This window comes from Orcinus orca, chromosome 11 (assembly GCF_937001465.1).
Source record: "Orcinus orca chromosome 11, mOrcOrc1.1, whole genome shotgun sequence".
In the NCBI taxonomy this organism is placed as follows: Eukaryota; Metazoa; Chordata; class Mammalia; order Artiodactyla; family Delphinidae; genus Orcinus; species Orcinus orca.
In genome coordinates this window covers 46,028,484-46,100,572 of record NC_064569.1, presented here as the reverse complement: position 1 = coordinate 46,100,572, position 72,089 = coordinate 46,028,484, and the positions used below count along the sequence as shown (strand labels likewise).

The 72,089-nt window shown below is 40.9% G+C and overlaps 1 pseudogene; it reads left to right on the top strand.

Moving 5' to 3' along the window:
* The first annotated feature begins 16,719 nt into the window (after nt 1–16,719).
* Nucleotides 16,720–62,717, top strand: LOC101273789 (thymidylate synthase-like; annotated as a pseudogene).
* Nucleotides 62,718–72,089: the final 9,372 nt, after the last annotated feature.

Genomic DNA, 72,089 nt, shown 5'->3' with positions numbered 1-72,089 from the left:
TGAGCCTGCACTCTAGAGCTCGCGAGCCACAACTACTGAGCCCGTGTGGTACAACTACTGAAGCAATAATAAGTAAATAAATAAAACCACGGGCTTCCCTGGTGGCACAGTGGTTGAGAGTCTGCCTGCCGATGCAGGGGACACGGGTTCGTGCCCTGGTCCGGGAAGATCCCACATGCCGCAGAACGGCTAGGCCCGTGAGCCTCGGCCACTGAGCCTGCACATCCAGAGCCTGTGCTCCGCAACAGGAGAGGCCACAACAGCGAGAGGCCTGCGTACCGCAAAATAAATAAATAAATAAATAAAACCACAATGAGAGGGACTTCCCTGGTGGTCCAGTGGTAAAGAATATGCCTTCCAATGCAGGGGACACAGGTTCGATCCCTGGTCAGGGAAAATCCCACATGCCGCGGGGCAACTAAGCCCACGTGCCACAACTACGGAGCTCGCACGCCTCAACTAGAGCCTGTGTGTTGCAAACTACAGACCCCACAAGCTCTGGAACCCGTGCACCGCAACTACAGAGCCCACGCACCCTGGAGCCTATGCACTACACTAGAGAAGAAAAAACCCTCACACCACAACTAGAGAGAAGCCCGCATGCTGAAACATAGCGCCCACACCGCAACGAAAGATCCCGCATGCCTCAACGAAGATCTCACGTGCCGCAACTAAGACCCGATGCAGCCAAAAATGAATTAAATAAACAATAAATTTATCTTTAAAAAAAAACCCACAATGAGGTATCACCTCAAACCTAACAGAATGGCTATCATCAAAAAGTCTACAAATACAAATGTTGGTGAGGATGCAGAGAAAAGGGAACCCTTGTACACTGTTGGTGGGACTGTAAATTGGTGCAGTCACTGTTGAAAACATTATGGAGGTTTCTCAAAAAACGAAAAATAAAACTACCATGTGACCTAGCAATTCCACTCCTGGGTATATACTCAAAAAAACCAAAAACACTAATTTGAAAAGATAAATACACCCCAATGTTCACAGCAGCATTATTTACAATTGCCAAGACATGGAAACAACCTAAGTGCCCATCAACAGATGAATGGATAAAGAAGATGTGGTAAATATATGCAATGGAATACTATTCAGCCATAAAAAAGAATGAAATTTTGCTATTTGCAGCAACATGGATGGACTTGGAGGGCATTATGCTATGTGAAATATGTCAGATAGAGAAAGATAAATACTGTGTGATACCGCTTATATGTGGAATCTCAAAAATACAACAAACTAGTGAATATAACATAAAAGAAGCAGACTCACAGATATAGAAAAAAAACTAGTGGTTACTAGTGATGGGGGAGCAATATAGGGATGGGGGAGTGAGAGGTACAAACTACTGGGTGTAAGATAAGCTCAAGGATGTACTGTACAGGATAGGGAAAACAGCCAATATTTTGTAATAACTATAAATGGAAAATAACCTTTAAAACTGTATAAATATAAAAAATGTAAAAGTAAAATTTTAAAAATAAAATATTAAAGGTTAAAAAAATCTAGCCTTTATTGAGCACTTACCATGGACCAACAACATACTGTGCAAAGTGCTTTCCATACTTCTCCTCTTTTAATCCCTCCCCAGTGATCCTTCACAGGTGAAGAAACCATGACTCAGAAGAAGTAAGGGACCTGCCTAAGGTCACCCAGCTGACAAGTGGCAGAGCCAAGGTTTAATCCCTACCTGTTCAACTCCAAAAGCCCTTGCTCATGACAACTCCACTCTGGCCTCAACTCACGTGAGCCTGAGCCATCCTGAGTGATAAATGGCCAAATCAGAAGCTGCGTCAGGCCATTTGCAGTGGTGTTGTGTGTCTTTCAGGCCATCTTGGAGATGCTGTATGTCTCCTATTAATGTTCATGTCAAGTAAAAACCATGCCTTAGAGAAAAAGACCAAATGTTTATAGTATACACTTAATGTAGCATTTAGTATATGTGGCAGGCACTGTATAAATATAATAATGTTTATTTTTAATCCTCAAAAGCCTACACATTAGGTATTATTACTGTCAGCCCTAATTTACAGATAGTAATTTAAAACAGAGAAATTAAGTAAATTGCCTAAGGTGACATGGCTGGCAAATAGAAAATCTGAGATTCAAAGGCAGTCAGGCTAGTGACAAGGGCTGGGTCCCAACCAGCACCTACAACCCCCTCTCAGAGACCAGGTTCTTGTTTTCACATCTCCCACTGTCTCTGAGTAGAGCAATGACCAAGGCTTCTGGAAGGAGCTTTACTAACTAAGGTTTGGAAATAACACACTTCTTAGCAAAGTGTTTTGGGATGTAGAGATAAATTATCCAATTCAATAAATAAACGTTCTGTTTGCATGCTCGTGTACTTTTTTGTACAAAACACTCCAGATTTATATTTTCTTTGGTAAGACCTAAAGGGGAAATAAAGAGGAGAGAAAAATCTTAGTGAGAAAAATGCTATGACCGTAATAAAGTGACTTTTTAAATATATATAGACCCAAGGCCTTTCTTTTAGTCAGATAATATATAACTGGCTATAGGAAGATTAACAAGTGTAAGACAATGCATTTGAATTGCAGACAATTAATATTTAATTTGCCATCCATGGTACATTCTCAGGCACAGGACAAGGTGATTTTTAAAAGCAAAATGAGGAGATTAAAAAAATAAAATAAAATAAAAATAAGGAGATAGCAGAGTTCACATAACACTCAGTCGTTGTGAGCCACCTCTAGGGCCAGATTCACATTAGTTATAATCAGTCTATTAATTAAATAATTCAACCACCTATATGAACGCTTTTCCTCATATGATCTCATAACCTTTGGCCCCATAGAAATGGAACTTATACAAATCAATTAAGCCACTGCACACTGGCTACCTCAGGCAGAAAAAAAAAGAAAATCTCTCATCCAACAATGTTCCAGAGCAGAAGAGAGATGCTGGAGGCTGGGAATAAACCCATTTTACTGAATGCCCCCTCTCTCCTGATTTAAGTGTACTGCACTGAATTGACTAACAAGACCAAAATGAGAAAACCCATCCAGTTATTAAGAATTGCCCTTCATACACCATTGGCTTGATTCACTTTGGAAAGCAATGCAGATCCAAGCAATTCAAATATTTAAGCAGACTCTTTTCCCTGGGAGAGAAATGGTCTTGTCACAGGGCTGAAATCATCCTGCAGTACAAGACAGGGTACACAGTGCAGAAAACTGGGACCCTGGGAACTAAAAGGCAGCCTAAAATAATCCAAAGAAATAGCAGAGCTCTATTTTATACTATGTATGGTTGCAGAAATAGAAATAACTGTCATTTACTGAGAACTTACTATGTGTGAAGCACTTGCTAAACACTGGTGGGACGTAACATATTGAGACAGACACAGTATTAGTAATCAGACAGCCTGGGGCCTAGTGCTGATACCTCCACCTGTGTGGCCTTTTGATGTTTACTTCCCTTTGTAAAAAGGGGTCTAATGACACTCATCTGAGTCACTGTAAGGATCAAGTAAGATAATGTATATGTGGCAGAGATTGCTATAAGGACTCCCAATTTTTAGGTAGATGCTTTGGCTACCTAAGAATAGAATAAATACTATTTCCCAGACTCCCTTGCAGTTAAGTGTGGGCATGGACTACATTATGGTCAATGGGAAGCAGACAGCTGTAGCATGTGGTAGTTTTCATTCACCACCTTTAACTCAATCATCCTCATGAGTGCAGGCTTTGCCTCTTCTTTATCCCTTTCTCCTGCAAGCTAGATGGCCAGGTTGCCATGTTGGACCATGCAGTTGTGGTCACACGCAGTCAAGCAGAAAGATAGAAGGAGGGGTCTCTGACACTACAGAGTGACACATTCCTGATCCAGCTGCCCAGACGTTACCAGACAGGCAAACAAGCTTCTATCTTGTTTAATTCGCGGGTATACTTTGGTTTTCTATACAATTCTGTTGTCGCAGCTCAGCAAACAGAAAGCAAACTAGGTTCTTCTCAAATGTACCCTGAGGGACCCATCTTGTAAACCTATAGCCTCTTCCTTTCCTGTATATCTACATTCACGTGGTCTGGCCTCCAGCTCTAAAATGCTATCGTCCTATTGTTGCTCCCACATAATGTGAGCTCAGAATAAGAGTCCACCCACCAGGGAGACTTAAGGTCACCACCCCAGGAAATGCAGCAAAAAAACTCCCTAGGACCAGCTGGAAGAGGAAGGCTGCAGCAGTGTGGAGCCAGGCAGGGTTAGGGCTCCAGATACGGCTTTCCTATGTGGAGATAAAGGGCATTGGACAGACAAAAGGTGTGGTTGAGATCCCAAAGGGATAACTCTCGTCACCCTCTGGCTCAGAGCATGGATCCGGCTTTACAGCCCACCTGCCCACATTGAACACAGTCCCGTGTGTTGCTGATGTCCGTGTGAGTCCCTGCCACACTCACCCTTCTCAACCTTATCCTAAGTATTGATGATCAAATCTGGCCCCTCTCCTGCCTTCTCTCACCCTCTGGAAGTGCCACAGACCTAATGGCTAGTCATCTGCCTTTATTACTGCTGCTTTCAGTTGAGACTGTTAGCCAGGAAGACATGCACACCATTGCCACCTCAGTAGTGTGACACTGAACAAGTCGGTTTCTTCAACTATAAAATTGGAGGCATATATCAGTTACATCTCAATAGAACTAAGAAAATTAATTAATTAATTAAACTAATTAATTAAAGTGACAAAAGAAATTGGAGAACTAGAAAATCCCTTGCTAACATCCTTTCCAACATCATGGTCAATGATCAGTACAGTGAACCTCAGAACTCAAGTGGAGTTCTGAGCCCTAAGTGAAGAGCAAAGGCCGCCGAAATTCTCACCAGAGTTGGCATAATATAGATTCTGCATCAGCGTGATTTTTACTTTGAAAAAAATCTGCCACTTCTGCCCACGACGGGTAAATGACTTCACTCTCACCTGGACTAATATAAGTCACAGGTGTTTAATGAGAAACTGTGCCCTCTCTCTCCCATTTTCCCACCTTTAATGGTACCTCTTCAACCGTAGGTCTCAGTGCCTGACGTCAGGAGAATAAGGATAAAGGGTTTTTCCGGGAAGATGGCGGAAGAGTAAGACGCGAAGATCACCTTCCTCCCCACAAATACACCAGAAACACATCTACCCGTGAAACAACTCCTACAGAACACCTAATGAACGCTGGCATTAGACTTCAGACCTCCCAAAATGCAAGAAACCCCCCATGTACCTGGGTAGGGCAAAAGAAACAACACAGACAAAAGAATAGGGACGGGACCTGCACCAGTGGGAGGGAGCTATGAAAGAGGAAAGGTTTCCAAACACTAGGAAGCCCCTTCGCAGGCAGAGACTGCGGGTGGCGGAGGGGGAAAGCTTCGGAGCTGCGGAGGAGAGCACAGCAACAGGGGTGCGGAGGGCAAAGCGGGGAGATTCCCGCACAAAGGATCAGTGCCGACCAGCACTAACCAGGCCGAGAGGCTTGTCTGCTCACCCGCCGAGGCGGATTGGGCTGGGAGCTGAGGCTTGGGTTTCGGTCGGAGCGCAGGGAGAGGACTGGGGTTGGCGGCGTGAACACAGCCTGCAGGGGGTTAGTGCGCCACGGCTAGCTGGGAGGGAGTCTGGAGAAAAGTCTGCACCTGCCGAAGAGGCAAGAGACCTTTTCTTACCTCTTTGTTTCCTGGTGTTTGAGGAGAGGGGATTAAGAGCGCTGCTTAAAGGAGCTCCAGAGACGGGCGCGAGCCGCGGCTAAAAGCGCGGACCCCAGAGACGGGCATGAGACGCTAAGGCTGCTGCTGCCGCCGCCAAGAAGCCTGTGTGCGAGCACAGGTCACTATCCACAGCCCCCTTCCGGGGAGCCTGTGCAGCCCGCCACTGCCAGGGTCCTGGGATCCAGGGACGACTTCCCCGGAAGAACGCACGGCGCGCCTCAGGCCAGTGCAACGTCATGCCGGCCTCTGCCGCCGCAGGCTCACCCCGCCCTCCGTGCCTCTCCCTCTCCCCCGGCCTGACTGAGCCACACCCCCGAATCAGCGGCTCCTTTAACCCCGTCCTGTCTGAGCGAAGAACAGACGAGCTCCAGCGACCTACACGCAGAGGCGGGGCCAAATCCAAAGCTGAGCACCTGGAGCTATCAGAACAAAGAAGAGAAAGGGAAATCTCTCCCAGCAGCCTCAGGAGCAGCGGATTAAAGCTCCACAATCAACTTAATGTGCCCTGCATCTGTGGAATACCTGAATAGACAACGAATCATCCCGAATTAAGGAGCCGTGTGGATGAAAGGCTCTTGGTGCTTCAGCCAGGAGTCAGTGCTGTGCCTCTGAGGTGGGAGAACCAACTTCAGGACACTGGTCCACAAGAGACCTCCCAGCTCCACATAATATCAAACGGCAAAAATCTCCCAGAGATCTCCATCTCAACACCAGCACCCAGCTTCACTCAACAACCAGCAAGCTACAGTGCTGGACATCCTATGCCAAACAACTAGCAACACAGGAACACAACACCACCCATTAGCAGAGAGGCTGCCTAAAATCATAGTAAGACCACAGACACCCCAAAACACACCACCAGACATGGACCTGCCCACCAGAAAGACAAGATCCAGCCTCATCCACCAGAACACAGGCACTAGTCCCCTCCACCAGGAAGCCTACACAACCCACTGAACCAACCTTAGCCACTGGGGACAGACACCAAAAACAACGGGAACTACGAACGAGCAGCCTGCGAAAAGGAGACCCCAAACACAGTAAGATAAGCAAAATGAGAAGACAGAAAAACACACAACAGATGAAGGAGCAAGATAAAAACCCACCAGACCTAACAAATGAAGAGGAAATAGGCAGTCTACCTGAAAAAGAATTCAGAATAATGATAGTAAAGATGATCCAAAATCTTGGAAATAGAATACACAAAATGCAAGAAACATTTAACAAGGACCTAGAAGAACTAAAGATGAAACAAACAATGATGAACAACACAATAAATGAAATTAAAAATACTCTAGATGGGATCAATAGCAGAATAACTGAGGCACAAGAACGGATAAGTGACCTGGAAGATAAAATAGTGGAAATAACTACTGCAGAGCAGAATAAAGAAAAAAGAATGAAAAGAACTGAGGACAGTCTCAGAGACCTCTGGGACAACATTAAACACACCAACATTCGAATTATAGGGGTCCCAGAAGAAGAAGAGAAAAAGAAAGGGACTGAGAAAATATTTGAAGAGATTATGGTTGAAAACTTCCCTAATATGGGAAAGGAAATAGTTAATCATGTCCAGGAAGCACAGAGAGTTCCATACAGGATAAATCCGAGGAGAAACACACCAAGACACATATTAATCAAACTGTCAAAAATTAAATACAAAAAAAACATATTAAAAGCAGCAAGGGAAAAACAAATAACACACAAGGGAATCCCCATAAGGTTAACAGCTGATCTTTCAGCAGAAGCTCTGCAAGCCAGAAGGGACTGGCAGGACATATTTAAAGTGATGAAGGAGAAAAACCTGCAACCAAGATTACTCTACACAGCAAGGATCTCATTCAGATTTGATGGAGAAATTAAAACCTTTACAGACAAGCAAAAGCTGAGAGAGTTCAGCACCACCAAACCAGCTTTACAACAACTGCTAAAAGAACTTCTCTAGGCAAGAAACACAAAGGAAGGAAAAGACCTACAATAACGAACCCAAAACAATTTAGAAAATGGGAATAGGAACTTACATATCGATAATTACCTTAAATGTAAATGGACTAAATGCTCCCACCAAAAGACACAGATTGGCTGAATGGATAAAAAAACAAGACCCATATATATGCTGTCTACAAGAGACCCACTTCAGACCTAGAGACACATACAGACTGAAAGTAAGGGGATGGAAAAAGATATTCCATGCAAATGGAAACCAAAAGAAAGCTGGAGTAGCAATTCTCATATCAGACAAAATAGACTTTAAAATAAAGACTATTACAAGAGACAAAGAAGGACACTACGTAATGATCAAGGGATCGATCCAAGGTGAAGGTATAACAATTGTAAATATTTATGCACCCAACATAGGAGCACCTTAATACATAAGACAAATACTAACAGCCATAAAAGGGGAAATCGACAGTAACACATTCATAGTAGGGGACTTTAACACCCCACTTTCACCAATGGACAGATCATCCAAAATGAAAATAAATAAGGAAACACAAGCTTTAAATGATACATTAAACAAGATGGATTTAATTGATATTTATAGGACATTCCATCCAAAAACAACAGAATACACATTTTTCTCAAGTGCTCATGGAACATTCTCCAGGATAGATCATATCTTGGGTCACAAATCAAGCCTTGGTAAATTTAAGAAAATTGAAATGGTATCAAGTATCTTTTCCAACCACAACGCTATGAGACTAGATATCAATTATAGGAAAAGATCTGTAAAAAATACAAACACATGGAGGCTAAATAATACACTACTTAATAACGAAGTGATCACTGAAGAAATCAAAGAGGATATCAAAAAATACCTAGAAACAAATGACAATGGAGACTTGACAACCCAAAACCTATGGGATGCAGCAAAAGCAGTTTTAAGAGGGCAGTTAATAGCAATACAATCCTACCTTAAGAAACAGGAAACATCTCGAATAAACAACCTAACCTTGCACCTAAAGCAATTAGAGAAAGAAGAACAAAAAAACCCCAAAGTTAGCAAAAGGAAAGAAATCATAAAAATCATATCAGAAATAAATGAAAAGGAAATGAAGGAAACGATAGCAAAGATCTACAAAACTAAAAGCTGGTTCTTTGAGAAGATAAACAAAATTGATAAAACATTAGCCAGACTCATCAAGAAAAAAGGGAGAAGACTCAAATCAATAGAATTAGAAATGAAAAAGGAGAAGTAACAACTGACACTGCAGAAATACAAAAGATTATGAGAGATTACTACAAGCAACTCTATGCCAAAAAAATGGACAACCTGGAAGAAATGGACACATTCTTAGAAATTCACAACCTGCCAAGACTGAATCAGGAAGAAATAGAAAATATGAACAGACCAATCACAAGCACTGAAATTGAAACTGTGATTAAGAATCTTCCGACAAACAAAAGCCCAGGACCAGATGCCTTCACAGGCGAATTCTATCAAACATTTAGAGAAGAGCTAACACCTATCCTTCTCAAACTCTTCCAAAATATAGCAGAGGGAGGAACACTCCCAAACTCATTCTATGAGGCCACCATCACCCTGATACCAAAACCAGACAAACAAAGAAAACTACAGGCCAATATCACTGATGAACATAGATGCAAAAATCTTCAACAAAATACTAGCAAACAGAATCCAACAGCACATTAAATGGATCATACACCATGATCAAGTGGGGTTTATCCCAGGAATGCAAGGATTCTTCAATATACACAAATCAATCAACATGATACACCAGATTAACAAACTGAAGGAGAAAAACCATATGGTCATCTCAATAGATCCAGAGAAAGCTTTTGACAAAATTCAACACCCATTTATGATAAAAACCCTGCAGAAAATAGGCATAGAGGGAACTTTCCTCAACATAATAAAGGCCATATATGACAAACCCACAGCCAACATCATCCTCAATGGTGAAAAACTGAAAGCATTTCCACTAAGATCAGGAACAAAACAAGGTTGCCCACTCTCACCACTCTTATTCAACATAGTTTTGGAAGTTTTAGCCACAGCAATCAGAGAAGAAAAGGAAATAAAAGGAATCCAAATCAGAAAAGAAAAAGTAAAGCTGTCACTGTTTGCAGATGACATGATACTATACGTAGAGAATCCTAAAGATGCTACCAGAAAAATACTAGAGGTAATAAATGAATTTGGTAAAGTAGCAGGATACAAAATTAATGCACAGAAATGTCTGGCATTCCTATACACTAATGATGAAAAATCTGAAAGTGAGATCAAGAAAACACTCCCATTTACCACTGCAACAAAAAGAATAAAATATCTAGGAATAAACCTACCTACCTAAGGAGACAAAAGACCCGTATGCAGAAAATTATAAGACACTGATGAAAGAAATTAAAGATGATACAAATAGATGGAGAGATATACCATGTTCTTGGATTGGAAGAATCAACATTGTGAAAATGACTGTACTACCCAAAGCAATCTACAGATTCAATGCAATCCCTATCAAACTACCACTGGCATTTTTCACAGAACTAGAACAAAAAATTTCACAATTTGTATGGAAACACAAAAGACCCCAAATAGCCAAAGCAATCTTGAGAACAAAAAATGGAGCTGGAGGAAACAGGCTCCCTGACTTCAGACTATACTACAAAGCTACACTAGTCAAGACAGTATGGTACTGGCACAAAAACAGAAATATAGATCAACGGAAAGGATAGAAAGCCCAGAGATAAACCCACGCACATATGGTCACCTTACCTTTGATAAAGGAGGCAGGAATGTACAGTGGAGAAAGGACAGCCTCTTCAATAAGTGGTGCTGGGAAAACTGGACAGGTACATGTAAAAGTATGAGATTAGATCACTCCCTAACACCATACACAAAAATAAGCTCAAAATGGATTAAAGACCTAAATGTAAGGCCAGAAACTATCAAACTCTTAGAGGAAAATATAGGCAGAACACTCTATGACATAAATCACCGCAAGATCCTTTTTGACCCACCTCCTAGAGAAATGGAAATAAAAACAAAAACAAACAAATGGGACCTAATGAAACTTCAAAGCTTTTGCACAGCAAAGGAAACCATAAACAAGACGAAAAAACAACCCTCAGAATGGGAGAAAATATTTGCAAATGAAGCAACTGACAAAGGATTAATCTCCAAAATTTATAAGCAGCTCATGCAGCTCAATAACAAAAAATCAAACAACCCAATCCAAAAATGGGCAGAAGACCTAAATAGACATTTCTCCAAAGAAGATATACAGACTGCCAACAAACACATGAAAGAATGCTCAACATCATTAATCATTAGAGAAATGCAAATCAAAACTACAATGAGATATCATCTCACACCAGTCAGAATGGCCATCATCAAAAAATGTAGAAACAATAAATGCTGGAGAGGGTGTGGAGAAAAGGGAACCCTCTTGCACTGTTGGTGGGAATGTGAATTGTTTCAGCCACTGTGGAGAACAATAGGGAGGTTCCTTAAAAAACTACAAATAGAACTACCATATGACCCAGCAATCCCACTACTGGGCGTATACCCTGAGAAAACCATAATTCAAAAAGAGTCATGTACCAAAATGTTCATTGCAGCTCTATTTACATAGCCCGGAGATGGAAAAAACCTAAGGGTCCATCATCGGATGAATGGATAAAGAAGATGTGGCACATATATACAATGGAGTATTACTCAGCCATAAAAAGAAACTGAATTGAGCTATTTGTAATGAGGTGGATAGACCTAGAGTCTGTCATACAGAGTGAAGTGAGAAAGAAAAAGACAAATACCGTATGCTAACACATATATATGGAATTTAAGGGAAAAAAATGTCATGAAGAACCTAGGGGTAAGATAGGAATAAAGACACAGACCTACTAGAGAATGGACTTGAGGATATGAGGAGGGGGAAGGGTAAGCTGTGACAAAGCACGAGAGAGGCATGGACGTATATACACTACCAAACGTAAGGTCGATAGCTAACGGGAAGCAGCCGCATAGCACAGGGAGATCAACTCGGTGCTTTGTGACCGCCTGGAGGGGTGGGATAGGGAGGGTGGGAGGGAGGGAGACGCAAGAGGGAAGAGATATGGGAACATATGTATATGTGTAACTGATTCACTTTGTTATAAAGCAGAAACTAACACACCATCGTAAAGCAATTATACCCCAATAAAGATGTAAAAAAGAAAAAAAAAAAAGGATACAGGGTTTTTGCACTAAGGCCCACCTGGTGAACTCCTACGTGTCCTCAAGGTCAACTCAGTATCACCATCTCTGGGAGACTTGCTTAAACCTTCCAGGTGGTTTTGTGCTGCTTCTCAGGTACGCTGTACATCAACAGTCCCCAACATTTTTGGCACCAGGGACCGGTTTTGTGGAAACAATTTTTCCACCGACAGGGCAGGGAAGATGGGTCAGGTGGTAATGTGAGCAATGGGGGGGATGGGTCGGGAGGTGATGCGAGAGATGGGGAGCTATGGGGAGCAGTAGATGAAGCTTCACTCGCTTGCCCACCGCTCACCTCCTGCTGTGCGGCCCGGTTCCTAACAGACCATGGACCAGTACCAGTCTACAGCCCAGGGGTTGGGGCCCCCTGGTGTACATGACTCTGTTATAAGACTCAACATGTTGTGAGGTATTGCCTGTGTGTGCATGTGTATCTCCAGCTAGACTGTGAGCTCTATGAGAGCAGGAATCAAATCTTACTGATTTCTGTTTCCTTTTTAGAAAAGCCCTTGACACACAACAGGAGCTTAAAAAATATCTGATGAATGAATGAGTAAATAAATGCTCTGCAATTATCATTGAAATGTATTTTTAAGCTCCAGGATTCCCTTGAGGAGGTAATTTTATCCTGTTTTTGGGTAGATGATTACATGGCCCTATATGTGGTTGACTTAACACTTTCTACGACAATTTGAGCCACTTCCCGTTGTTGGGTCCTCAGTGGAGACAGAGAACAAGTCAGCACCATCTGTGCCTCACTGACCTTGTGGAAGATTCCCAGGTTTGCTTCAGGCTGTAGAATGGTCACCCCAGGAAAGGCAATAAGAAGGATGTCCACTTCAGAGGTCATCCTTTAACACCCTTTCTTTCTCAAACTGGCAGCCAACGCACTGGGGACAGGACAGAAGCAGAGAGGAAGGTGTCACCAAAAGAACCCAATAGGAGTTGGGTAGCAGTTTTGCTAATGAGCTGTAGGTTTTGTCTTTATAATCCCCAGTGAATTGCTGCAGAGACTCGACTTCTCGAATGGCCTGGCAAACCTGGGAAATGAACACACCTCCTGGGGGCTGAGAGTGGGAGGTTGGCCAGATTTAATGACTGAGCACAAGAAAATGGAAAAAGAAAATAACCTGGAAAGAGATTTTGTCTTTCCTTAGTTGGCAAGGGGGAAAGGGAGCTATTATTGTTCTGGAGAAGGTAGGGAAGAAAGGAAAATTGTGGTAGTGTCAGTAAGGGTTGGAGACAAGGATCCCCCTTATTCACACTCCCTGCTAATATCAAGGATGCGAGTAGGAGAGGATAACTGAGGAAAAGGCTCCTTGGAGCCTCCTTGGAGGAGGAGACATAGGCAGAATTGTCCTCATGGAGGCCAGTGATCCCAAAAGAGGGGACCTTTTGCCTGAGCCCCCAATGTGGCCATAGAACGTAAAGTTTCTTGACACCTTGGGTAATCCAAAGTGACGCGGTGGAAATTCAAAAGTCTGGGTTTGTAAAGGGTTCTCTTTACCAGTGCAGCCAACAGTAATTTGTGATACTGTTTTCCTTTGATAAAATCACTATTTCTATAATCATGAGTCCAAAGAGTTTGCAAAACCTCTCACAATCTGACCTTTGCCCACCTTTGGAAGTCCATATAAGTCATTCGAACGTGCAGTTCCCCTCGTGTGTCAAGCTGTATGTTCCCACCCCTTGCAATGGCTCACATCCCTGCCACCTATTGGACCTCTAGACATCCTTCAAAACTCAGCTCAGATGTCTCCTCCTTTGTAAACCCTCTCATGATCTCCACAGATAGAGATAAATGCTCCTCCGACACACTAGCCATTGCAGCATTTTCATGAGGCTGCAAGGATTGTTCACATGATTGTCTTCCCCACCTGACCGTGAGCTCTTGCAGAGTAGGGATCACACATCTTTGTATTCCCAGCATTCAGGACTTAGATATCTTAGACTCTAAACAAGTTACTGATAAATTTACTAAGTATCATTTAATCAAAAAGTAAACAGCTGTCTAGGTAAAAGGATGTCTTCATGATCTGAGTGGACTCGAAGTTAACCTCCCCCCAAAATAAATCAGCTCTTGAATATCAGGAACATCATACCCCAGAGAGATACATGTTACATTAGCAAATCTCTTAGACTGTTTTTCATAGGTAGGACCAGGATGCAAAAGTTTGAGTACTGTTAAATACTTACACACCCTATGACCCATCAATTTCACTCCGAGGTTTATACCCAAGAGAAATGAACATGCATGACACAGTTACACACAGTTACACATAGCACCTTTATTCATAATACTCAAAAACTGGAAACAACCCAAACATCTACCAACAGGCAAGTAACTAAACTGTGGTATGTTCATACAATGGGATATGAATATTACCCAGCAATAAAAAGGGAAAAGCTATGAATACATGGAACAACATGGATGAATCTCAAAACAATATGTTGACTAATTATTCCATTTATATGAAGTCAAACAATAGGCCGAAAAAAATGTATCTACAGTGGTTGTCTTGAGTGGGAGGATTTGACTAAAAAGGGGCACATGGGAACTTTCAAAGATTAAAAAAATGTTTCGTATCGCGATTCGAATGATAACCCAGGTGTATGTACTTATCAGAAATCATTGAACTTAAGATCTGTGCATTTTACTACATGTAAATTATTCTTCAATAAAGAAAAATGTGAGGATTACTGCTATATAAAAACCATGCACTTCAAGAAGTAATGCTATACACATTTCCCTTGGGAGATGGGAAACCTGGAGTATTGCTCTGTTCGAGACGTCACCTCGTAAGAGAGAATATATGGCACTATACCCAGCATAACGACAGTGCAAAATACAAACCCTTTTAAAAATGACAAACTGTCAGTCTATTAAAGAATCAAAGAGGAAAAAGTGTTGTTCAAGAGTCTTCATTAAAATTTCACTTTTGCTTGCCTGTCATAATAGGTCTTAAATCAATTCTCTGATGATGAATTGACTATTATAATATTGCCTATTATTTTTAGCCTCTTTTTTATGAAAGTGGAGAAGAATACTTTAACTTGAGGAGGCAATCAGGGAAATGTAATTGCAAATGACAGCGAACAAAGGCATTTTATGAAGCCAGAATGAACTAAGAGCTATGAGGCATGTGTCTGGTAGCTCAATAAGAAAATGCTTTCATTTTCAACAATCTGCACAAAGACTTCAACTGGCATCAGCGGGCAACATATTTACCCAAAACCTATTATCTTACATTTGCTCCTAGGACTCAATTCAATGTTTCTCAGCCTTTAATACTAAACACCTCCTTGGTGCCCCAGTACATACAGCAGATTCAGGAACTCCTTTACGTGTACACACACACACACACACATGCATACGTTTATCTTCCACTCACTGGGTGTGCTTTGGAGTTATGTTCCAAACTCTGCCACTTATTAGCTCTGGAAACTTGAGCAATTTATTTAACCTCTGTTTTCCAGATTCCTCATCTGTAAAATGGGATAATAACAGAATGTACCTCAGAATCGTTTACAGGTTAAATATGTGTTTAGCACAGGACCTAACCCATAGTAAGTCTCAGCAAATGCTAGAAGAAAAGCAACCACACAGTGGAACTTTAGAGATGGAAGAGACATTAGACATTATCAATTCATAAATAAGGTTACTGATGCTTAAAGAAGGAAATTGACTTCCTAAAATCATGCAGATATGTGATGACAGAAATGGTATTAGAACAGAAATTTCCTGACTCCCAGACCAATGCTTTTTCCAAAATCCCTGCTCTTTTCTCTTCTGTCCCCCAACTCTTACTATGCCAGGTACCCATGAATAAGAAGACCCTGTGATGAGCAGAGTCAAGAGACACATATTCTACTCCCAGACTGACATCTCCCTGAACTTCTGATTTCTCTTCTGTAAAATGAAAGGATTGGACACATATGATTGCAAAGATTCTGACCAGCAACAGCATTCTGTGAGCCCATTAGCAAGTCTAAACCCTGCACCATTTCTATGGGTGAAGAGTGGGACAGGAATCACTTACACCACAATCTACAATCTTCTGCTCTGACTGATCACTTTGTAAAGTTGTCCAGCCTTGCACTCACCACCTTGACATCTCCCTCCGATGTTTTCACCCTCTGCCTGGAGCAATGTGGGCAGCAATGTAATGAGCACAGGTGAGGTAGGGAAAGGAGATCTAGGGAGATTCTCTAGAAGGAGACGTGAGGGTGTGTTCCTCGTGCCTGATGGTCTATACAACAGGCATCTAAATTAAAGAGCAACCAGCAGTTCTATAAGGGCACATATAACGCGTTTTGCGGAAATAAGCAGTAGACAAAGTCTGAGAACTAAGTTCAATTCTGACTCCAGGATAATGTGTTCCTCTTCTTCCTCTACCATGAAAAAAGTGCTCATTTAAGGTAACAAGTTATGTACACACGAATTTTATAAGAACTGCCAGGTGTAGAAAGCATGTGAATGTCATAGGTTAAAGGAAGAATAGAGGTGAGCCAGACCACCGTGATGAGACAGAAGAAGCCAACTCATCATCCTCTCCACTGGCTTTTAGATAACTTAGGACAGACCCAGATTCAAAGCCGAGCTTCCAAAGAAGCAAGTGGCATAGAAGAGACTGGCAGAGAAGACAGCACAGGACAGGTAAAATGAATGGAGGTGGGGGGAAGGAAGCAGAGAAACACAGTCTGTCCTCTGGGCAGAACTGGGAGCACGAAATAGTTGTCTATCTTGTCCGGAATTCTTTTTTCCTATATACCGCACGTAGCCCATCATGTCCAAGGGCAGTGCCAGAGGAGTTGACCCACATAGGTGGGAACAGGTGGTTGATCAGCTCATCAAACATGAAGTAAAAGTAAGGACACTGAATAGTCCTACCCTTCACCCAGAGAGAGGACATTACAGGCATCTCCTTCATAGGATGAACAGAGGAAGGAACTGAGGATGCTTAGCTCAGAGAAGAGGTCAATTGAAGCAAAGAAGGAAGCTTTGAACATGAGAAGGGCTAAGCCATGGTGAAGGAGAGCAGTTACTTCTCCTTAACTAGAATGAACATAACTCTCATTGTCCCTAGAACGGTACTGGCTTTATCTGTTGACCCAGGGCCAGTTTAGCCTTCGTCCTATTGGAAACATTTTTATTAAAGCTCCATGAAGATAACTCAGAATGGGTTTGGTAGACTTCCACTTTGTACTTCCGCCTTCCGCCTTAATTTTCATTTAACTTTGTGTAAGACCTATATGCAATGAACAGAGATCTAACTTTTACACATGGTTTCCAACTGAAAGATGATTAACAACCCATCTCTGTTTTCCAGACTCTTTCCAGAGACAATGTAACCAGTACCTCCCTTTCAAGAACAGCATGCAGGGTGCTCACTCTCCCATATGATAAACGACATTCGTATACAAACACAGGAGAAACTACCCATCTCAGGTGTGGAAGACAGATTCAGCATTGCTCCCTCTACTGGCAGCTTGGTGGACTGGCCCCTGAGATGTCTGGATGCACAAAGACGGCACACACCCCAGTTCACCAAAGCAGGGGTTCCCAAGTCCCAGGCCTTGGACCCTGGGGCCGTTAGGAACGGTCCGCACAGCAGGAGGTGAGTGGCGGGCAGGCGAGCGAGCGAAGCTTCATCTGCCGCTTCCCATCGCTCCCCATCGCTCACATCACCACCCGAACCATTCCCCACCCCCACCTGCACCCACGCCAGTGGAAAAAATGTCTTCCACGAAACCGGTCCCCGGTGCCAAAAATGTTGGGGACCACCGCACCAAAGAGTGGGAAATGTGGGAAATTTAAAGCGGACTCTGGCCTGTCCTGCCATAGACTACAACACAGAAAGTAGTCTAAACACCCTACTCCAGTGTTTTTGCCATTTATTGTAGGGAGTTTTATTATTTGGTAATGCTTTTTTATTTTGTAATAAACCTTTCGCAGCAATGATTTTTTAAGTGCTTATTAATAAAATAATAAGTACTAAATTTCTATTTTTCAAGAATGTTAAGAGTTACCATCCACCGTGGGGGCTATAGTGATGTCACTGACCAAATGAAAACCTGAAGACACGAATCTCTGAAAAGAGTCAGCGTCTGCTTCAAAAGCTATTTTCAGAAGACTGTGCCCAAAGATAAAGGTTTAACACTTTCAACTGCACAAGATTTATTTATATATCGCTCTGTGAGACACAACTGTTGATCTAGATCAAATGACTGTTCTTCTAAATTAATTTCACTTATTTTATATTCCAAATGTTTCTGTGCATATACCAAAAATAAAGAGAAGGCTGCATGGATTGACTCTGTAAGCAGAAAAACTTCACAGTTAAAAACTGTCAGTTTTCCATCAGGATCAGGACTGAAGTTTCAAAGAGAAAATCAGTTAATTCCAAAAATAGCTCTTATATTTTCAATATTTCTACTCATCTCACGAAGAAGTTCAACAGTGGATATTAAAATTTCTATGGTGGAAATATAATTTTCAGAGTACACTGTCATGGTCAAAGCAATATTCTTACTAAATTAAGGAACCCATGGAGAGAGCAGCTGAAAAGAAAACCTTGATTAAAATCCATGTGTTCTAATCATGCTGTGTCAATGGCTGTTCTGATAAGTCTGATATATTTCCTAGTACAAACAACAACAAAAAATATATAGGTACAACCTATGGAGCAGAAATGACTTGGCATTGATTACAGTATAACGTAATTTATAATTATGTCCAAATAAGTTGTAACATTCCACCAACAAAAATGTAACTATAATGGTAAAATTTACTAATTTTTTAATTTATATACATGGCTACAGTAATTGAACTTGAAAAATTTTTAATAAAGTTGGTGTAAAATCCAAAAAAAAAAAACTTTGCTAATGAATTAGAAAACACATCAAAACACGCTCATTTTAATTATTTGTAGCTCCTTTCACTTTCAAAACTCTTAATTTTTCTCAAAAGTGTCCTGATGGGCACCCCATCTAAAGCTTAGGAGAACAAAATGAATACAGTTGGAGGAAGGTGGTAAGAGGCAGATTTCAATTCAAAGCAAGAAAGCGCTTTCTTATAATCAGAGGTATTTGACAGGAGGGAGCACAGTGTGGTAGGAAGATGACCTAGCATAATGTCCAGCGTGGTAGCTGATTTCATTATTGACGATGGAATGGGCCACTTGAAGAGGCCATGTGCTCACCGTCACTGGAAATGTTTAAACACTATCAGTGAAGAGAACTGCTTGAATTGCAGGAGGATCCAGAATACCTCTGAGGCTCCTTGAAACTATATGGTTCATTCATTCAACAAATAATCACTGCTGTCTCTTGCACTGCTCACCCTGGAGGCAGCTAGCCGCAGTCGCGAGGCCTCTCACAAAGAAGGTGTGTGAGATGATAAATGTTTGTTGTTTTAAGTCATTAAGAAAAAAAAAAACAGTGCCCACTACATGTTAGGCACGGTTCTAGTGGTGGAGAACAGCAGTGGTGAGTCCATGCTGTAACAACTGTATGTGAAAAATGTGAAAATAAGTATCTGAAAATGCTCTGAAAACTGTCAAGTACAACTCAGATGCGAGCTATAATTATGGTTAAGTTGAACTATATATTTATGTCTTTATCGTATATTTGATCATTAGTCATACATATAGCTGTTTTATATACATGATTCTAGTCTTCCAGGTTCATGTTTTCAGATTTCTGTTTTCATTTGGGCACCTCTTAATTGGTGTTAACTTGTATTTAGTTTTGTGAAGCCATACTTCCACGTAAGAATGTTCTACCTCCCAGAATAGGTTATATGAATCTCAAGGTCAGGTCCCATCTTCCACCTTCCCACTTAGCCCTCACAGTGTTCAGATCAAGGTTTGGTACTCAGAGGTCTCTCAGGACACAAGATTGGCTGCACAAAGATACTTTCTTCCCCATTTGGTGAGAGTCAAGTCTCAAATCTTTCGCACTTTTTTTTTATAAAGAGTAAGCCCCCTTCTGTGCTCCTTCATTGTTCCTGCCTCCTATTATTTCCCCACAAAATGAAATGTTATTATGACCAGGATTCAGCAAACAAAACTAACACGACTCAAGTCCTTAAAACCCTAAGAGTACTTCTCAATAGAAGTTCAAATCCACTGATGTGCCCAGCAGCTTTTGATTCCCAAAAAGATCAAAACTTGTGCCTTGATATCTAATTCTTTTCCACTCCCCTCAATCATACTGGATCCTTTTATCATTATTTTAATGTTTCTTTGCATAAATGGCTGAGAGCCTTCATTCTGTGCTCTTGAGAGCTGATCTGAATCACACCCACACAGATCATATTGTGTGAACTTGCAATTATTTCCTGTGAATGTTCTGTGAATGTGCTGAAACCAAGCATGAACATTTCCAGCCAAACTGCAATTTTTTTTCAGGACCTTTACAGCAGCCAAGTTCTGAAAGCAGGGAGTTTTAATAGCAGTTTCTAACACAAAACTGTGGATGCTCAATTTGCAGAGGCAAAAGGTTTCCAGTTCCCACATTTATGATTTTAATGTTTAGTAAAACCATACATAGTATTTGATCAACCACCACTCCTCTTCCATTCCCAACAACTGTTACAACAGAAAACTTCCACAACAACTGTAAGGATGCCAGGGGCTCCCCACTGTCTCCTAATATGCACATAACTGGGAAAATATTTGTGAAACTATTACTGATGTATGGTTCTTGTTCCCTGGCAGCCACTCCATTATGATGGTGCAACAGGAGGCGAAAGTCAATGCCACATCAGGTAGGAGGAGAATATGATGTGGAGAAAGGCCCTTCCAGACAGGAAGAGAAAACGGAAAGCTTTCCACTTCCAAATCCCAGTGCAATACGGAGAGGAGAGATCAAATGCCCGTGATTTCACTGTCCACTCTGAAGTGGGGCTCTGGGAGTAGGAGGCATGTTAGAAACATCCACACAGACAGACACAGATAAGCACTGGAGCTTTTGGTAGGATTTGTGATTTGGTGTGCTTTCCTGGGCAGAGCTTGGGAAGCCTGTGAGGCTACAGGGAGGGCTTCATCCTAAGCAGCATGGGAAAAAAGTGCAGCCCTGGTAGAGGGAGGAGCCTAGACAGAGGAGCCCTGGCAGTGCTCCTGGCTGCCCAAGGCTTGAGCAAGGCATGCAACCAGCAAGGACCTACTGTATAGCACGGGGAACTATACTCAGTGTCTTGGAATAACCTAGAATGGAAAAGAATTTGGAAAACAAATATATATATATATATATAACTGAATCACTTTGCTGTGCACCTGAAACTAATTCAACATTGTAAATCAACTATACTTCAATTAAAAAAAACTTTTTTAAGAAGGCATCCAAGGGCTTCCCTGGTGGCGGAGTGGTTAAGAATCCGCCTGCCAATGCTGGGGACACGGGTTCGAGCCCTGGCCCGGAAAGATCCTACATGTGGCGGAGCAACTAAGCCCGTGCGCCACAACTACTGAGCCTGCGCTCTAGAGCCTGTGAGCCACAACTACTGAAGCCCGCGTGCGTAGAGCCCGTGCTCCACAACAAGAGAAGCCACCGCAGTGAGAAGCCTGCGCACCACAACAAAGAGTAGCCCCCACTCGCCGCAACTAGAGAAAGCCTGCACACAGCAACGAAGACCCAACACAGCCAAAAATTAATTTTTTTTTTTTTAAGTTTAAAAAAAGAAAAAAAGAAGGTATCCAAGAGATCTGGGACCTCTCACCTGCTCCGGAACAGGGGTTCAGAGACCAGAGGGGACCTGTGAGGAGCTGCAATTAGGACAAAATGGTTGCTGCAGTCAAGGGCTTCATGATCAGAGCCTAAAGCAAGAACTCAGTATTGGGGATCTGACCTCCAAATGAGCAGATAGGCCCTCTCCAACAGCAGCACAGGGAACAGACAGATCAGCCATGGCCCGGTGAAGATCAATGAGGAACCAAAGGACACTGCATGGGTCTGAAACTCCCATCTCTCCCCTGCTAACACGAGGTCACACACATCCTACCCTTCCATCTATCTAGGTACCATTTTAGAGTGGGAGGGGCAGGGGGGATGGGCATCTAAAAGACTGAATATTTACCCAAAGGGAACTTAGTCATCCAAGAGAGACTATTTAAACCCAAAGGTACAGAGATAGCATAAATTGACAAGTTTAAAGTTAATTTCCACACTTCCCACTACCTACCCCCACCCAGCTTGAGTGTGGTCTGGTAAAGGAAGATTACATCAGTTTTAGGAAACAAAGAAACTCCATTTGCTTTGCACATCTGTGTGAGGCATGTGAATTTTAACATACCACTATCCACAGTCCTAAGTTCTCCGTTGCTACAGCCAATTTTATTTCAAAATGTTATTTCAAATGTTGTATTTTTTGTTCAATCCCAATAAGATTTCCCTTTTTCTTCTAGGTCTCATCTCATCAAGATGTATCTGAGAAAATTTTGAGAGCTGGTAAAAGATGCCACCAAAAAATCCCAATACTGCCCTGACAAAACCAACGGGGGGACGTCCCCGGACTGCCAGCCACGGGGTCCGAGGGCTACGCTGACTTAACACAATCAGAGGAAGGAAGAAGTGTGTGTGTGCAAGGTTCCAGCTGCCAGTGCCAAAGAGCTCTGCCATTCACCCACTGAAACATTCCTAACCAGACTGGGGCCTCCAGGGGTGGCTAAATGTTAAGGGAGACCTTTAAATTTCCCCAAATGAAACACACAGCCCCTCCAAATCTGTGAAGCCTTAACAGTGGCTGCAGGCTGACCCAGTAACAGGAGGTGAAAATGACCACCCTACACATACACAAACACACATGCGCACACACACACACACACACACACACACGCAGCAATCTTCTGTTAAACAGCTCCCCACAGCCACCACAGCATGCCATCGCCATTGCTACTAGGCAAACCCGTCCCCTCCCTCATCCCACAGGCACAGTCTCCCACTTGAGACTCCACATTACCTATCTGTAAGTTATTTTCCTCCATTTGAGTTCACCCTTGATGTTCCATTAACTTCTTCAAATCCTTTTTGGAAAGAGAAAGTGAATGAGCAACTTCATTTTATTCGTATAAAAGTAAATGCCATTGGAGAGTAACCTGGGACAGGAGGAAAAAGGTAGAGCGTGTGCGCTTCTCAAGGCAGCCAAAGCCCTACAGGACAGGGCTCCAGGGTTTGACTGCTCTGTTCCTTCTACTGCTAAAGACAAGGTCCATTCCCACTCACAATTTCCTCTGCTTTCATCTGTCCAGAGCCTGCCACTGTTGTAGTTGTTCAAGCCTGAGACTCCATTCTGCATAGTGATGTCAGAGGCCTTTGCCTTCTTCTAATTAGCCTTGCTTCTATTGCTGAGGCCAATTTACACCTAACAACTTCCCTCTAAACCCTTTTCAGGGCAGCATGCCCTCAGTTATAGAAGACACACAGTTATACTCTGGTTTGATATCAGTAGTAAAGTGCTAGTTCTTTCTTATATTCTGCCTTGTAAAATGTCGCCTTTGGCTCACATGTCAGGCAATAATTAGAACCTGGGAGGCCTGTTGTTAAAAAACAAATAGGAAGGCATCCTCCTTCCACATAATTTTCTTACTCCTTGAGGTCCAAGTCTCATTGGATGAAAAGTCCAGGGCACATTGATTATATTTCCCAGTTGTTCCCTTCATTTTAACTTCTAGAAACTTAAAAAAAAAAAAAGGCTCTATCAATATTTAATGATAGCAATTATCTTTAAACTGGCAAAAGTGCCTTCCATTACAAAAGGTAAAAGGACAACACTTGTGTAGCCCTGGTATAAGGATTCTTGTTCCGTTACATCCACTAGGGGGAAAGGATGTAATAAATAATTAACTACCTAAAATTGTTGCCATGAATAATAACATAGTCAGCCAGGACTTCCATCAATATACAAAATCAATCCTGTGAGGATGCCACCACCTGCAACCATACACACAGCCCTCTACTGCTCACTCCTGAGGCGACCCCAAGTACCTGTTTCCACCCTGACTACACCGCCTCTTCCTTCCTGAACTCGCAGCAATGAGACCTGAAATCCTGAGAGAGGCAAGATGTTTTCTAAAGGGAAATGTTAGGTGCAAGCAGAGACCTCAGCCTAACATGTCACTACTGATGCAGAGAAGCAGCCTGGACCCCAGTGCTGTCCTCACAGACTCTGTGAACTCCGGCCACTGGCCTGAACTCTCCCAGACTCTTCCAAGGACTGACTGTGTGACTTCCACCAACACAGTTTAAAAAAAGAAACAGGGCTTCCCTGGTGGAGCAGTGGTTGAGAGTCCGCCTGCCGATGCAGGGGACGTGGGTTCGTGCCCCGGTCCGGGAGGATCCCACATGCCGTGGAGCGGCTGGGCCCGTGAGCCATGGCCACTGAGCCTGCGCGTCCGGAGCCTGTGCTCCACAACGGGAGAGGCCGCAACAGTGAGAGGCCCGCGTACCGCAAAAAAAAAGAAAAAAAGAAAAAAAAGAAACTGAGTTTTCATACGAAAAGTGATCGAGCATTTACATCTTCCCAAATACTTCTAGAACTCTAATCCAACAAAGCTGTTCATAAAAAATTACTGATAAAAACAAATTAGAAGCCACCTTCTTAGCAGTACAGCTGACTAGCTCTGCCATCTGGACCACAGTGCACTGTGGCTACTCACCGCTGGGACTCTCACTATTTTGACCTACCTGGCACTTTCTGCCACTGCTACTGCAGCTCCTCTAAGAAGAATGCAGCTCTCCCTGGAAAAGGAGTAAAGAAGACCAAGGGGCTATCACATCTGATCCTTTATCACCTCTTCCTGAACACGGAAGAAAAGTTCTTCACAAGGGAACCCTGAGAATTTTTCCCAGCTTCATCCTAAACCTGGAATCCAGACCTTCCATGCTTTACACTGGGTTTATTGTGTATTTTCTACTCAAAAATATCCCCGTCATTACTGCAACCACCTTCTCCACCAACACAACATTCTGTTGCTTATCCCTGTAACTAAAAGAATATGGATCATCTCTAGGAGAATCAGCTGCTAAATCCAGTGGGCAACTATTCACCTAGCTAGATGAGCGACGCTCACTTCGATAAGCACATCCAGGATTTCACTGATTGGGAAAAGGTAACAGGCCTCGGTTCAGATGCCCCACTATCTGTCTGATGTCCATAAGAAAAATATTAGTCACGGTCTTGAAGGATTCTTGCCCAAAATGGCACCATGATAAAGAATACAAGGAAGCAAAGAATCACATGGGCTACCAGAACTCGATGCAGAATATAACATGTTGAGAGGAACAGAATCACGTAGCCAGTGGTGTGGAGCAGAAACTGTACAGAGCACCTCTGCCTGGAAGGAAAGGAGACAAATGCCAAGAGCAACTCAGATTTGAAGCTGCAAACCGAGAAGTTTCCAGAAACGCATCTCATTTTATGTGACAGAGCCGGAAGCATTTTGTAGTCTGAATGGAAACTAGTCTATATGACAGTGAAACCTTTCTCTGTATAATGTTGGTCCTAAAACTAAACCTTACCTTCACTGAAAATAAAAGTTTGGTATTTGGCAATACTTACTCAACCATCTCTCCCAACTCTACATTTTTTTCATTTTTCTGTGACTACTAATAATTAATAAAATGTGGTATGTTACTAAAGATTATCAAGTTATGACTTAACTATATAACTCAATCTGCCATTGAAAAGAATTAACAGTTTAATTGAGATTTACAAAATTCAAGGAAGGCAGGGAGGGCGGGAACAAGATAGAGAGGGAAGAGACTGGAAACAATCCACTCGTCTAAAAGTAGGGGAGGGGGGGCTTCCCTGGTGGTGCAGTGGTTGAGAATCTGCCTGCCAATGCAGGGGACACAGGTTCGAGCCCTGGTCTGGGAAGGTCCCACATGCCGCGGAGCAACTGGGCCCATGAGCCACAACTACTGAGCCTGCGCGTCTGGAGCTTGTGCTCCGCAACAAGAGAGGCCACGACAGTGAGAGGCCCGCGCACTGCGATGAAGAGTGACCCCCGCTCGCCGCAACTAGAGAAAGCCCACGCAAAGAAACGAAGACCCAACACAGCCAAAAATAAATTAATAAATTATAAAAAATAAATAAATAAAAGTAGGGGAGGGACTTCCCTGGTGGCACAATGGTTAAGAATCCACCTGCCAATGCAGGAGACACAGGTTCGATCCCTGGTCCGGGAAGATCCCACATGCTGCGGAGCAACTAAGCCCGTGCACCACAACTACTGAGCCTGCGCTCTAGAGCCTGCAAGCCACAGCTACTGAACCTGCAAGCCACAGCTACTGAACCCATGAGCCACAGCTACTGAGCCATGTGCCACAACTACTGAAGCCCATGCGCCTAGAGCCCTCGCTCTGCAACGAGAAGCCACCACAATGAAAAGCCCGCACATCACAACAAAGAGTAGCCCCCGCTCACCACAACTAGAGAAAGCCCGCGCGGCAGCAACAAAGACCCAAGGCACCCAAATAAATAAATAAATGTATTAAATAAATAAATAAAAGTAAGGGAATGGTAATCTATACAATGGAATATTTATGGGGCCATTAATATTATTTTCACAAAAAAGCAGTTTATGTCATGGGGAAATGTTCATGATATGTTAACTAAAAAGAAAAAGCAGGAAATAACACATTATAAGACATATTTTCTAAAAAAATAAAACAACTTAGCCCAGGTAAAAATACCCCAAAATATTATCCTTTTTTTCCCTTTGATGATATGATACAGGGATTTCTATCTCCTTTATATTTTTCTGTACTTCCTACAATATATACATGTAACTTTTATGTTCAGAAAAATAATGGTTTTTTAAAAGAATATCTCAATCATAAGAGGGTTGATCAAGGACTTACACATACAAAAAATGAGCTAAAAGATCAGAGAGGCAGACGTTGGCAGTGTCCTTCCAAGTTCCATCTGGGGTATGACCCTGGAGATGACCCCAGCCGATACTAGGAGCAAGTGCAGCGGGCTGTCACTGACTGATGCTATTCAGGATTCAGATCAGAACCAGCTCTTCATTTTGGGGATTCATTCTCTACATTGTTGCTAGAAAGTTTATTTTAGGTTCAGTTATATCTGAGTTGATTAAGTGGGTAAAATTTCTAACCTGTGATTATTCCCTAAACCGGCCATGTTTTATGATTTTCTGCAACGATTAAAATAAGCTTTACAAGCATAGAAGTGTAGTCTTGTAGCAAGACAATCTGACAGCAAGACAGTCCCTACCTCTTTATATTGTATGGAAGAAAAATCCAGAGAAGAAATCTGTCCCTTATTGTAGAGAACAGGGTTTAATCGATTTTAATGTTTCTCAAAAATTTTCATCTTAGTTTATTGTTCAGCTATCCAAAGCCCTTTGTTTGCTTTATTAGATCATAAATCCAATTTAACAGCACGCAGAAACTAAGCAATTTTAGGTCCAAGCAGACTGTTTACTAGTTTTTCTTTAATTAAAGATGATTTTCCTCTTAAAGGAGACTCATGCTTCTGATTTTATATTTTCTTTCTCTAAGAGGGAGCTTACATTGTTTCTATATACAACGTACATGCTGGCAACAGCAGTACCAGGTATACCAGGTAGTAGCCTTCGAGCTGTGGTGTTTGAGGTGCTTCCCCACGTTTTCATAGGGAAGGGGATTTGGGTTAATATAGGTCAGTGAGTCTGAGGAGGGCTAAGAATGTTTCTAGTGGACTTTTCAGAACTACTTGGCCTTCGTATCTCTGCACAGAACTTGTCCCCCACACCCTACCCTTCTCTAGAGCACCAATGTTTCTCCAAAGTCTGACACTTGCAGCCCTCAAGATTTAGATTCCTACTCAACATTTATCTGTGTTTTCCCAATGCCTAATAGAACTCATTCCCTAAGCAGAAGTGTATTGAGCACCTCCACCTTAACAGACACTGTGATAGGTCTGAAGGCACTGAACAAGGTAGTAGACCCAGTTGCCATTCTCATAAGGGTTCATTCAATAGGGAGAAATAGATGAGAAAATACGTAAACCCAATTTAGGTGAGTGTGAGATAAATGAAGAAAATAAAACAGGGTAATGGAATAGAAAGTGATGAGCACAAGTGTTTAGGTTGGATGAACAGGGAAGGCTCCACTGAGGAGGAGGAATTTAAGCTTAAATCTCATGCAGAGAAGGAGCTATCATTAATAGAGCAAGGGAGGTGCACACCAAGAAGAGAACTCGAGTTCAAAAGGCCTGAGGCAGAGCAAGTTTGGTTCATGAAAGGAACAAGCAGGGAGCCAGCCTGGCTAGAATCTAGGGAGAGGAAAGCCAGATGACATTAGAGACGTAGACTGAGGCCAAGTCATGCAAGATCTTGTAAGAAGGAAGCTCAGATTTTTAAACATGGATGGGAAGATACCAAAGGATGTGGTGTCACAGTCTGAAGAAGCTACCATCTCATCTATAAAACTTACAAAGGATGATCCTGGTCTATATCATTTTACTTCAAGCCACCCCCAGCACTGGGATTTCCTATCAGACACAGCTCCGGGGTATCTGCCCAGGATAATAAATCAGAGGCAGGCGAGTTAGTCCTTCTGTATTCATTTTTCATCCAAAATACTTTTGCTTTCCCTTTACCTTTGAAAGATATCACAAATTTTAATTGTGGTTAGGGAGAGTGTAACCAAGGTCCACAATCCCAGCTGCCTAACCAATACCTCCACAAGTGCCCAATCTCAATCACAACCCACTCCCACCTGTCCTCTCTGAAACCCAGCTCTCTCCTAGTGTCCTCCACCCAAGGACCAACACCCTCACTTCTCAAGTTTCACAAGCCAGGTACTTAGGAATTATCCAACACCTTGCACGCTGTCAGCTCCTTATTTAACCCTCATCAAGTCCTCCTAAAACCCTCAATTCCATCTGCTTCTCTCCAGCTCAACCACTGAGATCTCTGCTTCAAATCACCATTGTACAGCAAGTATCTCTGAACTGGCCTTCTCACAGTCACTTTTGTTCTCCTGCGATACACTGCAGCCTGAACAGTCTTAAAGGTGCTTAAAGCTCTGCAGTGGCTTCTCAATATGCTTAGGACAACCACTAATCCAGCCTACGGGGTTCTGAGTGGCCAGGCCATGTTACTCACTCCAGACTCATCTGTATATCTGTGCTCCAACCATCCCGGCCCCAATCAATTCCTCAAATCATCATGCGTCCTTTCATCTTAAGGTCTCTGCCCTTATTTTTACACCCCATATCTTTCCTTCACCTGATTAATGCCTGCTCATTTTTCAGATCTCACCACAAACACCATTTCCTTAGGAAAGTTTTCTTGGGTTTCCCTATTTTATTTTCTCATAGCTTGTATATTCATTTAGCTCTTATGAAAACAGTGGAAACACTGCACAAAACTAATTCAATTGTTTTTATTTCACTTCTTCATACATGCATATTCTAGCAACCAACCCTCTACCTTAGGCTAACTGATGACTAAGGAAGGACTGAAAGGAATAGGAACTCTAGGTTGCCTGGTCTTTCCTTTTACGTACGTCATCATTCTCAGTGTAAGTAGCTGGCTAACGCAGGGAAGTAACACAGGTGAAAAAGGATAAGATAGAGTTCTCTAGTATTTTACATTTCTTAGAATGCTATTGCTAGCTTTCATCACTCAAAGCAAGTTCTGGTTCAAATGGCAAGTGTGGCTTCTTGGGTAGGGTTGCCAGAGTTTGCAAATAAAAAATGCATGACAATTAAATATGGATCTCAGATAAATAACAAATCATTTTTTAGTGTAAGTACATCCCAAATATTGCATGGGACACACCATATCTTAGGGCTGTGGGTGGCCCCCTGCTTCCTCAGTCACAGGTATAACTTTCTTTTTTTTAACTGTGATAAAATACATGTAACATAAAATTTACCATACTAACCATTTTTACAGTTCTGTGGCATTAACTACATTCACATCGCTGTGCAACCATCACCACCCAACATCCATAGAACTATTTTTATCTTGCAAAACTGAAACTCTATACTCATTAAACACAAACTCTTCATTTTCCCTACCCCAGATCCCTGGCAACCACCATTCTACTTTCTGTCTCCTTACAACATCTGTAAGGATGTTGGGAAAAACATCTATTCAGGTCTTCAGCCCTTTTTTTTTTTTTTTTTTTTTTTTTGCGGTACGCGGGCCTCTCCCGCCGCGGAGCACAGGCTCCGGACGCGCAGGCCCAGCGGCCGTGGCTCACGCGCCCAGCCGCTCCGCGGCATGTGGGGTCCCCCTGGACCGGGGCATGAACCCGTGTCGCCTGCATCGGCAGGCGGACTCTCAACCACTGCGCCACCAGGGAAGCCCCAGCCCATTTTTTAATCAAGCTTTTTGTTCTTTGTTTTTTTTGATGTTGAGTTATATGAGTTTTTTTGTATATTTTGGATATTAACCCTTATCAGATATATCGTTTGCAAATATTTTCTCCTATTTGGTAGGCTACCTTTTCATTTCGTTGATAGTTTCCTTCACTGTGCAAAAGCTACTCACTGTGATATAGTCCCGTTTGTTTACCTGCTTTTGTTTCCCTTGCCTGAGGAGATGGATCCAAAAACTGTTGCTAAGACCAATGTCAAGGAGCGTACTGCCTCTGTTTTCCTCTTGGAGTGTTATGGTTTCAGGTCTTACATTTAAGTCTTTAATCCATTTTGAGTTTATTTTTGTATCTTGTGTGAGAAAGTAGTCCAGTATGATTCTTTTGCACATAGCTGTCAAGTTTAGGGGGTTTCCCTATTTTATAGCTTTGCTGCATTGTACCTTTCCTTTAAATCATTCATCAAAGTTTGTGAATGTATTTTAAATTGAATGCTTATATTATTGGATCAAGCTTTCCTACCAGTCTATGAGCTCCATGAGGGTAAGGGTGGTGTCTTCTTAGCCATCACCGTCATCATCTAATATTGAGCTGGGCACCTAATACATGTCCAACAAATATTTGTTGACTGAATGAATGTGTTGTAACACCCATGATTATTCTATTGCATTCACATTCTATGCATAGCACAAGCTAGGTGCTATGGTAATATAAAGTAACTAAATGTGACCCTATCATCAAGAAGATTTGGAGATGAAAACAGACATGTAGTAACAGACAAGGTGTGAGAAGCACATGACTAACAGAAGTACCCAGAGAAGGGAGAGATTAATTCGGAGGCAAAGTTAGGAAATGTGGTCTAAATCCTCATTCATGCTTTCTTCAATCTGCTAACAGATTTTATATCCTACTCAACACTTTAGCTTTCCAAAATGAAGATCTAATTCTTTAATCTATTGATTTGTATATTGGACCAAAGTATAAAACGGTGAAATGGAAAAAAATTATCACTTTCCTTTTCAAACCTAAGATAATATATTCTTTCTTCTCTACCCAAAGCTGCTTGGAATGCCATCAGATCTCAACACCAGCCCCCACTCTGCTCCAAACTTGCTGTGTGTGTTAGTCAGCTCAGGCTGCCATAACAAAATACTCAGACCTAGTGGTTTAGACAACAGAAATTTATTTTCCCACAGTCCTGGAGTCTGGAAGTCCAAGATCAGGTTGCCAGCATGGTCAGGCTCTGGTGGGAGTTCTCTTCCTGGCCTGCAGATAGCCACTGTCGAGGAAATTCACTGTTTTTTCCTTTACTCATGTTCTCAACATTTCAGATACCAGATACATGGGGTTTTTCCCTGACCAATTTTCCAACTCCAGCTGAGTGTCCTACAGTTCAATACAATTCAATTCTGACACTAATTGGAGTTAGCACTGACCCCACAGGATAAAGACTCAGGTCTACAAGACTGCCTTCCACCTCAGATGTCAATCACAAGTAGTAGGTCCCCAGGTTACCCACGACCTCTGTCTGACTTGGCTATAAATCGGAAGTTCCCATGACCCCTGTCTCAGGTTTGAGAATTTGCTAGAGTAACTCACAGAACTCCAAAAACTGTTTTACTTACTACTGCCAATTTACTACAAATGATATTTTAAAGGATACAAATGAACAGTCAGATGAAGAGATACATGGGTGAGATCTGCAAGGGTCTTTCCCTATGAAGTCGGGCTGTGCCACCCTCCTAGCATGTGGATGTGTTCACCAGCCTGGAAGCTCTATGAACCCAGTACTTTGGGGATTTTTATGGAGGCTTCATCACATAGGTATGATCGCTTATTAATTCAATTTCCAGTCCCTGTTCCTTCTCCGGAGAATGAGGGATGGGTCTGAAAGTTCCAAGCTTCTAATCATGGCTTGCTCTTTCTGGTGACAAGTCCCCATCCAGGAGCCCACCAAGAGTAGCCTCATTAGAACAAAAGATGCTCCTATCACCCGGAAAAATTCCAAGGCATATTAGGAGCTCTGTGACAGGAACCAGGGGCAGGCACAACCATATTTTCTATCATTCCACAGCTACTTTTTCGCCGTGTCCTCACATGGTGGAGAGAAAAAGAGAGAGAAAGAGATCAAGCTCTATGGTGTCTCTTCTTACAAGGACACTAAACTTTTTGTGTCAGGGACCCACCCTATGACCTCATTTAACCTTAATTACTTCCCTGTAGTCCCTATCTCCAAATATAGTCACATTGGCGGTTAGGGCTTCTGCATATGAACTGGAGGGTGGGGGACACAATTCAGTCCATATGATCTTGATCAAACGCCAAACTACTCTGGTCTTCATCTTCAACTAGAGCCCACAGGCTTCTTGTTTTTGTGTATAAATTTTTTTTTTAATATATGATAAAGAAGGCATTTTATTATTTTTTAAAATTTATTTTCTTAATTATTATTATTATTATTATTATTATTTTGCAGTGCGCGGGCCTCTCACTGTTGTGACCTCTCCCGTTGCAGAGCACAGGTTCCGGACGCGCAGGCTCAGCGGCCATGGCTCACGGGCCCAGCCGCTCCGCGGCATGTGGGATCTTCCCGGACCGGGGCAGGAACCCGTGTCCCCCGCATCGGCAGGCAGACTCTCAACCACTGCGCCACCAGGGAAGCCCGTGTATAAAGTTTTATCAGAATGCAGCCATGCACAATCATTTGCATATTGTCCATGGCTGAGTTTGCACTTCAACAGTATGGTTGAATAGTTGCAGCAGTGATCTAACAGCCTGCAAAGTCTAAAACATTTACTATCTGGTCCTACACAGAAAAAGTTTGCTGACCCCTTACCTTGGTGCTCCCTCAGGAGTCTTCTAGCTCTAACATTCTAGGATCCTATTCATGCCTTCAGCCTAGAACATCTTTTAGCTCAAGTCTTCAGGTTCCGCAAAAAGCATTGGTGACTTAATGATTGTTTTAATAAGTATTAAGTTATCAACAGAGGTGTTTTCATTAATCTCACATTGTAGCTAACCTCTGCACTGTCATTAATTGAGCCTAAGTAGACACGGAACAAAGGCTTTCCATGTAGTAAATGCATTTTATATCTCCATAACCAAATACATTCTCATTAAATCATTGTTTTAGGGGCTCTGTTGAGCAAGAAAAAAACAGAGAGAGTTAGAAGTGTTCTGGCCCCACTGGTTTCCCCTGTCTGCACTTGTATAGCCCCTCTAATCTGCACCACACTATTTGGCACAGAGATATGTGCCATTTTGAACTGCTTGCTAGTTATGTCATTTGCATTAGCCTTTATCCCAAGCTAGATAGTTAGTAGCCTGGGGTCAGGGATCGTGCTTTCTGAATCAAAAAAGCACAGAATTAAAGAGCTGGCAGAGATATTAATAATCATAATCCAACCTTCTTGCTTTACACATGAATAAACTGAGGCCCAGACCAAACAAATAACTTGTCTTACTTCTCTTTAACTGTCATGGTATTTATCAAGTGCTTGAATCAGAATTTCTGTTTGGCAAGGACTTGAAGAATGATTAGAGAAGGAAATTAGAAAAGGAAATAAAGAAGAAAAGGAAATTTCCTGGATGTTGGCTTGAAAGGCTTTTGGTGGAGTGTTCTAGAAAGCAACCTAAACTCTGCGTTTTCATGTATCTCGACCACAGCATTTCCTAACATGTAGTCTGTGGAACACCAACCCCAAGAGATGCTCTAAGAAAATATGGTCCAACAGTTAAACAAGTTTGGAAAGGACCTCTTTTTAAATAAGCCAAAACTAATCTCTATTTATACAGTGCACTAAGAGAGAGAATCTATGATCACCTAACAAATTTCTAATAAGCTTCTTTCATGTGGGGCAGGACAATTAACTGAATTCTACTGGAAACTTGCTGAGCTCACTTAATCTATTTCTCTCTGGCAGTGAACTAGAGTGGTGCCCATATGTTTTAACATCCTATAGCACCTTTCTCTCCCACAAGACTCCTTTAACATCTCATAGTTTCTCTGGGCAAGAGAATGTCAATTTACCAACCAGGAAACCACCTCACACCACAGACCACAAAGAGCATCTGAGACCAGGGATAACTTCACCATCTGTCTGAGCCAGAGTCACCAGGCCTGGCAACCCACGCCTGTTTTATGCACAAGAGGCAAATGGTCATATGCCAGGGAAAGTAGAAAGTCTGTAAATTATCAGCTTTGAGACTCAAGAGATGAATGATGACAAAGCTGCTGACATTTCACCTAAAACCATCATCTCAAGTGAAAAAGAAATGAATAACTAACAGCACATATATCTTTCTTCAGTTCAATGTTTTCCCTCCTTTCTCCCAAAGCATCTAAGATGAAAGTTTCTTCATTTACACATTTCACTAGGGTTTTACTACTTAGCATTTTTCAAGAAAATAATTTGTGAAAACAATTAGAGTCACTTTTCTAGGTTCAAATCTCTACAAAACTAACTGCTTTCTTAATTAAGAAAGCAGTTGCTGGCAATTTCCAACTTACCAATGAGTTTCCAAATTCCAGTAGTTTTACTTGGTCAGTCCTAGTGTGGAATTAAGAGCTTATTGCCCATGAAAACAATGCTCTTATTTATTGATTCATTCAGCAAAGTTTTAGAAGGTTGCCTATAATATTGAATCTTTGAGGAATCAGAGGGTGCAGGACATTGTTACTATACACAAAGAGTTTTCATTTTAGTAGAGGAGATACAGATATGCAAAAAATAAAATAATATAATAAATATATATAAAATATATATTGAGGGGCTTCCCTGGTGGCACAGTGGTTGAGAGTCCGCCTGCCGATGCAGGGGACACGGGTTCATGCCCCGGTCCAGGAAGATCCCACGTGCCGCGGAGCGGCTAGGCCCGTGAGCCATGGCCGCTGAGCCTGCGCATCCAGAGCCTGTGCTCCGCAACGGGAGAGGCCACAACAGTGAGAGGCCCACACACCGAAGAAATATATATATTTTTTATATATATATATATATATATATATATGCATATAGATAGATAGATGTTAAGTACTAAGAATGTCATTTAGATGGCATTTCTCTTAGAAAGAGAAAGGCAAATACCATATGATATCACTTATTTGTGGAATCTAAGATATGACACAGAGAGGGCAGACAGCAGAAGCAAGAAGAACTGCAGTCCTGCAGCTTGTGGAACAAAAACCACATTCACAGAAAGATAGACAAGACGAAAAGGCAGATGGATATGTACCAGATGAAGGAACAAGATAAAACCCCAGAAAAACAACTGAATGAAGTGGAGATAGGCAACCTTCCAGAAAAAGAATTCAGAATAATGATAGTAAAGATGATCCAGGACCTCAGAAAAAGAATGGAGGCAAATATTGACAAGATGCAAGAAACGTTTAACAAAAACCTAGAAGAATTAAAGAACAAAAAACAGAGATGAACAATACAATAACTGAAATGAAAACTACACTAAAAGGAATCAATAGCAGAATAACTGAGGCAGAAGAACGGATAAGTGACCTAGAAGACAGAATGGTGGAATTCACTGCTGCGGAACAGAATAAAGAAAAAAGAATGAAAAGAAATGAAGACAGCCTAAGAGACTTCTGGGACAACATTAAATGCAACAACATTCGCCTTACAGGGGTCCCAGAAGGAGAAGAGAGAGAGAAAAGACCCGAGAAAATATTTGAAGAGATTGGAGTCAAAAACTTCCCTAACATGGGAAAGGGAATAGCCACTCAAGTCCAGGAAGCGCAGGGAGTCCCATACAGGATAAACCCAAGGAGAAACATGCCGAGACACACAGTAATCAAATTGGCAAAAATTAAAGACAAAGAAAAATAATTGAAAGCAGCAAGGGAAAATGACAACTAACATACAAGGGAAGTCCCATAAGGTTAACAGCTGATTTCTCAGCAGAAACTCTACACGCCAGAAGGCAGTGGCATGATATACTTAAAGTGATGAAAGAGAAAAACTTACAACCAAGATTACTCTACCCAGCAAGGATCTCATTCAGATTCAACAGAGAAATCAAAAGCTTTACAGACAAGCAAAAGCTAAGAGAATTCAGCACCAGCAAACCAGCTCTACAACAAATGCTAAAGGGACTTCTCTAAGTGGGAAACAAAAGAAACGGACCTACAAAAACAAACCCAAAACAATAAGAAAATAGTAATAGGAACATACATATTGATAATTACCTTAAATGTGAATGGATTAAATGCTCCAACCAAAAGACACAGGCTTGCTGAATGGATACAAAAACAAGACCCATATATATGCTGTCTACAAGAGACCCAATTCAGACCTAGGGACACATACAGAATGAAAGTGAGGGGATGGAAAAAGATATTCCGTTCACATGGAAATCAAAATAAAGCTGGAGTAGCAATACTCATATCAGATAAAATAGACTTTAAAATAAAGAATGTTACAAGAGACAAGGAAGGACACTACATACAATTGTGATACAATATCACTCATGAATATAGATGCAAAAATCCTCTACAAAATACTAGCAAACAGAATCCAACAACACATTAAAAGGATCATACACCATGATCAAGTGGGATTTATCCCAAGAATGCAAAGATTCTTCAATGTACGCAAATTAATCAATGTGATAGACCATATTAACAAATTGAAGAATAAAAAACATATGATCATCTCAATAGATGCACAAAAAGTTTTTGACAAAATTCAATGCTCATTTATGATAAAAACTCTCCAGAAAGTGGGCATGGAGGGAACCTACCTCAACATAATAAAGGCCATATACGACAAACTGACAGCAAACATCATTCTCAATGGTGAAAAATTGAAAGCATTTCCTCTAAGATCAGGAACAAGACAAGGATGTCCACTCTCACGCCCATTATTCAACATAGTTCTGGAAGTCCTAGCCATGGCAATTGGAGAAGAAAAAGAAATACAAGAAATACAAATTGGAAAAGAAGAAGTAAAACTGTCACTGTTTGCAGATGACATACATAGAGAATCCTAAAGATGCCACCAGAAAACTACTAGAGCTAATCAATGAATCTGGTAAAGCTGCAGGATACAAAATTAATGCACAGAAATCTCTTGCATTCCTATACACTAATGATGAAAAATCTGAAAAAGAAATTAAGGAAACACTCCCATTTACCATTTCAAGAAAAGGAATAAAATTCCTAGGAATAAACCTACCTAGGGAGACAAAAGACCTGTATGCAGAAAACTATAAGACACTGATGAAAGAAATTAAAGATGATACCAACAGATGGAGAGATATACCATGTTCTTACACTGGAAGAATCAATATTGTGAAAATGACTATACTACCCAAAGTAATCTACAGATTCAATGCAATCCCTATCAAATTACCAATGGCATTTTTTACAGAACTAGAACAAAAAATCTTAAAATTTGTATGGAGACACAAAAGATCCCGAATAGCCAAAGCAGTCTTGAGGGAAAAAAACAGAGCTGGAGGAATCAGACTTCCTGACTTCAGACTATACTACAAAGCTACAGTAATCAAGACAATATGGTACTGGCACAAAAACAGAAATATAGATCAATGGAAGATGGTAGAAAGCCCGGAGATAAACCCATGCACCTATGATCAACTAATCTATAACAAAGGAGGCAAGGATATACAATGGAGAAAAGACAGTCTCTTCAATAAGTGGTGCTGGGAAAACTGGACAGCTACATGTAAAAGAATGAAATTAGAACACTCCCTAACACCATACAGAAAAATAAACTCAAAATGGATTAGAAACCTAAATGTAAGACTGGACACTTTAAAACTCTAAGAGGAAAACATAGGAAGAACACTCTTTGACATAAATCACAACAAGATCTTTTTTGATCCACCTCCTAGAGTAATGGAAATAAAAACAAAAATAAACAAATGGGATGTAGTGAAACTTCAAAGCTTTTGCACAGCAAAGGAAACCATAAACAAGACGAAAAGACAACCCTCAGAATGGGAGAAAATATTTGTAGATGAATCAATGGACAAAGGATTAATCTCCAAAGTATATAAACAGCTCATGCAACTCAATATTAAAAAAAACAAACAACCTAATCCAAAAATGGGCAGAAGACCTAAATAGACATTTCTCCAAACAAGACATACAGATGGCCAAGAAGCACATGAAGAGCTGCTCAACATCACTAATTATTAGAGAAATGCAAATCAAAACTACAATGAGGTATCCCCTCACACCAGTTACAATGGGCATCATCAGAAAATCTACAAATGGGGCTTCCCTGGTGGTTCAGTGGTTGAGAATCTGCCTGCTAATGCACGGGACATGGGTTCGAGCCCTGGTCTGGGAAGATCCCACATGCTGCAGAGCAACTAGGCCTGTGCGCCACAACTACTGAGCCTGCGCATCTGGAGCCTGTGCTCCACAACGAGAGGCCACGATAGTGAGAGGCCCACACACCGCGATGAAGAGTGGCCCCCGCTTGCCACAACTAGAGAAAGCCCTCGCACAGAAACGAAGACCCAACACAGCCAAAAATAAATAAATAAATTTATTTTTTTTAAAAAAAAGAAAATCTACAAACAACAAATGCTGGAGAGGGTGTGGAGAAAAGGGAATGCTCTTGCACTGTTGGTGGGAATGTAAATTGATACAGCCACTATGCAGAACACTTTGGAGGTTCCTTAAAAGAACTAAAAATATGGGTTTCCCTGGTGGCACAGTGGTTGAGAGTCCACCTGCCGATGTAGGGGACACAGGTTCATGCCCCAGTCCAGGAGGATCCCACATGCCGCGGAGCAGCTGGGCCTGTGAGGCCATAGCCACTGAGCCTGCACATCCAGAGCCTGTGCTCCACAATGGGAGAGGCCACAGCAGTGAGAGGCCCGCGTACCACAAAAGAAAAAAAAAAAGAACTAAAAATAGAATTATCATATGATCCAGCAATCCCACTACTGGGCATATACCCAGAGAAAACCATAATTCAAAAAGACACATGCACCCCAATGTTCATTGCAGCACTATATACAATAGCCAGGTCATGGAAGCAACCTAAATGCCCATCAACAGATGAATGGATAAAGAAGATGTGGTACATATATACAATGGAATATTGCTCAGCCATAAAAAGGAACGAAATTGGGTCATTTGTTGAGACGTGGATGGATCTAGAGACTGTCATACAGAGTGAAGTAAGTCAGAAAGAGAAACACAAATATCGTATACTAACGCATATATGTGGAACCTAGAAAAATGGTACAGATGAACCTGTTTGCAGGGCAGAAATTGAGACACAGATGTAGAGAACAAATGTATGGACACCAAGGGGGGAAAGCGGCAGGGGGGTTTGGGGGGCTGTGATGAGTTGGGTGATTGGGATTGACATGTATACACTGATGTGTATAAAATGGATGACTAATAAGAACCTGCTGTATAAAAAGTAAAAATAAATAAAAATTTTTAAAAAGGAAAATATGACACAAATGAACATATCTATGAAACAGAAACAGAATCACAGACATAGAGAACAGACCTGTGGTTGCCATGAGGGAGAGGGTTGTGGGAGGGATGGAGTGGGAGGTTGGGGTTAGCAGATGTAAGCTATTACATATAGAATGGATAAAGAACAAGGTCCTACTGTATAGCACAGAGAACTATATTCAGTATCTTGTGATAAACCATAATGAAAAAGAATATATATTTTCAAAAAGAATATACATATATATGTATAATTGAATCACTTTGCTGTACAGCAGTAATTAACACAACATTGTAAATCAACTATACTTCAATTTTTAAAATTAAATAAAATAAAGTAAAACATTTAAAAAAAGAAATTATCTAGTCTGAGGAACAGATATAAAAAGAATAAAGAAAAAATGAACAGAGCCTCGGAGACTGAGGGACACCATCAAACATACCAATACACACATAATATGAGCCACAGAAGGAGAAAACAAAGAGAAAAGGACAGATACAATATTTGTAAAAATAACGGCCAAATTTGAAGAAAAAAACATTAATCACATCCAAGAAACTCAACAAACTTCAAGTGGGATAAACTCAAAGACATTCACACCTAGACACATCATAATCAAACTACTGAAAGCCAAAGTATTCTATTCAGGACAGCAGACAGTAAAGGGTCTGGATTAGATATGCATAGAGTTCTGGGATAAGTAGAAGACACAGTTTAAAAAGTTTGTTTGGGATTAGGCTACAAAAATAGTACTGGCTTGAAGTGATAAAGGCCTGAACTAAAATAGTAGCACTGAAAATGGAAAGGAAAGGGGACTTCCCTGGTAGCGTAGTGGTTAAGAATCCACTTGCCAATTCAGGGTACACGGGTTCGAGCCGTGTCTGGAAAGATCCCACATGCCACAGAGCAACTAAGCAAATGTGCCACAACTACCAAGCCTATGCTCTAGAGCCCATGAGCCACAACTACGGGGCCCACGTGCCACAACTACTGAAGCCCACGCACCTAGAGCCCATGCTCCACAACAAGAGAAGCCACTGCAATGAGAAGCCAATGAACCACAACATAGAGTAGCCCCCGCTCGCCGCAACTAGAGAAAGCCCATGCCTAGCAATAAAAACCCAACACAGCCAAAAAATAAAGAAATTTATTTTTTTTAAAAATGGAAAGAAAGGAATAAGAGGGGGAAACATAAAAGCCAAATCAGTAGACCTAGACACTGATGTCATTGACAGTGTGTATGGGAAACATTCAGAAATGACCCAGGTTTTCAAGTCTCAGTCATTGCAAGATGGCAAAAGTAATGAAATCAGGAATAGTTGGTTAGAAAAGGAAGGAAAAATATGAAGGGTGTGGTTTAGGATATGTGGAGCTTGAAGCCCTGAACATACATAGAGACCAGCAGTAAGGGGCTGGAAATGTGGAACTGAGAGAGACTGGGGAAAGGCTGCCATCCTGGTTTGCTCCTACTGCCCTGGCATCACATCCAGTTTCACATTTGTCCCAGACAACAATTTCCCAGTTTGGGCAATAAATTATATGACCACATTATCTCTGAGGGAGAAAGTAAAAAGATTAGGGAAAAGCTCACAGCACAGAACATTAGGCAATGCCCACTGATAGGTAAGAAGAGAAGGAATAAAAACAGTTATGGAAACAGGAAACCACAATCAGAGAAGTAGGAATGTATATTCAGAGACGTGACGGAGGGAGCATGACTGAGGAAAGATGGTCAGCTTTGATGTGATCTTCAGAGGCCCCAGGAGAGAGATTCCATCAAGTGGTGGATTATTAAAGGTTCAATTTTTTTTATTTTGTCATTCAAGAAAGTAACAAGTTAGAGGATAGTTTGTTTTCTAATGCTAAGTATATTTGCTGACTGAGGGGAAGGAACTAGCAGAGATGAATTGAGAGAAGATAGAAGTAAAAGCCAAGCTAATGAAAAGAGCGAGGTCTCATAGGAGGTGAGGACAGGAGGGAAGGAAATGGTAGAGAGAGGAATTAAAACATCATATATATAAATGGAGCTTTTCTTAAGAATGGATGAAGGCAGAAAATGTTTGAAGCAATGAGAGGTTATGGTGAGAGAAGAAAGGAAGAGAAAATGAAGGCACTGTCACTCCCTGCAGTCAGGAGTGGCCCTTATTTATCGAGTGTGGCTGTGCCTGACCACTTGGATTCAAATCCCAGCTCTGCCACCAATTCCGTTATTTCGAGCAAGTTATCTGACCTCTCTGTGCTTCCATTTCCTCATCTATAATGAGGATAATCATCATTGTTGTGAGGTTGAGTGTATACAAGCAAAAGTGCTTAGAATAGTAATGCTTACTGAGTGCTTCCATAATAAGCACTCAATTGTTATTATTTGCATAGTAATGTCTGTAGCCACCCTGCCTCACATGATCATTGGAGCTCCCTAAATGTCCCATGAAAGAATGAAATCAGAATCAAGATAGTCTGCTGGAAGCTAGGATGTGTGAAGGTTGTTGAAGAATAAAGATCAAGTAGATGAGAATTCTAGAATTCTACAGAGGCAAATTAAAATGACTAATAATCAAGGTCCTGGTTAAGGGGGAGACCCCTAAGGCCAAAGAAAGTTGACGGTGACTGGCAAGTGATAAGGATGAAGGGAAGTCTCGGTAGGTGTAAGGGGATGTGAGGGGAAGAACAGAGCAAGCTAAATGATTAACTCTTCAATATTCCCACATAATGAAATGCCTTTGTTAATCCCATAGTGTCTGGGAGATCACATTACGACAACATATTACAGAAAAGCATTCGCTGAGTATGCACACACACGGAACCCAGAGGAAGATGCAAAACGTCTTTGCTTTCCCATAATGTCATCCTTCAGTTAATTCCGTCCACCTCAGATAAGCATCTGAAGTTCCACTCTCTCTCTCTGGATTTCCTCCCTCTTCCCTCTCTCTCTGCCCCACTGAATCTCATTGGTCCTTTTCTACCCCCTTCCCCTCCTTCCAAGTCCCAGCTCCACACAAGTGGGCCAATATTCCTGTGTAAAGAGGCTTCAGGACCTTCAAATCTTCCTCGGTTTACACTGACAATATCTTAGAGCAAACTTATTACTACATTAACAAAAATCTCTACCTCTTTATTCCAATCTACAAAAGACCCCCTTCATACCTAAGATGAGAAAAGAAATAGAAGGTGACAGTTGCAAAGAAAATCCTGTCCTGTCAGGTAACCATTTTAAATACAAAGTTTGTCCCAGCCTCTAGAACAGTGTCTAAACATGATAGTCCCCTAATAAATGTTGGATGGATGAATAAATGAATAAACACAAACTCCAAAGTAAAACATGACTGACTTGAACATTAATGACTGTTGGCATCCACAACAGTCTCTCCTGAGCCTTTTGTTTGCTAACTCACTTCGTCAGACTGATTGCATTGAGTCCCAATTTTTCACACCTCCCTGTATCCACACCCTTTGGTAGTTGCCTTCTCACCTTGACTCTGGACTTGGCCATGTGATGTGCTTTGGAGAATGAGAAAGCAGCAAATATGACTGAGCAGAAGCTAAAAAAACGCTTATACATGAACTGCCACTAACATGAGAACAAGCCTGAGCTAACCTGCTGGAGGAATGTGACAAACACAGGAAGGACAGATGAACTGTCCCTGTCAAGGTCATCCTAGGTCCACCAGCCACCAGCCTACCCACCAGCTGATCACATAATCAAGATCAGCAGCACCAAATTCATGAAATATAATAAATGGCTTTTGTTTGAAACCACAAAGTTTGGAGTTATTAAGCAGCAATAGCTAACTGATACACTTCCAAACCCCAAATCCCCCTCCGGCTACGTTAGACTGGCAGCCCCACTGCACCACTTTGGGCAGTGGGAGCACCATCGCACCATAATCTATGTCGTGCAACACAGAGCCTTTAAGGCTGCATGCAGCAGTTCCGCTGGGAGAGCACCAGAATAAGTTAAAACCCTCTCTCTCCTGCTTGCCCTTCACCTTTAATGACACAGGGAGAAAGGGAAAAGAAAGTTAAAGGCAGTTTGAGCTACCAAAACTAACTGCATATTGCAAAAGGAACCATTTCGTTTGACTGAACATTTCCAAACAAGTTTCAGCTCCTGAGCATTTTAAACACAGGGAGAAAACAATATAAATAATGTATGCGTGTATGTATACGTGAATATACACATATATACCTACATGGCTGTTAGTGAATCATTTGCAAGGGACATTCTGAATGTTAAAATGGTGTGGATTTCTACACTCCTTCTTTCTGGCTTTCCAGGCACCAGTCCCATCAATCTCTAAACCCTGATACCAGGCAGTTCATTGTTTTTCAAATTTATGACATTTTTCAGTCCATTGTTTTTAAACCATCACCCTCAGTGGGTAGCTGGCACAACTCATTGCTACTCTCAGCTCCCACCAAGCTCATCACCCTAGGAGTGATGTGCTAGCAAATTTTTCAGTTGACTGCGCTCCAGGATGGTAAATACTCTCTGTGTGCTTCCTCTGATGACATCATTAGTTTTGTCCTCCAACCTTTACCCAAAACAGAAATAACTATGATTGTGATTGCCCATCCCAAACACATAATGAAAATGAGGGAAACTGAAAATAGAACCAGTCATTCTATTCAACCTCTTGGTGGGATGGAAGACTAACTCTCTCCCAGACATCCCAATAGTTTTATGTCATCGTTGCAAAAATGTCTCTAATATTGCAGGATCTATCTGGTCTATTGAGAGACTATTCTGTATGTGGTTCTCAGTTTAAACCAGCTTATTTTGATCTGCTGTATTTTCTCATTTATTTTCTGAAATGCATAACTTATGGACTTAATTCTCATCTCAGGAAATGGCCTGATTTCTCCGAGTGTTCTCAAACTAATTATATGGAGTTCAGTGAATGTGAAAGTCAGTTCTTCCTCTCTGTCCTCGCCTGGACATTAGGCGTGATCTTAGGCTGGAGTATGTACCTGAATGGAGGAATCAGAAAACCAGGTCCAGCTGACTCTGCCCCTTACCAGGGTGAGGCCCTGCGCAAGTCACAATCATGTCTGATCCTCAGGGTCCTTATCTACAAAACGAGGATCTGGATGATTTCCAAGGCTCCTTTTAGCACTGAAAGCTTATTATATTATCCACAGATTTTTGTGATATTTCCTTTTACTTTAGTAGAGAGCATACACTTATTTCAACATTTACAGCATTTCCAATCGGTATATCTCTTTATCTAATTGTGTGCCTGGATAAAATTGTCATGAGTATATTTTTAGTTCCCCCTTCCATCTTGGGGTTGGAAGGGTTTGAAAAGTACTTGGGCAATTCAATCATTCAACAAACATTTATTGAGCACTTATTATGTGCCAGACCCTAGGCTAGGGGCTTGGGAAAATAAAATGAAAGTGACTATAATACTGATGTTCCTAATTATTTCTCTACAAAAACACTGAATGAGAGACTTGGTCTCAGCCTCAACCCAAAGTATATATCTAGTCTAAGAAAATGTTTAAAAAAGATCACTATGTTATACCAGACCCAAGAAGACGCTAAAAACTTTTGCTAAAATGGTATTGGCAATATACACCCTCTGGTCCATTTTAAAGAGACAGTGTGAAAGTGATCTGAGTTCTGAGAACTACTTAAACTAATTAAATTGTCTAGCCAGTGTCTGGTACAGTAGAGAAGTACTACTGTAATTTTTATCTTCCTACACCTCCTTCCTTTCTTTCCATCTCTTTTTCCCTAAAATTCATCTGACTTCTCTCTCACTCTTCCCACCCTAGCTGTACTCAAAGGGTACACCATTGGAGCAGCAAAATCACCAGGCATCTTCTTCATTCCCACTTTCAACACTGGTGAAAGACAACTGCCTTCTTTGCTTCTAACCTAACCACATTCCCAACCTTTTGTTCAATACATGCTTACACCAACATGACCTGGAAACCAAGTAGGTGAAAGGAAATCTGGTGGTATCCATAGTTTGGTGTGTATTAAGAAACCTGCAGAAGTCTGATATTACCCAGGAAGCCAAATAATTCACATTGGCAGGAAAATTCTACATCTGCTGTTCTCCACTCCCTGACAAGGCTCAGTAAGATTGAATCTGTTGTGTGACCACATATTTACATAACAGATTTTTTCTCTGCTTTTGTGTTGCTCTAACTAATTGATTTAGAATGCAACTCTAATCTCCAGTGCCCCTCCCCCCAGGAACTAATACTATTAGAATTCAAGTATAATGAAGACTCATTAGTAGTGGTGTATAAGTCATTAGAAAAGATAATTTACCACACAGAGAAAATAAATAATTAAATGGCTTTAAAACACAGTATTTGGCCATACTTATTTAATGAAATATATTCTAAAGACAAAAAGAAAAAATCCCTTAACTTCTATTTAGTAATCTAATTGCTGGTAGTAATATTGGTGTAGTTATTTTTAACTATTCATATATGTAGTATGATAATGCTATAGAAAAGTATATTGCTGTTATTAAGAATCAAGGTTTTCAGAAAAGAACCAAATGTGTAATTTTTTAAGTAAAAACTCTACAAAGTTAAATTTGAATTGGAAATTTCAGAATGAACTCATGGGCTTTTTCAATGCACATTACTCAGCTCTTGTCTACTGAAAAGGCTTGAAAGCCACAACAGCCCAGTAATGAGCACCCCTACTGACCATATTTGGGACTCAAATATTACAAACCACTAAAAAGAACCAGGGCTCCTTGAAGAAAAGCGGATTCCAGGCCTAGGGCAGGAAATAATACAAGAAGAGTTTGGAACATTTTGTTGCTCTAGAAAGCAAGGAAACCATCAAAGTTTAAAGGGACTTGTCAACAAGTCACAGAAACCAACTTAAGGGAACTCTGACTGGCCAGAAATGGGACAATTTGAACATCAAAGAGAATAATGATTGCAATCGGTTGAAATACAATGAATATATAAAAATCCATGATGAACTTTTTAAAAAGCCCTTTGAAGAGAATAAATTTAGAATTTATCTTGCCTGTCTTTAAAAAAAAGACTTTATTTTGGAATACCAAATAGCTCTAATTGCTGAAAGAAAGCTCTTCTTTTCAGAAGACTTCCAACTGATAAATATAGCAGGAATTATAGCATTAGAAAATCACCATTTGCAACCCTTAATAGAATCATTGTTCAGGCAACCATCAATAGTTGGCAAAACAATTAGGTAAAAGGATAATGATAACCAGATATCCATGGGGGACCAAAGTAACACCTCACTGATTATAAGGGGGAACATGCAACTTTACAACAGAAGGATCAGAAGATCACTCTTAGCATCCCTAAAACCAGAGGACAATATGTACATCCTGATATAATATGAAGTACCCAACTCCACCTATGACATATTCTTGTCAAAATGTTGAATCTGAACTTAAGACTTTAACTTCCAGTTTATGGAAAATACAAGGGAAAGAAGAACAGGTTAAAATCTACCATTCAGAAACAATCAGACAAATCAGAATGAGGGCTATTCTCCATGACAACTAACCCGGACTTTTCAACAAGTCAATGACATGAGTAAAAAGGGTGGGTAAGGATACTGTTAAAGATTTTAAAGGACTCAAGAGACATAACAATCAGATATGTTTGCCTTATTTGCATTCTACCTAAAACAAACCACTTGTTAAAATAAAAAAGGACATTTTTGAGAAATTCAAACATGGACTGGATATTAAATGACACTAAGGAAATAATGCTAATTTGGGGGGGGCTATAATGCCATTATTTATGCCATTATTATGTGATACAGTGGTTAAGAAGATATTCTTGGGACTTCCCCAGTGGCACAGTGGTTAAGAATCCGCCTGTCAATGCAGGGGACACGGGTTCGAGCCCTGGTCCAGGAAGATCCCACATGCCACGGAGCAACTAAGGCCGTGCGCCACAACTACTGAGCCTGCACTCTAGAGCCCGTGAGCCACAACTACTGAAGCCCACGTGCCACTACTACTGAAGCCCGTGCCTAGAGCCCGGGCTCCACAACATGAGAAGCCCCTGCAATGAGAAGCCCGTGCACTGCAACAAAGAGTAGCCCCTGCTTGCTGCAACTAGAGAAAGCCCATGCAAAGCAAAAAAGACCCAATGCAGCCAAAAATTAATTAATTAATTAATTTTTTTTTTAAGAAGAAGATATTCTTATTTTTAAAGATATATAAATACATTTAGGGTTCCCCTGGTGGCACAGTGGTTAAGAATCCACCTGCCAATGCAGAGGACACGGGTTTGAGCCCTTGTCCGGGAAGATCCCACATGCCGCAGAGCAACTAAGCCCCTGCACCACAACTACTGAGCCCGCGCTCTAGAGCCCAGGCTCCACAACAAGAGAAGCCACCACAGTGAGAAGTCAGTGCTCTACAATGAAGAGTAGCCCCCCGCTGGCCACAACTAGAGAAAGCCCGGGCACAGCAATGAAGACCCAGTGCAGCCAAAAATAAATAAATAAATAATAAATAAATATATGTATAAATACACTTAAATATTTAGGGGCAAAAAATATCAGATTGTCCAGGATTTGCTTTAAAATTCTTCAGCCAAAAAAAAAGCAGCAGCAAATGTGGCAATGTTAATAATTGTTTAAGGTGAGTATACAGAGCTTCATTATACTATTTTTCAACTTCTATATCTTCTAATTTTTCATACATAAAAATTTAAGAGTAAAGTTTCTTAAAATATGATGAAAAACAAAGCCCCTTGCCTCCTGGAGACTACTTTATGATGACTACAATTATTTTGCGTATAGAAAATGACTGCTGGCTTTCAGAATCTCTCTACAAACATCTGAAGTCTTAATTCCCTGGTGAATATTTTGGTATTCCCTGTACTTGTTTTTCCCAAATTGGACATTATACTTCTTATGAAATCTTCCTTCCCCTAAGACCCACATCAACTTCCACCTCCTTCCCTAAATCTATTCATTCATTCAATGAACAACTATTGGGTGACCTCAATGTGCTGGATCCTGCATTAGACACAGGAGATATATTATAGAAGCAATAAAGACAAGCTCTTGACAAGTTCTCTGTGACAGAGACAAGTAAACAGGAAATTACAGTGCACAGAGAAGCAAGCTCTGATAGGGAAGCTGGAGAGTACCACAGGAGAGGGACCTACCCCAGTCTGGAAGGAGTGACTTTCACACTGAGACCTGAAGATCCAGTAGGAATGAGCTAGGGGTCGGGAGACCAAGCACAGTCCAGGCATAGGGAACAGCAAGTGCAAAAGAACAGCAGGAAATGAGAACAAGCCATGTTCTTAAAACTTGTGATAGTTAATTTTATGTGTCCACTTGATTGGGCCATGAGGTGCCCAGATATTTGGCCAAACATTACTATGTTTGTGAGGGTGTTCCTAGATGAGATTGACATTTGAGTTGATAGACTGAGTAAAGCAGACTGCCCTCCCTAATGTGCAAGAGCCTCATCCAATCAACTGAAGACCTAAATAGAACAAAAAAGGCTGAGTAAAAGAGAATTTCACTTGCCTGACATTTTGAGATTGGACATTAGTCTTTTCCTGCCCTCAGACTGGAACTTTCACCATCAGCTATCCTAGTTCCCCAGCCTTTGATTCAGACTGAAACTGTAGCACTGGTTCTCCTGGATCTCCAGCTTGATGACTGCAGATCTGAGGACTTCTCAGCCTCTATAATTATGTGAGCCAATTCATCATCATCATCATCATTTATTTTATATATATATATTTATATATATATACACATACATACACAATTGACCTTGAACAACATGAGTTTGAACAGCATGGGTCCACTTATATGGGGATTTTTTTCAATGAATACTATAGCACTAAACAGCCCGAGGTTGCTTGAATTGGGGATTTGGCACTGAGGATACAGGGGACTGACTGTGAAGTTGTACTTGGATTTTTGACTGTGCAAGGGTCGGCGCCCCTAACTCCTGCATTGTTCAAGGTCAACTGCATGTTGCATGTATGTGTGTGTATATAAAAATAAATGTGTGTGAGTATGTGCGTATACATATTTGGTTCTGTTTCTCTGGAGAACGCTGACTAATACAGAACTAAAAAAATACTTAGTAGAGATAGCACATGAAATGTATGTTTGGGAATGAGAAAGGTAGAGGGAAAGAGACTAAGTTGGAGAATTAAGCAGAGTTCATATACTGAACAATTTATCTCAAAGGGAATGTGAAACCATGGGAGGATTTGCATTTAAGAAAGGACACGGCTGTTTTATGAAGAGTAAATTGGAGGGGGCAAGACAAGAGTCAGGGAGACCAGTTAAGAGGTTATGGCCATATCCCAGCCAATAGGCTCTCTCCATAGCATGCACATCAAGACATTCTGAGGCTCCTTCATGGCCTTCATCCCTTCTGCCTTGAAGCACAGATATTTATGCGCATGCTTTCTCTCTTCTTCCAGAACAATCTCCTTAAGGGTGGGAACAAAGTCACATAGCCTGATAATAACAGCTAGCACTTAACACTCAGGATATACTAAGCACACTGTATACATAACACCTAATTCCACAATAACCATGCCAGATAGCTATTATCCCCCGTTTACCAATGAAGAAACTCACATTCAGAACTATTTGCCAAACAAGTATATGCACCAGCCCACACAGCTGGTAAATGGTGGCACTTGGATTCCCACCCAAGTCAGCCCTGCTCCAGATCTCTCCAAGCTCCTGTAGTGATCAATAAACACATATACAGTTGAGCTGCAAGATGTCTGAGTCCAATCTTATCAAACTACAGACTTTTCTTTTGATATGTGTTTGCCTACAGAGGCAAATAAGTTACCCATATTTCAGGGTTGTTTTTTTCTTTTTCTAGAGTACTCTATACCAGGGGGCGTTTTATTCTCACAGTGAATGTGAAAGTGCAATTTGAGGATTTTCGACACAATAGTATAAGTACTGAATGGATTTGACCGGCAATGTCAGAAGAAGAGGAAGAGGATGCTGGAACCAAAGAGGAAAGTCAAGGCCAGCCAAGAGCATCAGTGGCAGGCTCTATGCAGTTCCAGGAAACATTAAAGGCTGGCATCACTCCCCGCTTAATCCATAATGTGACTGAGCCGCAACCCCAGTGATTTTGAGAAAAAAGAATCAGCAGAATTTTGCAGCTTTAATAGAATGTATAAGCAACTAAAAGTTTCAGGGAAGCCTTCACTTCATTACCTCAGCAGTCATACCCTGACCTTGTGGCCGCTCTTTGTGAAAAACCCTTTTATGTTTTTTCACATAAGTGGAATTAACACTTGTATGGGGATTTTTTCCCTCCATGGCATGAACTCATGGTAGACGAATGCTTCAGTAGATTACAAGTAGTTTTTCAATGTCACATTTCTATAACAGTGTTACGGAACAAAACTAATTGTCATCAGGATTGGAGGCAATTCTATTCACAGCAAGATAAATTGGATTTCTAAACTGTGATTTCCATTGTGTTACCTCTATGTATCATGAAAGTTATCCTGATGCGCCCAGCAGTCAGGCTACGTACTTATACAGTGAGGTCCAGCTTTATGCTGAATTCATCATCTTTCGCTTCCCGAGGGAGGACAGAAGAGCAACGGAAGCATAATTTTAGACCACCATCTAATGGAAGGGGTCAATGAGGATATACTACTCTAAATATCAGTATGAACATTCAAAGACTAGAAGAAAACAGTCCATTCCCTAAGAAGATTAGACATCACTGTGAATTATCCAATTTATCACTGTGGAGTTTTGTGTGTATATGAAGCCCTCTCTCTCTCTGTCTCTCTCTCTCTCTCTCCTTTTTTAATAATACTTTTTAGACATATGCAGACAGTATAACTATTTCAGAATGCAAATCGCCATCAATAAAAATATCCCATCTTGCAATTTGTAAATTTGGACTCCACTAATCTTTTAATATATTGGGCAATGTCTTGGGTGGCATTTTCACAATCTATAAAAAAAACAAGATTTTCTAAGTGAATTAAAAGATCAAAAATATTATGGAAAACAAGATGGATAGTGCAAATGTTCATACTGTTGTAATCAAAAGGCAAACAGGAGGTAGTAAAGCTTAGGACCACGGACTTTACAGAGTCAGTCCTTCTGGGCTCGAATCTTGTCTCACCATTGTTGTGACCTGGACAAATTACTTAACCTTACTGTGCCTCCATTTTCTTATCTGTAAAATGCAGATCCTAATAATACACACTTCATAGCAGATTGCCATGAAGATCAGAGTTAACAATATACTTAGAGAAGTTCCTGGCACACACTAAACACTCAGTGGTACAACTTATGATTACTATTGGTATTATAATCTGAAAGCATCCTTTTCTTAAAGCAAATAAGTTATGAACGACTCATAATTCTATCTCGATCACTCCAGCAGATTTCCTTACAATCTCTAGCAGGCAGTATCATGTTGCTTCATTCACATTACTAAGTATCTTTGAAAATAAGAACACTGCAGCCCTAAAAAAAAAAAAAAAAAATTCTAGATTTCAGTTTTCCCCACTTATTTTCTATTGGTGGTATTTTTCTATATTTAAAGTAAACCTAAGCTATCCAGCAAATACCTGGGCATTGTTCCTTTATGTCCTGTCAAATCCTTACAGGATCTTGGAAAATATGACTACCTGCAACATTCCCCACTACGAGGACACAAGATAAAATTCCTTCATTTTTGGCATAGATCATTTATGTATATGGGAAATCATACTTATGTTTTATTTGCTAAATGCTAAAGGGAAAGGAGACATTAGACCCTAAAGTGTTTCAGAAAGAGGTAAAATAAAAAAGAGAATGCTTAAAAAGTAACATTTTCCTAGTTCACTTGGATTAAGTAGAATCTATAAATACACAAGATGAGGTTTTCACAAGCAGCAAGTTAAAGAAGCTATTTCCATATTTTATCGATGCAAAACTGCCAACTGATTTTTCCTAAAATTTAAATGTTTCTATCTAACAAAACTGACTTTCTTGGGTCCAGGGAGGGTGCATTATTCATCCAGGTAGTATCTACCAAATATAGAGTGTACAATAATTATTGACCTAAATAAATTTGAATGAACACATAGCACAGCACTGGGCTCAAGGGAGGCACTCAAATATTTTTCGAATGAATGAACCAGAGGAAGATGGATGGAAACTGCTTCCAGGTAATCTGTCTTGCAGACTGTAATCAAGATTAAGAAAGAAATATAGGAGGGCAGAATGGATACCATCCCAAAATAATACACACATGTACGTATCTAACATATGCATTCACATACACAAACTGAAGCAATCTCAATAATTAACATTCAAAAGTAACAGGAACTTAAACTACAGAAGAAAGACCAGCAATTCATATAGATAATGACAATATTCAGCAAATTGCCTTGGATCTAACCCACCGTTTAAAATAGCCTTGATCAGTTCTCAAGGGAGAAAATTTCACCAATTTATATAGTTTTGGCTTTTAAATCTGAAAAAAGGAAAGAAAGTTTCTGAAATGCCTGAGATCTAAAATCCTGTATCCCCTCCCAACAAATTCAAGTCTAGGGTAACCATGTGTCAGCATCATTCCCCATCACTGGACCTGAGAGCTCAGTTCGGTCCTCCCATTTGTCTTTTTTTTTTTTTTTAAACATCTTTACTGGAGTATAATTGCTTTACAATGGTGTGTTAGTTTCTGCTTTATAACAAAGTGAATCAGCTACACATATACATATGTTCCCATAACTCTTCCCTCTTGCATCTCCCTCCCTCCCACCCTCCTTATCCCACGCCTCTAGGTGGTCAAAAAGCACCGAGCTGATCACCCTATGCTATGCGACTGATTCTCACTAGCTATCAGTTTTACATTTGGTAGTGTATATATGTCCATGCAACTCTCTCACTTTGTCCCTGCTTACCCTTCCCGCTCCCCGTGTCTTCAAGTCCATTCTCTGCGTCTTTATTCCCATCCTGCTCCTACGTTCTTCATGACCTGTTTTTTTTTTTTTTAGATTCCATATATATGTGTTAGCATATGGTATTTGTTTTTCTCTTTCTGACTTACTTCACTCTGTATGACAGACTCTAGGTCCATCCACCTCACTACAAATAACTCAATTTCATTTCTTTTTATGGCTGAGTAATACTTCATTGTATATATGTGCCACATCTTCTTTACCCATTCATCTGTCAATGGACACTTAGGTTGCTTCCATGTCCTGGCTATTGTAAGTAGAGCTGCAATGAACATTTTGGTACATGACTCTTTTTGAATTATGGTTTTCTCAGGGTATATGCCCAGTAGTGGGATTGCTGGGTCGTATGGTAGTTCTATTTTTAGTTCTTTAAGGAACCTCCATACTGTTCCCCATAGTGGCTGTATCAATTAACATTCCCACCGACACTGCAAGAGGGTTCCCTTTTCTCCACACCCTCTCCAGCATTTATTGTTTCTAGATTTTTTGATGATGGCCATTCTGACCGGTGTGAGGTGATGTCTCATTATAGTTTTGATTTGCATTTCTCTAATGATTAATGATGTTGAGCATTCTTTAATGTGTTTGTTGGCAATATGTATATCTTCTTTGGAGAAATGTCTGTTTAGACCTTCTGCCCATTTTTGGATTGGGTTGTTTGATTTTTGATATTGAGCTCCATGAGCTGTTTGTATATTTTGGAGATAAATCCTTTGTCAGTTGCTTCATTTGTAAATATTTTCTCCCATTCTGAAGGTTGCCTTTTCATCTTGTTTATGGATTACTTTGCTGTGCAAAAGCTTTTAAGTTTCAATAGGTCCCACTTGTTTAGTTTTGTTTTTATTTCCATTTCTCTAGGAGGTGGGTCAAAAAGGATCTTGCTGTGATTTATGTCATAGAGTGTTCTGCCTATGTTTCCCACTAAGAGTTTGATAGTGTCTGGTCTTACATTTAGGTCTCTAATCCATTTTGAGTTTATTTTTCTGTATGGTGTTAGGGAGTGTTCTAATTTCATTCTTTTACATGTAGCTATCCAGTTTTCCCAGCACCACTTATTGAAGAGGCTGTCTTTTCCCCATTGTATATTCTTGCCTCCTTTATCAAAAATAAGGTGACCATATGTGCGTGGGTTTATCCCTGGGCTTTCTATCCTGTTCCATTGATCTATATTTCTGTTTTTGTGCCAGTACCATACTGTCTTGATTACTGTAGCTTTGTAGTATTGTCTCAAGTCAGGGAGCCGGATTCCTTCAGCTCCATTTTTCGTTCTCAAGATTGCTTTGACTGTTCGGGGTCTTTTGTGTTTCCATACAAACTGTGAGATTGTTTGTTCTAGTTCTGGGAAAAATGCCAGTGGTAGTTTGATAGGGATTGCATTGAATCTGTAGATTGCTTTGGGTAGTATAGTCATTTTCACAATGTTGATTCTTCCAATCCAAGATAATTGTATATCTCTCCATCTATTTGTATCATCTTTAATTCCTTTCACCAGTGTCTTATAATTTTCCGCATACAGGTCTTTTATCTCCTTAGGTAGGTTTATTCCTAGGTATTTTATTCTTTTTGTTGCAGTGGTAAATGGGAGTGTTTCCTTAATTCCACTTTCAGATTTTTCATCATTAGTGTATAGGAATGCAAGAGATTTCTGTACATTAATATTGTATCCTGCTACTTTACCAAATTCATTGATTAGCTCTAGTAGTTTTCTGGTAGCATCTTTAGGGTTCTCTATGTATAGTATCATGTCATCTGCAAACAAAGACAGCTTTGCTGCTTCTTTTCCGATTTGGATTCCTTTTATTTCTTTTTCTTCGCTGACTGCTGTGGTTAAAACTTCTAAAACTATGTTGAATAATAGTGGTGAGAGTGGGCAACCTTGTCTTCTTCCTGATCTTAGAGGAAATGGTTTCAGTTTTTCACCATTGAGGACGATGTTAGCTGTGGGTTTGTCATATATGGCCTTTATTCTGTTGAGGTAAGTTCCCTCTATGCCTACTTTCTGCAGGGTTTTTATCATAAATGGGTGTTGAATTTTGCCAAAGCTTTTCCTGCATCTATTGACGTGATCATATGGTTTTTATTCTTGTATCACACTGATTGATTTGCGTATATTGAAGAACCCTTGCATTTCTGGGATAAACCCCACTTCATCATGGTATATGATCCTTTTAATGTTGCTGTTAGATTCTGTTTGTTAGTATTTTGTTGAGGATTTTTGCATGTATGTTCATCAGTGATATTGGCCTGTAGTTTTCTTTCTTTGTGACATCTTTGTCTGGTTTTGGTATCAGGGTGATGGTGGCCTCGTAGAATGAGTTTGGGAGTGCTCCACCCTCTGCTATATTTTGGAAGAGTTTGAGAAGGATAGGTATTAGCTCTTCTCTAAATGTTTGATAGAATTTGCCTGTGAAGCCATCTGGTCTTGGGTTTTTGTTTTTCGGAAGATTTTTAATCACAGTTTCAATTTCAGTGCTTGTGATTGGTCTGTTCATATTTTCTATTTCTTCCTGGTTCAGTCTCAGAAGGTTATGCATTTCTAAGAATTTGTCCATTTCTTCCAGGTTGTCCATTTTATTGGCATATAGTTGCTTGTAGTAATCTCTCATGATCCTTTGTATTTCTGCAGTGTCAGTTGTTACTTCTCCTTTTTCATTTCTAATTCTATTGCTTTGTCTTCTCCCCTTTTTTCTTGATGAGTCTGGCTAATGGTTTATGAATTTTGTTTATCTTCTCAAAGAATCAGCTTTTAGTTTTATTGATCTTTGCTATTTTTCCTCCATTTCTTTTTCACTTATTACTGATCTGATCTTTATGATTTCTTTCCTTCTGCTAACTTTGGGGGTTTTTTGTTCGTCTTTCTCTAATTGCTTTAGGTGTAAGGTTAGGTTTTTTATTTGAGATGTTCTTTGTTTCTTAAGGTAGGATTGTATTGCTATAAACTTCCCTCTTAGAATTGTTTTTGCTGCATCCCATAGGTTTTGGGTCATCGTGTTTTCATTGTCATTTGTTTCTAGGTATTTTTTGATTTCCTCTTCGATTTCTTAGTGATCTCTTGGTTATTAAATAGTGTATTGTTTAGCCTCCATGTGTTGTATTTTTTACAGATATTTTCCTATAATTGATATCTAGTTTCATAGCATTGTGGTCAGAAAACATGCTTGATACGATTTTAATTTTCTTAAAATTACCAAGGCTTGATTTGTGACCCAAGATATGATCTATCCTGGAGAATGTTCCATGAGCACTTGAGCAGAAAGTGCATTCTGTTGTTTTTGGATGGAATGTCCTATAAATATCAATTAAGTCCATCTTGTTTAATGTATCATTTAAAGCTTGTGTTTCCTTATTTATTTTCATTTTGGATGATCTGTCCATTGGTGTAAGTGAGGTGTTAAAGTCCCCCGCTATTACTGTGTTACTGTCAAGTTCTTCTTTTATGGCTGTTAGTATTTGCCTTATGTATTGAGGTGCTCCTATGTTGGGTGCATAAATATTTACAATTGTTATATCTTCTTCTTGGATTGATCCCTTGACCATTATGTAGTGTCCCTCTTTGCCTCTTGTAATAGTCTTTGTTTTAAAGTCTATTTTGTCTGATATGAGAATTGCTACTCCAGCTTTCTGTTGATTTCCATTTGCATGGAATATCTTTTACCATCCCCTCACTTTCAGTCTGTATGTGTCCCAGGTCTGAAGTGGGTCTCCTGTAGACAGCATATATACAGGCCTTGTTTTTGTATCCATTCAGCCAGTCTATGTCTTTTGGTGGGAGCATTTAATCCATTTACATTTAAGGTAATTATCGATATGTGTGTTCCTGTTACCATTTTCTTAACTGTTTGGGGTTTGTTTTTGTAGGTCTTTTCCTTCTCTTGTGGTTCCTACCTAGAGAAGTTCCTCTAGCATTTGTTGTAAAGCTGGTATGGTGCTTCTGAATTCTCTTAACTTTTGCTTGTCTGTAAAGGCTTTAATTTCTCCATCAAATCTGAATGAGATCCTTGCTGGGTAGAGTAATCTTGGTTCTAGGTTTTTGCCTTTCATCACTTTAAATATGTTCTGCCACTCCCTTCTGGCTTGCAGAGTTTCTGCTGTTAACCTTATGGGGATTCCCTTGTATGCTATTTGTTGTTTTTCCCTTGCTGCTTTTAATATTTTTTCTTTGTATCTAATTTTTGATAACTTGATTAATATGTGTCTTGGAGTGTTTCTCCTTGGATTTATCCTGTATGGGACTCTCTGTGCTTCCTGGACTTGATTAACTATTTCCTTTCCCATATTAGGGAAGTTTTCAACTATAATCTCTTCAAATATTTTCTCAGTCCCTTTCTTTTTCTCTTCTTCTTCTGGGACCCCTATAATTCGAATGTTGGTGCGTTTAATGTTGTCCCAGAGGTCTCTGAGACTTTCCTCAATTCTTTTCATTCTTTTTTCTTTATTCTGCTCTGCAGTAGTTATTTCCACTATTTTATCTTCCAGGTCACTTATCCGTTCTTCTGCCTCAGTTATTCTGCTATTGATCCCATCTAGAGAACATTTAATTTCATTTATTGTGTGTTCATCATTGTTTGTTTGCTCTTTAGTTCTTCTAGGTCCTTGTTATATGTTTCTTGTTATTTTCTCCATTATATTTCCAAGATTTTGGATCATCTTTACTATCATTTTTCTGAATTCTCTTTCAGGTAGACTGCCTATTTCCTCTTCATTTGTTTGGTCTGCTTGATTTTTACCTTGCTCCTTCATCTGCTGTGTTCTTCTCTGTCTTCTCATTTTGCTTAACTTACTGTGTTTGGAGTCTCCTTTTCACAGCCTGCAGGTTCGTAGTTCCCATTGTTTTTGGTGTCTGCCCCCATTGGCTAAGGTTGGTTCAGTGGGTTGTGTAGGCTTCCTGGTGAAGGGGACTAGTGCCTGTGTTCTGGTGGATGAGGCTGGATCTTGTCTTTCTGGTGGGCAGGTGCACATCTGGTCGTGTGTTTTGGGGTGTCTGTGACCTTATTATGATTTTAGGCAGCCTCTCTGCTAATGGGTGGGGTTGTGTTCCTGTCTTGCTAGTTGTTTGGCATAGGGTGTCCAGCACTGGAGCTTGCTGGTCATTGAGTTGAGGTGGGTCTTGGCATTGAGATGGAGATCTCTGGTAGATTTTCGGAGTTTGATATTACGTGGAGCTGGGAGGTTACTTGTGGACCAGTGTCCTGAACTCGGCTCTCCCACCTTAGAGGCACAGGCCTGACGCCCGGCCGGAGCACCAAGACCCTATCATCCATACGGGAAAAGAGAAATATATATATATATCATTGCTCCCAAAGTCCACCACCTCAGTTTGGGATGATTCGTTGTCTATTCAGGTATTCCACAGATGCAGGGTACATCAAGTTGATTCTGGAGATTTAATCCGCTGCTCCTGAGCTGGGAGAGATTTCCCTTTCTCTTCTTTGTTCTCACAGCTCCTGGGGTTCAGCTTTGGATTTGGCCCCGCCTCTGCGTGCAGGTCCCCGGAGGGCGTCTGTTCTTGCTCAGACAGGACGGGGTTAAAAGACCAGCTGATTCGGGGTCTCTGGCTCACTCAGGCCGGGTGCAGGGAGGGTTACGGAGTGTGGGGCGATCCTGCGGCGGCAGAGGCCAGCATGACGTTGCACCAGCCTGAGGCGCGCCGTGCGTTCTCCCGGGGAAGCTGTCCCTGGATCACGGGACCCTGGCTGTGGTGGGCTGCACAGGCTCCCGAGAGGGGCGGTTTGGAGAGTGACCTGTGCTCACACACGAGCTTCTTGGTGGCGTCAGCAGCGGCCTTAGCGTCTCACACCCGTCTCTTGGGTCCGCACTGATAGCAGCAGCTAGCGCCCATCTCTGGAGCTCCTTTAAGTGGTGCTCTTAATCCCCTCTCCTCGCGCACCAGGAAACAAAGAGGCAAGAAAAGGTCTCTTGCCTCTTCGGCAGCTCCAGACCTTTTCCCGGACTCCCTCCCGGCTAGCCGTGGTGCACTAACCCCTTCAGGCTGTGTTCATGCAGCCAACCCCAGTCCTCTGCCTGGGATCTAACCAAAGCCCGAGCCTCAGCTCCCAGCCCTGCCCGCCCCGGCGGGTGAGCAGACAAGCCTCTCGGGCTGGTGAGTGCCGGTCGGCACCGATCCTCTGGGCGGAATCTCTCCGCTTTGCGCTACGCACCCCTGTGGCTGCGCTCTCCTCCGTGGCTCCAAAGCTTCTCCCCCCATCACCCCCACCCCCGTCTCCGCCCGCGAAGGGGCTTCCTAGTGTGTGGAAACCTTTCCTCCTTCACAGCTCCCTCCCACTGGTGCACGTCCCGTCCCTATTCTTTTGTCTCTCTTTTCTTTTGCCCTACCCAGGTACGTGGGGGAGTTTCTTGCCTTTTGGGAGGTCTGAAGTCTTCTGCCAGCGTTCAGTAGGTGTTCTGCAGGGGTTGTTCCACATGTAGTTGTATTTCTAATGTATTTGTGGGGAGGAAGGCAATCTCCACGTCTTACTCTTCCGCCATCTTGAAGCTCCTCTCCCACGTGACTTTATTATTCCGAAGATTTTCAGGACATTGGAGGGCTGCACTGGTGGCGCAGTGGTGAGAATCCGCCTCTCGATGCAGGCGGCACGGGTTCATGCCCCGGCCCGGGAAGAGCCCACATGCCACGAAGCAGCTGGGCCGGTGAGCCATGGCTGCTGAGCCTTCGTGTCCAGAGCCTGAGCTCCGCAACAGGAGAGGCCACAGCAGTGAGAGGCCCACGTACCGCAAAGAAAAAAAGACATTTGAAAGCCCCTTAAACTCTCTTATTCTGCTTAGCCCCTGCCCAGTCCAGCCAAGATGGCAGACAGTTTCCCGAACGGTTATGTCAAGGATTGAAATGAGGGGGGATTATCTCTTTCTGCTGAGACTAGTGTATCCATCCTATGGAAGACGATAAATAGAAAGGGATAACCTATGTTTTAATCGAGGGTGCTGTTCTCCATAGTAGAAATATGCATGAAATTTCCCCCAAATCTTATTTCATATGCCATCATTTCTCAACACTGATTTCTGTTCATAAATCAGCTTCACTGGGAAATGTCCATTTAGGATAGTATATTTAGGCATTCCAAGTAGCCCAAAGAGAAGCCATTTACACATTCTGCTGTAGCCCCAAGTGAGGTCAGTTCCACTGAGACATATTGTAAAATTAAAAAAACATTTAAAAGGCGTTGAAAAAAGTTCATAATCAGAGGAGATCATATGTACGTTCACAGAGGAGATGTAGATGTTACACTGAGATTTGTCAATTTGTCAAGGAAAATAACTCAGGGCCAGAAGGAAGAAATTCCTATCTGCTAAGGCCGACCAAAGTAAGGGGAAGCAGCCCAGCCTACCTCTGCCAACAATGCTTTGCCCACAGAAATTAAAAACTCTGGGTGGAATACTGAAAACATCTTGTTTTAAGGCGTTTATGGGCTCACCAAGAAAATTAAGAATCCTCAAAACCCAAAAATCAAGAGAAAGTGGAAACACAGAGAAGTAGAGCCCCAAAGTTGACATTTACTCTGAGGGCATTTGCCCAACTCCAGAGTCCCTGAACTTCATTTCCTGACATTAAATATCATAAGGGTCAATCTAAAGTCGATGTCCTATAGGAGATCCCCTCCCTCCATAAAGTGGAACCACAAGAAGCCACACTCACAATGTCAGGGTGAACAAGAAATCAGCCAGCCACAGCCAAAGGAGGCAGCAAATAAAATTGCCTGCCCAGCCCTAAATGCTGTCACTAGATAGAGGGGGGAAAAATCTCCCTCGAGAATTCTTAACACAAGCTGATTCTTTCGAAAGTTTGTAGCCCAAACACATAATACCTTGGACTGAGAAACCTTAAATAAATACTTCAGGATAAAACTGTCCCACATTGGTAATGCCCCAGATATTTGGCAGAAACAAATGAAAATCCTAAAAGAACCCACCTTCAACGTAGGCCTCAAAAATTCCCATGGGTAAAAATTATGAAGAAAGTCAAAAATCCCTAACCACGGGAAGATTTTAACTCACCATGAAAGAGTCAACAGAAGCAGCAAGTGAGATGAACTAACCTATAAACTTCAGATACTGGAAGAAACCTACAAGTATGTTTACTATGTTTAAGAAATAAAGGGGGGGGGGGGCTTCCCTGGTGGCGCAGGGGTTGAGAGTCCGCCTGCCAATGCAGGGGACGCGGGTTCATGCCCCGGTCTGGGAAGATCCCACATGCCGCAGAGCGGCCAGGCCCGTGAGCCATGGCCGCTGAGCCTGCGCATCCGGAGCCCGTGCTCCGCAACGGGAGAGGCCACAGCAGTGAGAGGCCCACGTACCGTAAAAAAAAAAAAAAAAAAAAAAAAAAAAAAGAAAGAAAGAAAAGGGGAGATTGAAACTGTGACTAAGAATAAAAAGACTTTAGTGGTCACAGGAAGAGCCGGGGTCTCCTGAGTGAAAATCTGGGATGCCTACGGGTCCCGAGACTTCTTGGACAGCCTGGTACCCTCCACCAGAGAAGAAGGGGATTTAGGCCTAGTTTATAGCTTTCAGTGGAGGCTTTTGGTGGCCAAATACAAAGATGTGGATTTAAATTTATTCAGGTCAAGGAGTAGACCAACTGCAAAAGGTGATTGACACAATCAAAACCAACCCTGAAGACAGAAGAATCATTCTACGTGCTTGGAATCGTAAGATCTTCCTCTCATACCCCACCACCCTGCCCCTGTGCCATGCCCTTTGCCACTTCTACGTGATGAACCATGACTGTCCTGCAGCTGTACCAGAGGTCAGGAGACGGGGGCCTGAGTGTGTCCTTCAACATCGCCAGCTATGCCCTGCTCACCTACATGATCGCACACATCACAGGCCTGAAGCCAGGTGACTCTGTACACACTTTGGGAGATGCACATATTTACCTGGATCACATTGAGCTGCTGAAAATGCAGCTTCAGGGAGAATCAAGGCCTTTCCCAAAGCTCAAAATCCTTGGAAAAGTTGAGAAAATCGATGACTTCAAGGCTGAAGACTTTCAGATTGAAGGCTACAGTCCCCATCCCACTATTAAAATGGAAATGGCTACTTAGAGTGCTATTTTTTTTTTTATTGAGGTATGGTTGATTTGCAGTGTTTGAGGTGTACAGCAGGGTGATTTGGTTGTGTATACTTTTTCAGATTCTTTTCCATTGAAGGTTGTTGCAGGATGTTGAATATGGTTCCCTATGCTGTGCAGTGAACCCTTGTTGTTTATCTATGTTGCATACAGTGGTTTGTATCTGTTGGTCCCAAATTCCTAATTTATCCTTCCCCCACCTTTCTCCTTTGGTAACCATAAATTTGTTTTCTATGTCTGTGAGTCTATTTCTGGTTTGTTTGTTTGTTTGTTTTTATTTATTTTTGGCTGTGTTGGGTCTGTTGCTGCACGTGGGCTTTCTCTAGTTGCAATGAGCAGGAACTACTCTTCGTTGCGGTGCGTGGGCTTCTCATTGCAGTGGCTTCTCTTGTTGTGGAGCACACGCTCTAGGCACACAGGCTCAGTAGTTGTGGCTCTCGAGCTCTAGAGAGTAGTTGTGGTGCACAGGCTTAGTTGCTCCACGGCATGTGGAATCTTCATGGACCAGGGCTCGACCGCATGTCCCCTGCATTGGCAGGCAGATTCTTAACCACTGCACCACCAGGGAAGTCCCCTCTGTTTTGTAAATAAGTTCAGCTGTATCATTTTTTTAGATTCCACATATAAGTGATATCATATAGTACTTGTCTTTCTCTTTCTGACTTACTTCACTTTGTGTGATAATCTCTAGTTGCATCCATGTTGCTGCAAATGGCATTATTTCATTCTTTTTATAGCTGAGTAATATTCCATTATATATATACCACATCTTCTTTACCCATTCATCTGTCAATGGACATTTAGGTTGCTTCCATGTCTTGGCCATTGTAAATAGTGCTGATATGAAAATGGGGTGGTATCTTTTTGAATTAGAGTTTTCATCTTTTCCAGATATACACCCAGGAGTGGGATTGCTGGATCATATGGTAACTCTATTCTTAGATTTTTTAAGGAACTTCCATACTGTTCTCCCTACTGGCTGCACCAATTTGCATTCCCACCAACAATGTAGGAGGATTGCCTTTTCTCCACACCCTCTCCAGCATTTATTCTTTGTAGACTTTTTGATGACAGCTCTTCTGACTGGTGTGAGGTAGTACCTCACTGTAGTTTTAATTTGTGTTTCTCTAGTAATTAGCAAAGTTGAGCATCTTTTCATGTGCCTGTTGGTCATCTGTATGTCTTCTTTGGAGAAGTGTCTATTTGGGCCTTCTGGCCATTTTTTGATTGGGTTTTTTGTTTTTTAGAGTGCTTTTTTTTTTAACATCTTTATTGGAGTATAACTGCTTTACAACGTTGTGTTAGTTTCTGCTGTATAACAAAGTGAATCATCTATATGTATACATATATCCCCATATCCCCTCCCTCTTGTGTCTCCCTCCCACCTTTCCTATCCCACCCCTCTAGGTGGTCACAAAGCACCGAGCTGATCTCCCTGTGCAATGCAGCTGCTTCCAACTAGCTATCTATTTTACATTTGGTAGTGTGTATATGTCAATGCTATTTTAGAGTGCTTTTAAAGGAGCTGTTTGAAGGATATTTACACCCAGGTAAAAGTTTACTTTGCTCTAAAGGAAGGAGGAACTAGGTCAAAACCTGTTGGTCACCTATCAATTGTTATTGATTAACCTTTAAGGATGTTGTCACTGGCACATAGAACTGTGCTGGTTCTCTTAGTAATAAAAGGCCTTGAGTTTGGTTAATTCACTGAGGATGTATGAAAATATCGAGATTGTGAATAAAGTCAGGAAAGAGAAAATTTATATATCTTAACAAAAACATGTACATGCCTTTCAATACCATACTCAAACTTCCCAATTCATAATGTTTTCATGATGATGGTCAGTGACTTTCAAGAGTTATATATAACTATTCCCCCAGATTTGAGCAAGCCAAATAACACCATCAGTCATGATAATGCCTAGTGTGGTTATGAACATTTCAAGTTATATCTTTTGGGCTTCCCTGGTGGCGCAGTGGTTGAGAGTCCGCCCGCCGATGCAGGGGACACGGGTTTGTTCTCCGGTACGGAAAGATCCCACATGCCACGGAGCGGCTGGGCCCGTGAGCCATGGCCGCTGAGCCTGCGCATCCGGAGCCTGTGCTCCGCAACGGGAGAGGCCACAACAGTGAGAGGCCCGCGTACCGCAAAAAAAAAAAAAAAAAAAAGAGGTTAAAGTTATATTTGTTTTATATCTTGCTATAATAAAAGTGTTCTGCATTCAAAAAAAAAAGGGACGAAAAAGACTTTAGAAAAAATTTTAATAGAATCCTTAGAAATTAAAAATATCATAATTAAAATTTAAAACTCAGTGAACAAGTTTACTATATGACTAGACCCACTGAAAAGAGAAGTCATGAAATGGACTATAATGCTGAAGAAATTAGTGAGAATGTAGAACAGAGAGACAAAGAAATTGAAAATAGGAAACAGTTGTTAAAAAAACAAAAGAGGATAAAGTGAGATACAATGGGAGATCTAAGCCAGTGAAGTAAGGCAAGAAAAAGAAATAAATTTAAGTACTAGAAAGGAAGAAATATAACTTTATTTGCATATGATATATTATCTATATAGAAACCTCTTAAAAAATATCAATAGATTTTTTTGAATAAATAGTAGAGCTCAACATGGGATCTGAATGTAAAATCAGCTGTCCTTCTAAACCAACAACAGCAAAGAGTTAAAAAGTGTACTTTTTGAAAAAGGTATCACTTATGGCATTTAAAAATGTGAATAGGACTTCCCTTGTGGTGCAGTGGCTAAGAATCCACCTGCCAATGCAGGGGACATGGGTTCGAGCCCTGGCCCGGGAAGATCCCACATGCCACGGAGCAACTAAGCCCGTGCACCACAACTACTGAGCCTGCGCTCTAGAGCCTGCGAGCCACAACTACTGAAGCCCGCACACCTAGAGCCCATGCTCCGCAACAAGAGACGCCACCACAATGAGAAGCCCAAGCACCGCATCAAAGAGTACCCCCGCTCACCGTAACTAGAGAAAGCCTGCACGTTGCAACGAAGACCCAACACAGCCAAAAATAAATAAATAAATAAATTTTTTTTAATGTGACGAACCTAGGAATAAGTATACCAAATGATCTTCATGAGAAAAAATTATAAACTTTATTAACAGATATTGAAAATACTTAAATAAATTGAGACCATGTTAATGTATAAAGAGAATCATTATTATAAAGGTGTCAATTCTCCCCAACTTAATGTATAGATTTAAGTCAGTCAAAACTCTGGAGAGTCTTATGAGTCTTGACAAGCTGATTCTAAAGTACATATGGAAGAGAAAACAGCCCATAAAGCCTCAGGTATACCTGAAGAAGAACTGGGTGGGAGAAGTTGTTTTTTAAGTTACATATAAAGCTGTATTAATTGATATATTGTGGCATTTGTGTTGGAATAGACAAATATACCACTAGAACAGGATAGAAACCCAGAAAAAAACCCATGTGTTTGGGATGTGATTTATAGCAGAGATGCGGAAGCACAGGGCAGTGTGAGAAAGCTGGACTTCTGTTGGATTATGCCGTCACAATTAGTTACCCATGTTTAAAAAGGGGGTGAGGAGGAATCTCACCACACCCACAAAACTCACTTCTACATGGATTAAAAAGTTAAATGTAAAAGGCAAAACCATAAAATGTTTAGGTGAAAGTCTCAAAGATTATCTTTATGACCTTAGGGTACGGAAGAATTTCGTAAGTAAAGTACACATACACCTGTATACACACACATACACACACACCCACATCTAACCATAAAGATGGATACGTTTGAGCACATTAAAAAGAACTTCTGTTCACCAAAAGATACCGTTAAGAGAGTGAAAAGGCAAGGCACAGAGTAAGAAACTGACAAAATGACATGGTGCTCAGATCTAGACTATACATAGAAGTATTACAAATAAATAAGAAAAAGACAAACAATCTGATAGAAAAATAGGCAGATATGAACAGAGGTTTCCTGGAAGAGGAAGATAAGAACCTTCAACAAGCACAGGAAAAGATACCAATCTCTAGTAATTAGGAAAATGCAAATTAGAGCCATAATATATGACTTTACTCCTGCTAGATTTGCAAAAATTTAAAGATTATGTTATCAAGTGTTGGCAAAGATGTGGGATAACAGAAACAATTATATCTGCTGGTACGAGTGTATATTGGTAAAAAAATCACTATGGCATTACCTAGTTTGTCTGAAGGTATACACAACATAGGACCTATCAACTTCATTCCTAGATAAACTTGAGAAACTCTTGCACATGGGCACCAAGTAACACATACGAGAATGTTCAGAGCACCACTGTTTGCTGAGGTATAAGCCAGAACTAACTCAAATGGGCATCAGCAGAGGAATGGATAAATTATGCTATTTCATGTAATGGAATTCTGTGCTGCCATGAACTACAGCTACGTACAAAAAAATGGATGAACTTTAGAAACACGTTGAATATAAGAAGTCATCAGAGAATGCTTACCCTTATGATTCCATTTATATAAAAGTCAGAAACATGTAAACTAAATAGTATATTATTTGTGGACAGAGATTTATGTAGTAAAACCATAAAAAATGGACCTAAAGATTGTGATACTGAGTGAAACAAGTCTGTCACAGAAAGACAAATATATGACATCGCTTACATGTGGAATCAAAAAAGAGGGGGGGTACAAATGAACTTATTTACAAAACAGAAGTAGAATCACAGATGTAGAAAACGAACTTATGGTTACCAGGAGATAAGGGTGGGGAGGGATAAATTGGGAGATTGGGACCGACATATACACACTACTATGTATAAAACAGATAACAAATAAGAACCTGTTGTATAGCACAGGGAGCTCTACTCAATACTCTGTAACGGCCTATATGGGAAAAGAATCTTAAAAAAAAAAAAAAGAAGACTGGATATATGTATATGTATAACTGATTCACTTTGCTGTACACCTGAAACTAACACAGCATTGTAAATCGACTATACTCCAAAGAAAATTTTTTTTTAAAAAAAGAATTTTATAGAATTTTAAAAAAATTAAAAAAACAAGGGAATGATAAACTCAAAGTTCAGGGTTGTGATCCCTCTGAATGTGGAGAGAAGGGGGTGGAACGAGACCTCATGAGTAATAAGAAAGTACAAGTTTTTTAACTGGGTCATGAATTCCTGGGAATTTATTCTATTGTCATTCTTTGGCATTTAAACATATTTCATATATACTGTTTTACATCTCTGAAATATTTAATTTTAAAAATTTTAAAGAAGACAAATAAATGACAGAAAATATCTATCACATATTTAAAACAGAAAAAATTTAAAAACAAAATAAAATGATCCTCTACTAATTACTAAGAGAAAATGAAAACACAATAGAAAAACGAGCAAAGGATAAGAACATGCAGATCACACAATAAGAAATACAAATGGCCAATAATATACGAAAAGACATTTAACTTCACTAATCAGTGCAAATGAAACAGAACTATATTTCACCCATCAAACTGGAAGCATTTTTTAAAATGTGATAATAGCAGGATTAGTAAGGTATGAAGAATGAACTGACAAAGTCTTTTGGAGGGCAATCTGATGTTATCTATCAAAATTTTAAATGTAAATACTCTTCTGCTCAGCAATTCTGTATCTAAGAACCTATCTGATAGAAATACATTTTGGTCACGTTGTATATAAAATGTTCACTGTAGCATTATTTGTAATAATGGAAAATTGGAAGCAGCTTAAATGCCCATCAATAAAGAAATAGTTTATTTAGAACACAACTGCGTTTTATCATTTTGGAATGTCTTCAGGTACAAGCAGAAATTGTGCCTTAAATAAACAGGGGCTCTTTTTTAAATCACATAACAAGCTCTGAATAAAACTCATGCCATTGTTTGCTCAGTTGCTCCATGTTTTCACCAAGGACCCAGCATCTTTTCATCCCTCTGCTCCTCCATCTTTGAGTGCCGACTGGATTATTGTTCTCAGCTCTGCACTCTCTTGCTCTGTAGTATAACCTTGCAGTGTGCTAGAAAGGGCTGACGTAGGACTTGGCCTTGCAACCTGGATCAGCCAATTGAATGTGGGTGGAAGTAACTCTGTGTGTGCTAGTTCTAAGCTAAGGTCTTAAGAGTTATCTCGTGTTTCTACTCACTCTCTTGCACTCCTGTGATCCATAATAAGAAGAACTACCTCAGAGAGCCAGTGATGCAAGAAAACATGAGGAAATGCATAGAACAGACCTGAACCTAACACACAGCTTGGAGCCACGCCCAGCCGATCTCAGGTGAGCCCAGCAGAGCCAGAGATACCTCGCATACTATGAGCAAGAAAACAAATGTTTATCCTTGTAATCCACTGAGATTTCAAGGTTGTTTGTTAGACAGAAATATTAACTAATAAACTTGGCATGTTGACTTTCCATCCTTATGCCCGTGGCCTTGTGGTCTCAAGTTAGTTTCAAGCTGCAGAAATTGCAGTTGTCTTCAAAGCAGGAAGTTGGGGATGTGAGAAGAGTGGCCAGAGCAGAGAGTAACCTCCTTGTGATGCTTTTGGGTTTTTTTGCGGTACGCGGGCCTCTCGCTGTTGTGGCCTCTCCCGTTGCAGAGCACAGGCTCCGGATGCACAGGCTCAGCAGCCATGGCTCATGGGCCTAGCCGCTCCGCGGCATGTGGGATCTTCCCGGACCGGGGCACGAACCCGTGTCCCCTGCATCGGCAGGCAGACTCTCAACCACTGCGCCACCAGGGAAGCCCAATGCTTTCGTTTTTTATCAAGGAATAGAGATTTCCCAGAAGCCTCTCTGTCAACTTCCCCTTACATCTTATAGTCCAGACAGTGTCACATGGTCACTCTAGCTATTACAAATACCTGCCAAGGGGACCAAGACTGGATGGAGAAAAGGCCTACCTTCCCTGAGATCAAGAGATATCTCTGCCCTCTACATGGACAAATCAAGAGGTTACTGGCAAAGCATGTATAACTGTGTTGTCTACCACACATGTTCTGTAATACTGGGCAAAGTTCAAATAGAATAAGGTAGATTTATATGTAGTAACATGAAAAAAATTTTAAGATGATCATTCAAAAAGAATAGCAAATGGCAGAACAATACATATAATATTCTCACTTGTTTAAAAAATAAGAAATTCAAGTTTGGGTGCGTATGTATATACATAAATACACAGAAAAGGGTCTGAAAAATATATATCAAACTCTTTCATAGCAGTCACTGCTGAGGAAGAGGTGGTTTAGAAAGAGGCTGTGTTTAAAAGGACCTTCTCTAGTTGCTCTATGAACTTATTTCTGTATCGTTTGAATTCTTAAGAACACACAATAATTTATGGATTACTTCTTTAAAAATTTATTTTCATAAAAAAATAAAAGCTGTATAAGTGAGAGAACTGAACACTGAAAGAAAATATGAGCTAGAAGAAGGTCTGTATTTTTTTTTTATTCAAAGGGAGAAAGAAAAGATTTTTCTCTATAATCCAATCAATTTCTAGCTCCTAGGAAGAAAACAAAACCACTCAGACAAGATACTTTGGCCATTGCCATGCCTTTAAAACTGAAATCCCTTGTAAAGTCCTATTTCTCTTGTTAACAAGTTTCATTAAGAATGTTAGACTACACAGCATTGATCTCCACACACCTCAGCCTTCCTAACTGGGCAACTCAGAAGCCAGCTTATTTATTGTTTGTTGTAAATGCATTCTCTTATACTCACCCTTGCCGACACCCATGGGAGACCTAGGCACTTTTGTATAAATTCAATCTGCCTCAAATGCAATCATTCTTTATTTTTAAAACCATGTGTATAAAATCAAAGATGTTACCAAATCTAAAGATCACTGGAAAAATAGTATAGTTCAAAAAATAGCTTTTATAGAACGTATTTCTATATTCTGAGCATTCTTTACAATGTAAGAAAATGTTCTATATGAATTAAATGAGAAAGAGTAGGGAACTTGTTTCTTTTATAAAAGTCCTTAAAATAATTCTTATAGAAACTTCTTTATTTTGTAAAGAAAAATTATAAACGTGAAACTATAAAATACTTTTCATTTCAATTCCATTTATTAAGAGATGAACTAGGAACGAAACTGGAAGCTGGGTTCCAAAAAGATGAGTAAGTTGCACTTCCTCCCCACAAAAAGCTTGTAATTCGGTTAAGAGATACAAAAGTAAAAATAGATGAATTTAATCAAATGGATAACCAGCTTTAAAAGGGTGGAAATGTAATGAGACAGAAAACTGTATTCTCCAGAACTCCTCTCAAGGTTAATATGTAAGGTTGGAAGACAGACTTGGGGAGAGTAAGGGGAGTAGGAAAAGAAGGAGATGAGAACTGGAGCAAGCAACTTAACTGTGGGCAGGTGGTGGGTTGCTAACCACTCCCTAACCCACGCTGTGGTCTCCTTCAGTGGTGTGTGTGATTGAAGGTGTTGTCCCCTGGTGGCCCTGCCTTTTTGCTCTCCTCTCTATGCAGCTCAGCCTCTCCTCCAAACTTTGGGGACAAAGCATCAGGACAGAGAGTTGTCGTAGAAGCACTTTGGTTTATTTTTTTCTGAAGTATAATTGATTGACAATGTTGTGTTAGTTTCTGCTGTACAGCGAAGTGATTCAGTTATACATATATATACACATTCTTTTTTTATATTCTGTTCCATATGGTTTATCACAGGATATTGAATATGGTTCCCTGTGCTATACAGTAGGACCTTGTTGCTTATCCATCTTATATATAATAGTTTGCATCTGCTAACCCCAAACTCCCAATCCATCCCTCCCCCAACCCCCTCCCCCTTGGCAACCACAAGTCTGTTCTTCATGTCTGTGAGTCTGTTTCAGTTTCGTAGGTAAGTTCATTTGTGTCATATTTTAGATTCCACATAAAAGTGATATCATATGATATTTGTCTTTCTCTTTCTGACTTACCTCACTTGGTATGATAATCTCTAGTGCCATCCATGTTGCTGCAAATAGCACGATTTTGTTCTTTTTTATGACTGTATTCTATTGTGTGTGTGTGTGCATATGTATGTATGTATGTGTATATATATATATATGTATATATATATATATATATCTCACATTTTCTTTACCCATTCATCTGTTGATGGACATTTAGGTTGTTTCCGTGTCTTAGTAATTGTGAATAGTGCTGCTATGAACATAGGGGTGCAGGTATCTTTTTTTTTTTTTTTTTTTTTTTTTTTGCGGTGGCCTCTCACTGTTGTGGCCTCTCCCGCTGCGGAGCACAGGCTCCGGACGCGCAGGCTCAGCGGCCATGGTTCACAGGCCCAGCCGCTCCGCAGCATGTAGGATCCTCCCGGACCAGGGCA